A 72,089-nucleotide genomic window follows, 5' to 3' on the forward strand; every position below is an offset into this window, starting at 1 on the left:
ATGCAGGATTACACCCTGCATCATCTAGTTAACCCCATCCTGTGTACCATACCTCTGTACAGTAAACATTGCATATAGGTGACTATTTTGTACACGTACTGGGACATGTGCATGCCCACACCAAATAGCTGCTGCCATGACCGTGCTCCCTGAAGGTGGCAGTTCAGAGTGACACACACCTATTTGTATCTTCAGGTAATGGAGGATATCCCTTGAGGCCGTGGCTACTTACCCCTGTGCGCAACCCGCAGAACAGCCATGAAGATGAGTACAATCGTGTGCACACTCGTACCCGTCTTGTGATTGAGCAGACCTTTGGCCTGTTGAAGGCGCGGCGCCGCTGCCTAAGCAGGTCTGGTGGAGCACTCCTATATAGGCCCGAGAAGGTGGCAAAGATCACCATGGCCTGTGTCATGCTGCACAACATGTGTGTCCGAAGGAATGTACCACTGCCACCTGACATTGATATGCATGGGACGGGTGAGGATGAAGGGGATGGAGATGGAGGTGAAGGAGCCCCCCTGCCATTACGTGATGCACGGGATGGCCATGCTGTACGCCAAGCACTAATTGACAAATACTTTTGAAATGCAGGGACAATGAAAGTAATGTGTCTGCGACACACTGGCTGAATGTGGACACGCACACTTGTTTTGTTAGAACTGCCCCACTGCACACCATCACACAATAAATGTACATGTACAAAAAGAAGTATCCAAATTGACAAGGGGGTCCTGGGAGTCTCTCTGCCAGACATTAGTCCTGGTTACGAGAGACTTACCCAGAGTCTTTAGCTCACTAGCTTTCACAGAGAAGAAATATCCCAAACATATCAGTCTTTGTCCTGCCCTGGGGCAGTCCAGCACCGAAATGCTAGGCAATTCTCCTCTGAACAAGAGTACCAACAGCATCCCCAGACACGTGTTTCGGTCTGGTTGAACCTCATTAGTAGGGAGGAGCTGTGCCTCTCTAAGAATAGTGAGCAAGGGGTCCACGTCTGGATTCCCCTAGTAACTTAGGGTGAGACCCAAAGTTACTTAGATATGCAAATTGACAAGGGGGGTTCTGGGAGTCTCTCTGCCAGACATTAGTCCTGGTTACGAGAGACTTACCCAGAGCATTTAGCTCACTATCTTTCACAGAGAAGAAATATCTCAAACATATCAGTCTTTGTCCTGCCCTGGGGCAGTCCAGCACCGAAATACTAGGCAATTCTCCTCTGAACAAGAGTACCAACAGCATCCCCAGACACGTGTTTCAGTCTGGTTGAACCTCATCAGTAGGGAGGAGCTGTGCCTCTCTAAGAATAGTGAGCAAGGGGTCCACGTCTGGATTCCCCTAGTAATTTAGGGTGAGACCCAAAGTTACTTAAATATGCAAATTGACAAGGGGGATCTTGGGAGTCTCTCTGCCAGACATTAGTCCTGGTTACGAGAGACTTACCCAGAGTCTTTAGCTCACTAGCTTTCACAGAGAAGAAATATCCCAAACATATCAGTCTTTGTCCTGCCCTGGGGCAGTCCAGCACCGAAATGCTAGGCAATTCTCCTCTGAACAAGAGTACCAACAGCATCCCCAAACACGTGTTTCGGTCTGGTTGAACCTCATCAGTAGGGAGGAGCTGTGCCTCTCTAAGAATAGTGAGCAAGGGGTCCACGTCTGGATTCCCCTAGTAACTTAGGGTGAGACCCAAAGTTACTTAAATATGCAAATTGACAAGGGGGGTCCTGGGAGTCTCTCTGCCAGACATTAGTCCTGGTTACGTGAGACTTACCCAGAGTCTTTAGCTCACTATCTTTCACAGAGAAGAAATATCCCAAACATATCAGTCTTTGTCCTGCCCTGCGGCAGTCCAGCACCGAAATGCAAGGCAATTTTCCTCTGAACAAGAGTACCAACAGCATCCCCAGACACGTGTTTCGGTCTGGTTGAACCTCATCAGTAGGGAGGAGCTGTGCCTCTCTAAGAATAGTGAGCAAGGGGTCCACGTCTGGATTCCCCTAGTAATTTAGGGTGAGACCCAAAGTTACTTAAATATGCAAATTGACAAGGGGGGTCCTAGGAGTCTCTCTGCCAGACATTAGTCATGGTTACGAGAGACTTACCCAGAGTCTTTAGCTCACTATCTTTCACAGAGAAGAAATATCCCAAACATATCAGTCTTTGTCCTGCCCTGTGGCAGTCCAGCACCGAAATGCTAGGCAATTCTCCTCTGAACAAGAGTACCAACAGCATCCCCAGACACGTGTTTCGGTCTGGTTGAACCTCATCAGTAGGGAGGAGCTGTGCCTCTCTAAGAATAGTGAGCAAGGGGTCCACGTCTGGATTCCCCTAGTAACTTAGGGTGAGACCCAAAGTTACTTGAATATGCAAATTGACAAGGGGGGTCCAAAGAAGTATGTCCAGCCAATGATTTGCTTGGACACAACGGTGTATTTTCAACAGACGTGATATTGTGAACATAATCCCCTCACAACCCGCAGTAAACTCCCTCACCCACCCCAAAAACCACAAAAATACCCCAGTAAACTCCCTCACCCACCCCACAAACCCCAAATGTCCCCATATGTCCAACAAACAGTGGTCCCTTCACCAACGTATATTTTCAATATGTCATTGCCTGTCCTGTTATTTCTTGGCAATTTTTGGATCTGGGGGTGCCATGGTCAAGCGCTGTGCACTCCTCCGCATCAAATGCACAGGGCTCGATTGGGCCGAGGTGGAAGGGGTTGTTGCAGTCGAGGTGTCGATGGTCAGTCCCATGGCTGCCCCAAGGTGTGGGCACTGCATTTGTGGCAGATTCGCAAGCAGGGCCTATGTAAGTGACCCCATACACTCCCTAAAGGCACATGTCAATGCCTCCACAGCAGCAGTATTGGCTGTGATGGCCGTGGCAATGTCCCTCATGGCGTCATTCTCAGTGGTTACTTGTTGTTGCATGAGTTCCAGCATGGACTCCTGTCAGGCCTCAACCCTTGCCAGGTGAGCCTCGAAAGAGTCGTTGCTGCAGGAGTACTGGTGGCTGGGGTGGTGGTAGACAGGGTGGTGGCTGGCAGGGTGGTGGATGGCACCTGCGTGGGGCCCACATCCAGGGCACTCTCCTCCTCAAAGATGCCAATGTCAGAGTCTCCAAGGTACGAGTCATGGAGGCATGTATCGTCCATGCACTCAGACTCTGTAGGGGGGGCGGCTGGTAATGGGGTTTGAGGTGGGTGTGCCGGACATGATGTCACCCTCATTATCCACCTCTGTAGACACAACGTCCGCGGTGGCTGGCGGAGCATCAATGGAAACGCCTCCCACTGTTGTGGGTGGCTGCTGCTGTTCTGTGGCTGCAGGTGTCCCCTGCAGGGTTACTGCCTTGCGTGGCACACTGCCTGTTGCTCTAGGCAGTTTCTTGGGCTGGGGGGTGGCAGTGGCCCTGGTCCCTTGGCGTGCAGTGGATGAACTTGCATCCCTGTCCTGCATTCCATCTTCCTCATCGGTGCCTGGGGGATAGAAGAGATGCAGGTCATCAGTGATGGTGTCAAATGGCAGCTATGATGTATTGCGGTGTGATATGTTCATACATTCAGGCATCATTTAATTTCTGGGGTGTGGCATTTGGTGTTCTGAGGGGGCATGTGGGCAATCAATGCATGGCTGGTGACGTGGCATTGGTTTGGTGTCTGTGTGGTGAGTTCCATGGGCATGGATGGGTCATATTGCACCTCTGTTGGGATTGGGATTGGCACTCAGCATGCGTGTGGTGCAGGGTGTGGCACACATTCTTGAATGGATATGTTGATGTAGCCTTGGGACATGCATTGCCTTGCCTAGTCTCACTTCCACATCACTTGTGCCTCAGCATGGTTTAGTATACATGGATGTGATGGTTCACTCAGCTTCCTCTGTGGATGATGCGGCGCCAACCTCCTGGTCTCCAATTCCCTCGATTAATTCAGGGTCTATGAAGGGACTTGCGGTCTCCTCCCATGCCGTCAACTTCACAGGGGAGTGTGGGCCCCCGCCTGTCGCCATTGCGGCCCTCCTGTTGTCCGCCAGGATCTTCCTCACCCTTAGCCAGAGGTTGTCCCACTGCTTCCGGCAGTCACGCACACTCGTTGGGGTGCTCCCCACTGCCAACACCCTCTGTGCGACCTCCGGCTAGACTTCTTTTTTATTTGTTTGGGCCGCATGCTTCAGGTCAGTGCTCCTGATCGTATCTGCATGCTGTGCAAGTTTGTTAGCAAGCATGCTTAGTTCTACATCTGAAAAACGCTGCTTTCTCTTCCTTGGGGTCGACTTCTTGGTAGCCTTAGACATCCTGCTTCTGTTGTGGCACACAACAACACGAAGTAAGTGGTGGTTGTGGAGGATGGCAATGGATTGTGTTTTTAAAGATGGCCGCCAGCCCATTTCCCGTTCCTGCGCGATGATGTAATTTCCGGGTCCGTTTTTTGCGAACACGGTAATACTGTGCCTGTATTACCATGCCGGTATTTAGGGGTTGTTATGAGGCGGTTACGCAATGGGTGGGCCCTGCAATGCCGGTATAGGGGGGTTGGTGGCCCTTTACCGGCGGTATTGCCACTACCGGCATGGGGGTGCTCGCGCACTCGTAATCACCCACTGTTAGCTGGTTCATACAAGCACGGACTCGTATGTTCCGGCATGTTGGTAATGAACCCGCTTTTACCGGGCAACTCGTAATGAGGGCCTATGGGTTACTATGATTCCTGTTTATACTTACAGTCCACTGTAAAATAAGATTGGAATGTCAGGGTTCTAGGCATCAGATTGGGTCTACCAGCAGCAAGGCACCTCTGGCAGGATGGTCAGCTGGGTGGTTCTGGTCAATTGAGCGGCACTTCAGACTGGATTTGGATTGGATTGGCCTTCTGGCCACTGGACATAGTAGATTAGCGGGATTGCGAGTTTCAGCAATCAAGCCTTAATGGTAGCAAGCCAGACTGGATCAGAATTTATTTCCCTGAAGTTTGGGATGGTTGGATTTGGACCTAGCTGAAAAGAGTTCAGCAAATGCTGAGGCGTGGCTTTGGCAAATAAGTCTGGAATCAGATGCAAAATGAAGAAGTCAGGAAAAAAGCACTGCACGGAAATCAGGATGTGGTCAGGAAGCAGTATGTCTCTATGTGTGGTGAAGTTCCTATATTTATCCTGCCAAGTGACATCACAAAGTTTATGATAGGGGCAGAATTTCAAACCACACCCCTACTGCTGTGAGTGGTCAAAGGCACTTGCCTTGTTCTGGTTGGAAGTCAGAAAAGAGCTGTCATTTTTATGATGGGATTTAGGAACTCCCACATTGCTTTAAACCACAATTTAACTTTTTCACAAATGAACATTTCTATAATTATGCCCTCCACTAAAATCAGACACATACATTATATGTTTGTTGAGCTATCCTTATGTCGTATTCCCATCTCTATGAATGCTGCCTTTGTCATTCTGTGGAATTTTATCAATTTTAATTATAACAGTTTGGCCTAACCATTTCTAATTCAGTACATATCTGGGTGATTATCACTAGATCATGGATATACAATATTAGACTTGCAGCATTAATAGTTTTGCTACAATTAGGGTTTTCATGTAACTTTGGTCCTTATGTAGTACAGGGTTCACTAATGTCTTCAAAGCAAGGGCATAACATTAGATTTACAACTACCAATTATTAGATTTGTCCTCCTTCATGGGGCAAAGTTAAAGGTTTTCAAAACTTACTCACAAATAGGCATTTTAAACAAAATATCTTTTCAGCTTTTTTTTTACTTGTTCAACTGGCAACAGCTGTCACATTCCTGTGATCAGGGTGGGGTGTAGAGGGAGGTTTCCTGCCATTGTCCTTGGCTGAGCCAGATACGAAAGTCTGATAAGTTCATTGTTGTCAACATGTGAGATCCTCCTGCATCAATTAAGCCTTCCTGTAGCAGCCTAGTGTCAACATGAAATGTCATCTTTCCCAGGCTGGGCATTGTCCAATCAGAATGAACCACTTAACTCCAAACTGGGTTACTTTAAGATTCCCTAAAATCTTTAATTTAAAAGATATAAAATGAACAGAGTTTATATGGGATGTTGACAATTAAAGGAATTAAGCCCTTCACAAAAATGTCATCATGGAAAAAGCACATTTAAACTGAGTCTTTTACATCAGAGTTTCCTTTGCAGCATACACATCTACTCAGCACCATTTCTGTCCTTGAATGCTGGAAATTGTCTGTAGTCTGGAAATAAGTATTCAGCCTTTGCTTGGAGTTTTCTCTGCAAAGCTGAAATTATTTTATCTTGCCCATTTTAATCACGCTTTTCCTGTGGAACTGAAAGAAACTGTTGCTGGACTGGTTTTTCATGAAATACCTTTCTTAGCTGCTGTCAGTCAGTGAGGCCCAGTTTCTCTGACCACACTGGATGATCTGTGTTTTCAGCACACTTTTAATTTCAATGGTTCATTTGGAACATATCTGAATTTAGCACCAAAACAGCACTTTGAAGGTTGCAATTGGTTGGGGAAGCTGCATTTTAAAAGACATTTTCGGTTTTTAACCCTCTTATGTGGCTTTGCTTCATGTTACATGTAACAGCACCCACTGGCATTCTCCTGCAGTGAGTTCTGTTTTTTACCCCAACTTTGACTGTGTGTGGCAGGGGTGTGCAGGGGTGTGCAGCACACTGGTTAGCGCATCAATTTTTGGCTGATTCTTTCTCCATTGGCAAAGGGGTGCAGTGGGGCGCATCGGCATGGATTAAAATATCCCACACTCCTCTTCTATTCTTTTTCATTCTAGCCTTTCCTGCTCATCAATCGCTCTCTGTCTGTCATAACATTTTCTTTGCTCTTCTGCTCTCTCTTCTTTTCTTGACTGCTCCTCTTGGTATAACTGCTCTTGCCTTTGCCTATCCTTCCTTTTCGCTCCTTCGTCTTTCAATTGTTCCTCTCTTTCTTTATCTTTTTTATCTTGCTTGTTTTGATCATTCCTTAGTCTTACATCCTCAATGCCTTTACCATTGAGTTTGAGCAAAATCTGACCTCCCATCCATTCGTTCTGTAAGAGCGCTATCTCATCAGCTTTGTCTCTTTCTCCTTTCCACTTGCTCGATCACTTCTCTCTTTATCACGTCTCTCCCTATCCCTCGGGAGCTTAGAGATTGCATCGCTCTCCATACTTTTCTCTCGACCTTCGTCACTACTTTGCTTAGGTGACTCATATACCGGGTTGCTATACCCCATTGCAGCCTTAAGCTCCCTCAGTGGGTATAACCCATCGTCTTTCTTGCTCTCTTCTTCTATTTAAGCTGGGGTGGGGGAGCAGAAGGCCTCTCACCCCCCTCTTTGCATATATTAACTATACAATCTACAGGAGGCGGTTCATCTCGCTCCTCCTGGTACATCTTCCAAAGCTCTAAGCTCGCTAGTCGCTTCTCTATCTTTTTTCCCGTGTATGCAGCATGCAAATATGTCGTCATATGCTGCAGGACTACCTTCGATAGTGACCATCCATGCGACCACGGCATAAAAACATTATCGGAAGTTCCTTTAACCTATTCTGCACTGTACTGTCTAAGCTTGGGTGCAGGTTTCAGCAACTACTTGCAGAGATGCACAAGTGGAGTAAAAACCTCCATTCCCAACTTGTCAACTCTTAACCTGTTTGACACTCGCTTGCTTTAATAACAGATTTAAAAAGTATGTTTCAGAAATATAACACAGTATGAGCGTGCACCAATCATTGCAAACTCCAATCCCGTTAATCACAATTTTTACTTTAATCTTGCTAAGAAACAACCATCAAATTCAATTTAAAACAATCAATTATTATTATCTGTTTATGACATCATCATTTTTAAAACCACATAAAACAAAACAGACAAACTCGACCGGTCACATAATTCTTCCACGTTTAAGACTTGTCTTGCCCTCTAAAATACTTCACACGAAGCATAAATTAACCTCTTTAGATTTGCCTTGAATCAAATACGTTTTCTACATCAACCACCACGGGACTCTAGGTTTAAATTTCTTCTGTTACGTTTGTATAAAACGCAAGCCAGGTTGTATTCTCTTATCGTGGCCTCTCTCACGATTTTCTATTGCTTGGCCCCATTCAAGTGAATATCTCATTCCCTATATGTACATATTACACTCCTACTCTCAAGTAATGTTTTATCCTACCACCCTCTGTTATTCACTTTGTTTCTTCACTCATCACCCAAACGTTTTGCCAACTCACTCAGTTTTTGCTCAGCACTATCATTTTCATCTTCTGATTAACTGGATCGTCCGCCTTTTTTACCGCCTCTTCCGATCGATCCGCTTCTCATAGATGTGGGAGGGGATTCTATGGAAAATAGGAGACCCGTCACACCCAACTTGCAAGACTTTTTCAAATTACACTAACCACTATCTACAGGGAGCTTCCTGTCCTTTGAGCTGAATAGCAAAGGTCATCCGATATTTCCGGGACTCAAAAATTCACTCATGTCAATGGCTCTGAACCATCCTCACAGCTACCAAGTGAACTGGATATCCCAGCCCCTTTGATGAGTAGCAATTACCCTGGAGATGAATGCAGACTTTATTCATACATGAGAAATAGAGACGACTCAGGTAGTTGGCAAAAGGAAGACTGTTTCAATATCAATTATCTAAAACAGGGAGCATAACGAACACTAACAAACACGCTCGATCCTGTTGCTCAAACATTCTTAGTAAAAACTGAGATCTTATACGTAAAATTCGTCATCAAGGACATCTAACCTAAGTGTTACTAACATGATCCTATGTGGCAAACTACAAAAACCTATGCAAATGGGTCATTGGTTCTGAGTGAGCATCTAAGTATACGATCCATACTTGTCTAAAAAAGTGTGAATATGTGATTGGTTGCTTAACATCAGGTGGGGCAACTAAGCCCTCCCCTAAACATGACCACTATGAACATCACTATATACACAACGTCCCATTGGTTTAGACAGCTATAGGACCCCTAAATATACAGTCCTTTACAATTGGTTGTCATTCTAACTTCCACCAGTACTTTTCCATCTACATCTAGCAGCCTGCAGGCTGGTCATCCAGGTGCTTGAGAGCTCACCTTAACCATTGCTTCCCACCAATTAGCATATCAATCCATCATCACCTCAGTGGTCTACTGTCAATTAGGCTTTGAAGCTCATCCTTGAGAGTGTTCTTAGCTCTGAGAAATTTAGGGAGTGAAAAGCAAGGCCTGCCCTCCTGCATAGGTGTGAACACCTCGTTCGTCCAACTTCATGCTTCCATGTGACTGGAGACCATGGAATCAAGCATTTTCGTGCATTAATATATTTTTTAATAAACCTCTGATGTCTTCTTTGTTATGTTCATGCCTTCCGAACAGGAGATTTGTTCTTTCACACAATTTGTATCCAGTGTCGTTTTACTCCAATTTGCTAAGACCCTGGCTTCTTGGCTCGTCCAGCCTCGTCTGCAGAGATTTGCTTTGTAATTCAATTTGATTTTTAACTGCGACACACAAGAAATTAGGCTTTCTTGCTACTGTCCAGCAATGCTATAATGCGTAGTGGAAATATCCATCCTTTACTTGTCATTAGGCATATGTGGGAACCTTGCCTCCAGGAGTCACTTTGCTGTCAGTATTTTCACTGGTACTGCACAGAATCCATACTCTGCCCTTTGTCGGTTCAACTGTTCTGTGTATGTCACATACTCTGGTTTCCAGCATACAAGTAAAAGGGGCGGAAAGGTTGAGGTGGGGGTACTTGGCTCCTCCTCTACAAGGACAAGGTGAATATTGGAAACGATTACATGAGTCCAATAAAGCAGGTAATTGGGAAGAAACGTGAGTGGTGATAAGATGAAGATTAAAGTCCCCCAGAAGAAATTGAGCCAAAGGAAGAGGCAGCAAGACTGAAAGTAATGTGTCAACATGTGTACAAAAGGATTAGACAGTGCCAGGAGGCGATTCATAAATTAGATATTATATGGTTTAGAAAAGGAGTGAAAATGGTATTCAGAGGAGAACTGTGGTAAAGAACCAGGAAAAGGAACAGCAGTAAAAGATGCAATAGAAAGTATTCCAGACATCAATCTCCTGCCAGTATAAACTACATGTGATAAAGCTGCTCCACCAGTGACAGTACAACCCAGTAGCGCTCTCCAGAATGTTCCCTGCGGTGGACCCCCACAGCTGGCACAGATATGGAGCAAGAGCAGATTATTGGCTTGTGTGGTGGGCATGCCCTAGTGTGCAAGTATACTGGATAGAGGTGCTGGGTTGGATCAAGGACGCAGGGGGTAGTAGATATACAATGGACCCTCTCCTAGTTCTGTTTGGCCTTGAGGAAAAGGATGAACAATGAGTTGCGTTGCTGCCCCTGGTGAATTTGCTATTAATGACTTGCAGGCCTGCCGCGCTAGATACTGGAAACATTGGCTCCTCACCTCCATGCAAGAGTGGTCCACAACAGCCAAGGACATATATCTAATGGAAAAAACATTTGCAGCAATCCATGGAAATAGCGCCCTGGTTGAGTTGGAATGGGCGCAATTCCATGACAACTTCTGAGATACGTGAAAGAGACAGAGGGAGGAATGAGCCCCTCGACTCGGCCCCACACCAAACAGTACACAAGGAGATGTGCCGTATACTTGCACACTAGGGCATGCCCACCACACAAGATGTGCCGCATGAAGAGAGGGGATGTTTATGACAATGATAACCTATCAGGCTAGGGCCATACATGGAGGATTACGGTATGAGCCCAGCTCAGTCCAACACAAGTTTTACGTGCGAAGGGGAGGGCGTAGGGGGAATTACAAAAATAAAAGTATTCCGGTCCCAACCTCACCTTCCAAATTAATGAGGGGGGTGAGAGAAACAAGGGCGTCTGATTCAAATGAACGAAAGTGTCAGGAATGGAATGCGTTTTATTGCAAATAGAACACGCATCATGGATACCTATCGAGATAGGAGGAGGACTGCAATTGTAAGTGATCGGAATTATGTTGTTAGGATTCCGGTAACAATGGAAGTTGTACAGAAAAGAGTGAGACGACCAGTAAGTGAACTGGTATCAATGCAGGCATAGTCAAGAATACAAAAACAGCAACAGAAAGGAAAAACCGATATGAAGGTGAAGTATTGACTCCGAAGTATGTTGAACTGTGGGGCATAGCATTTTCAGGTAGGCAGCCATGTCTTGAAAAAGGAGAACTGATGTGAGCTTTTGTAACCTATCATGGTCAGGATGGGGGTGCATCCTCAGATGACCAGTATTGCCACCTGGTATCAGTGAATGCCTGATACACCTGGTAAGGTCACCAAATATTTTTGCTGTTTTTAAATATATTCTTAGAGCATGGCTAAAAAGGTCTGCATGCCCAGGTGCCGCTTAATCAGGATATGCTTCTTCACACTTCAGATAAATTCACTATATGTATAGATAAATGATTATGTTGTGATATGTATTTTTTATGTATTTTTTATGTCTTATGCATTTTCATTTGTATTCTGGTCACAAGTCTAATTGATGCCATCTTATATGAAGTGCAGCCTTAAATGTCCCACTGATACTATTCAAAACAGTTATGTATGTTTAAAGGTACCATGTGTGCAGTCTCGTGTGTTATTGATTGCACAATGTGCCAAACTCATCCTCAAATGAACCATAAACGCCACCTAGTTTCTTATATTCATGGTATATTCAACATGTGGAATGTTCCACCTCAAATGCCCCAGAAAAGACAAAGAAAGCATCATTGTAAAGGTGTATCGCCATATTTAATGCTCAACCTCAAGCCCAGTTGCTTCCATTATATGCCAAATGCAGCCTCAAATGCAAACAAAATGCCACTTAGTTCCTCATATGCATGGCATTTTTAACATCAGGGGTATGTAACCTGTGTTTAATCAGATGCTGTGGCACTGGCTCCCATGTTCTCTCATAAATAATTATGGTGCATAGGGTCGATGGTAGGTGTAATCCAAAATATCAGGAGAGGCGCAGGTGCCGACCATTGAAGTAGGTAATGTGCGGCCTCATATTTCTATTTGCTGGTATTAAATGCAAAGCATGGCCTCAAATGCCCCGGAAATGTCAGTTTATGAGAGAGGGATGGAGGAAGAGGCAGGCAATAGAGGAAGGAAATAAAAAAGGAGGTTTCTGGTAGAGAAATAACTTAGAGAAACATACTTTATGGGACAAGAATAAAGATGCTAAATGGATAGATGAAGTGTGTGTGGGTATATTGATGATACCATTTAGTTTTTTCAAATAAATCATTACTTATATAGCACTTCCACCAAAGCAATTCATATAAAACACTCTTATAAATATTATCTGGCACGCAAAATGAATGCTTATCTGTCGATCTCAGAATGGTGTAAGGTTGAGTAGACCTTGCTAGGATTTTAACCTGTGACATTCAGATTCCAAATAGACCCCAGCAATGAGCACATAATCCTCTGAGATATCTTACTACAGTATTTGGTAACACATTTGCTCTAGGGTCTACACGTCAACATAACTCTTCCGATTAAAATGTTTAGAAACAAAAGGCATATGTCATGGCCCACTACTAAAATGAGATGACAGCTGTGCTATATTTTGTTTTTAAACAAACTAACTTGAGAGGACAGGAGAGGGTGGTGGGTAGATATCCTTATAAATGTGTCTTTTTAACTGTGAAATTGATTAATTATTTGTGAGACAGCATGCTGCATCACAAATAGATAGCTCAGTGAGTCAAAAGCTGAACTCTGACATGTGCCAGCCTGCATTTTCCAAGTTCACATTTCATCAGGACTGAATCAGCCCTTCATTCTTCTGAAGTTGATCAATTCATTTCTATTGCATTCTGTAGTAATAACACCTATTTAATAGGGCTTAGAAGCAAAAGGAGTCAGGAGACAGATCCATAAAATACATAAAGAAATGGTACCGGGTGCATGAAAATCTAGGTCACAGTTACATCAAAATGTGGAGTAATTTTAAACAAAATGTAAGGCCTCAACTACATAAAACAGTCAAGTTGACCTTTAGTATGGTGCTCTGGGTCTGGGGCATCCAGTCTGCCTGGCTTACGTAGGCAAATATGGCTCTCCAGCTGCATCTTTCCAAATACATTATAAAGAAAGCCAAAACTTCACAGGATGGTGTTCAAAAATCAGGTAGGCTCAAAGAACCTCCTTTACTTTTGTTTTCACACTGCCTCTGCATTCATTCACCAGGGGTCGTAGTGGCAGTGCCAGAGGTCACAGGGGAGTCACCAGGGGTTGCAGCTGTTTACCCTGGAGACCTCCAAATGGCAACAATGATCCTCAAACTCTCACTGATTCACCAATCCTGATCCATCCCTACATACTTGTGCAATGATCCATTCATCCAGCACTGCTGGTGAATGTATCTGTCCATACATCTTTACACTAGTGTAAGCCCTTACATGTTCATTCTTTAATACATCTTTAAAATCTTCCATTCACCTCACTAGCATCATACCTTTACACATTCACCTATCCTCAAAATCATTCATTAACACGTCCACCATTGACTCTCATTCCTTCATCAATGCTCAAATGCCTATTCGTTCATCATTCCCTCCTGTGCCCACTCTCCCCAGTCTCTGGCTGCCTTCCCCTCAACATATCCCCCATCTGCCTAAAGCTTATGTGTGATTAAAGAAGCCTAAAACTGCCAAAACGTTCGGTTTTGCTATTTTTTTGTTATTTTAGATTTGTCACTGCCTCTGTGCTAACTGTTCTGTTAGTGCAAGTCACATTGCTGTTTTTTTTTCTTCTTAATCAGCATATCCTATTCGGAATGCGCGGGAAAAAGCGGACTGAGAGAGTGCAGGTACAGTCGGGCTCTTTTCTGGGGTCATTGCTCATTCATTATCATAGGCTTAATGGGTAAACAGACGTATAGTATTGTATGCGGTCGTTCTGTGATCGAGGGAAACCATTGGGGAATATGTACATTTCAGGTTCGAAACACAGAAAACGATCAACGGTTTGTTCGAGAACTCTGCCGTGAACAACAACAGCAACAGCAAGACTTAGACATCGGAGCACAGCGTTATTGATTCTGTCCTTTCTTTCATAAAGAACATTGAAAATGTGAAGAAAGAAAAATGCCATACAGTGGCCATCGGCCTCCTGCCTGCAGGTTCATTGAAGCAAACACGATTCTGCAAAGCGGCGTGGCTGTTAACAGATGCACAGATGCACAGATGCAGTGCAGGCAGGTGGGCCTAGAAGGAAGTCTTCCAGGTACAGCACCGCAGGCCGATGAAACAAGGGCTCGTGCCCGCGGTAAAGCCAGTAATTGAATTCAAGCTTTCAACGGTTGATGTATTATTTACACATTCGTTTACGCATTAGTTTTAAAACTCATCCCAAAGTGTTAGTAGAGAAGCATGCTGGAAAGCGTGCTCATGGAGCAAGACAGTGTCATACAATTTACTAATTAAAGTCATACACATGTTTTTTATAGCGATGTTTATAACATCAACAAGTGAATATTGTCCAATTTTCAGATTGTTTTTTTTTTGTTCAGAGGCCCTGTGTTTGCTGGGTAAATACACTCTATGGTTTGAAATTCATGAACACACCCCTTTCAAGAAGGATGTAGACAGGAATTTCCATCCTGCTCCCTCCCCCCTACACTGCACCCCCTGTCGTTTTTAGTTTCGTCACATTTGGTGGCCCTACTCCCACCTACATGAAAAGTAGCTTTGAGAAGCAGGTATCTAGTTGGCATGGCAACTTGCCACTTGGTCCAGTCACTGTAATGTAGTGCCCCTTTAAGAGGGGCGTGGTGTGTCCTGAGGAGACACAGATCATCACTGCGTCACTATGTTAATAAAAGGGGCCACTGCAGGCACGTGCGGCACTGCAGTGGAGACCCACTTAATGGCAACTCCTGGCTCCTGTGTCTTTTGTGAGTGCGTGTGACCACGGACCTGTATTCGGCCTGGGCCTGTCTGAACACAGTGCCCAGGTGGTGTGTGCTGGGTACCCCAGTGTGCTACAGACAGTGGGTGATCCCGCTGTCAGAGGGTGCCCCCTCCGCTGCTACTCACTGCATGTCCACAGTGCACCCAGGTTATCCTGAGACCCTGCATCCTGTTCCAGTGCCTTGAAGCACTGCATGTATACTGCCTGGGTGCCCCAGAGCACCTCTGAACATTGGAGACGAGACGGGCACAGCCCTGGGCCCCTGTGCTATCACTTGGTACGGGCTGGCAAGGGGCTGGTGACCTAGCGTGGAGGAGAGCGCAGAGCCGGCAGCAAGGACGGGCAATCCCCTCTGCTGGTCGGGCGCAGGCTGCACGGGGGCCGTTAGTCGGCCGCGAGATCCAGGAGGCCAGTGGACGGTGAGCGTCATCCGCCGCAGTTGGAGTGGGCAGGGCCTGAATGTTGCCGAGCCTGTGGCAGAGACACGGAGTGCAGGACTCTGCCAGCAACCTCCTGTGGTCCCCGGAGATAGGGACTGAGGAGCAGGGAGGCGCCCCCCGCGCGCTGCAGAAAGCCCCCAGAAATCACTACCTGCAAGGAAGGAGCAGGTCCATGTGTGTGGAGCCACAGAGCTCTGTTGGCCTCACATACCGGTAAGGTGGAGAAAGTCAGCCCCCAACTGGAGCCGAGTGCTCCCGGCCTGCTGAGAAATTGCAGGTGAGGCCACGGGGCCTAGCTCCCCCCCATAACTGCACAACAAACGGGGGAGGGTAAAGAACATACAAACAGAGATGATCCCCAGGCACGTTCTCCTCAGCCCACCAGAACGTGGGCATCTCTATCCCAGCGCACCTGGAACATTGTCCAGCCCACCAGAGAGGGGCAACACCCTTCCAGCCCACCAAATATTTGCACCACCAACAAGAACCGCACTGGAACAGCAAAGAGGGGAACACACAGGCTGTTCCACAAGGACAAAACATGCGACAAACCCAAACAACCGTAAGGATAGCGGCTCCGCCAGGAGTGCTCGTTCCCCATTGCGCCAGTGTGGTGACCCGATTCAGAACCCATAATGAGTGGGGAGAATGAAGACGCCCAGGGGACATACAGACAAAATGGGCAGCTTGCCCCTTTACAGATTTATTATTTGGTGGGAGCACCTGCCAGCTTGGGTAATAGCTGGGTGGCATGGGTCGAGAATCTGGAGTTATATTTTGAGGCTGTAGAGGTAATGGACAAAGCAAAATGACCTACCCTCCTATATTAGGCCAGCCCCGCAGTCCAGAGACTGTTTAAAACATTGCGGCCCACGGATCAATCGTATGTAGCAGCAATTGAAGCCCTGAATGGATACTTCATGCCCATGGTAAACAGGGACATTGAGAGGTTCAGAATGTGCAGCATGAGACATGAAGAAGGGGAGATCCTGGACGCTTTCCATGGGAGGCTTTGGGGAAATTGCACTGTCTTGTGCCCTAGGAAACTTGGAGGTGAGAGCACAAATAATATATGGGTGCAGCTCCACCAAGCTGTGGAGGCAAGTCCTCAGGGAACCAGGGCTGAGCCTATACAGGATCTTGGAGTTAGGCCAGGCCCAAGAGCTGGCAGAGGTGCACGCCTCAGTCATGGACAGCTCAAGGCAGTTCATCAAGCTTGAGGACCCCTTACAGCAAGAGAAGCTGGAGGAGGCGTGCGCTGGAGGCAGATGGCAAGGCGGCAGAACCACAAGAGGGGAATGGCCGCGGAAGGAGACAGGCAACATGTGCCCCTAGTGCGGATGGGACCTGCCGCACGCCAATGAGTGTCCCTCACACATGCAGAAGGTGCGGGAAAGATGGATACTTCGCAAGCGTGTGCCTCGCACCAGCACCCGCCAGTTCACTGAAGTCGGCACCCAAGGAGGAAGGAGGACAAAGACAAACGTTGGGAAGGAAGTCACCCAAGGACGAATTGGTCCATGTAGCTGCAAACCAGGAGCATCAGTACATGCTTGAGGCGGAAAAAGAGGATGTGTTCCTCCTATCATGGGGCGGCAACCACAGTAGCGACAGCCTTGGCGAAGGAGGTCTGCTGGGAAAGGACCTGCACCGTCCGGACATTTTGCCTCTGGGATACAATGAGCAGCTGCCAGGAAGGAGCCACGTGTGGGAGGGGTGCCAAGATGGTTATTATGAGTTACTGTTAATCACAAATGGTGTGGACTGGACGACACCAAACATGTTGGCGGTTGGCAAGCCTGTGTGAAATGTTAATGTTGTTTGTTTTGTTATAATAAAGGAAGGATGTAATGTAGTGCCCCTTTAAGAGGGGCGTGGTGCGTCCTGTGGAGACACAGATCATCACTGCATAACTATGTTAATAAAAGGGGTCACTGCACGCACGTGCGGCACTTCAGTGGAGACCCAGTCAATGGCAACTCCTGGCTCATGTGTCTTTTATGAGTGCGTGTGACCACGGACCTGTATTCGGCCTGGGCCTGTGTGACCACAGTGCCCAGGCGATGTGTGCTGGGTGCCCCTAGTGTGCTACAGACAGCGGGTGATCCGGCTGTCAGAGGGTGCCCCCTCCTCTGCTACTCACTGCCTGTCCAGAGTGCACCCAGGTGATCCTGGGACCCTGTATCCTGTTCCAGTACCTCGGAGCACTGCATGTATCCTGCTCCGGTGCCCCGGAGCACCTCTTAACAGTCACCAAGAACCCGAGTCAGCAAAAGCAAACAGGATAGATGCGTAAATCGGGGGAGGCAGGCCCTTCTTAAGGGTCTGTTCAGTGATGGCTTTCCCACCTATCACACTTGCAGGTCAGGCCCTGTGTCTGATCTCTCCCTGCCCACCACCGAGCTAAATTCCTTTTTCTTTATACTGACTTACCTCTGCTTTCTTGCCTCTCCCTTTGTTTCTCCCCCAACAGCGCCCCCTCCTTACAGTGCCCCCTTCATTGCCGCTCACCATCCAGCTCTTACGGGAAAGGTAAAGGTTAATGTCTAGCACGCCATGTAGCCACGGAGGGAGATGAGTGAGGAAGGACGAACGTGTATGAGAGTGGATGGTGCTGGGAGAGGAGTAGGATTTTTGCGATTTGCATGGAAGGACGGCATGCTGTGGGCCAGTCTCACGGCATGTGGGTAAGCATAGATTGTGAGCTTGGATGGTGAGGTATGCTCTACAGGCAAGCTACAGAGTACAAAAGCATATTTCAAACTTTTCATCATTTTAGGCCACACCGCGCAGGTTACACATTATACATCTGTGGAGATAACCAGGGATGTCATTTGGGGGTTGCCACGGTTGGCAGCTGCGACTTGCAACCCCTGGAGACTCCCTTGTGACCCCAATAATTTAAAACAATAGAAAACAATGACAAAAAAAAAACAGAAGCTCCTGGTGTAGTGGTGCCCCTGCTGTGTGGGGGCCCGTCACACCAGGTCTGGCTGTTCCCTGGCCCTGTCCTCACCCATCAGGGTGCAGGCTGGACTGGGAGGCGCTCAGCAAGGGTTGGCATTGGAGCTGACCGTAACATGTGGCACATTGCACATGCCATGTTCAGTTCCAACCCCTTTTCCATCCGGTTCCTCGCAGCTCACAAACAGAAACGAGGAAGCTCTCTCAGCTTTATGGTTTCTGTTTTTGAGCAGCTCAGAGGAGCCAAAGATGGTCTGAAAGGACAGACCAAAGCTACAAGAAAAAGGTAAGAAGGCTTTTTAAAAAAAAATGTGTGACATGGTGTCAGATATATGTATATGAATGGTGGGTGAATGAGAAGTAATGTGATGTGATGTGTGGGTGGGCGTGAGCCTGTGTAGAGAATGCAATGAGTGGATGTAAGAGAAGGTGTGAGTGAGTGACTGGTGGGGGAATGAGTATGGATGTGATGGTGGGTTTTTGAATGTTCTGGGTGTGTGGGTGTTTGCCTGTGTAGAGAATGCAATGGGTGGAGGTAAGACAATGTTTATGATTGAGTGACTGGTAGGTGAATGAGTATGAATGTGATGGTGTGTTTTTGAATGTTGCGGTATGTGTTTGCCTGTGTAGAGAATGCAACTAGTGGATATAAGAGAATGTGTGAGTGACTGGTGGGTGAATGAGTACGAATGTGATGGTGTGTTTTTTTAATGTTTTGGGTGGGTGTGTGTCTGTGTAGGGAATACAATGGGTGGATGTTAGAGAAGGTGTGAGTGAGTGAATGGTGGGTGAATGAGTATGCATGTGGTAGTGTGTGTTTGAATATTGTGGGTGGTTGGGTGTGTGCCTGTGTGGTGAATGCACTGTGAATTAACGTGAGAGGGGAGGGGAGAGGGGATGTATGGGTGAATGACGGGCGGTTGAAAGGTGATGCATGTGTGCATGCGTGTGTAAGGCCCTGGGAGACTGGGGATCACCAGATAATTTTTGACAATCCTTTATTGACTTTGCATTTTTTAATGGTATTTTCGGGCAAAGCCAGGTTCATGCGTGTCTTTACCTGGCTAGACTGGCGTTTTGGTGCAGTCAGTCTAGCCATTGCTTATTGTGACATGCCATTAACTTCTAAGTATCTTTAAAAAAGCAAGCATGATAAGTAGTGTTACCTCGCTAGACTGATGTTTTGATGTAGCGGCCTGTGTATGTTTTACTGTGCAGGACTCTGCCAGCAACCTCCTGTGGTCCCCGGAGATAGAGACGGAGTAGCGGGGAGGCACCCACCACCCCACCGCAGAAAGCCCTCAGAAGTCGGTACCTGCAACGAAGCTCTGTTGGCCCCACATACCGGTAAGGTGGAGAAAGTCAGCCCCCAACTGGAGCCGCATGCTCTCAGCCTGCTGAGAAAGTGCAAGTGAGGCCACAGGGCCTATCTCCCCCCCCTTTAACTGCACAACAAAAGGGGGAGGGGAAAGAACATACAAACAGAGACGATCCCCAGGCACATTCTCAGCCCACCAGAACGTGGGCGTCTCCATCCCAGCGCACCTGGAACATTGTCCAGCCCACCAAATATTTACCCCACCAACAAGAACCATACAAGGGGTGACAAAGGCATGCTCTTCCTGCAATCGGGCACTGGAACAGCAAAGAGGGAACACACAGGCTGTTCCACAAGGACACCACAGGCGACAAACCCAAACAACCGTAACGGTAGCGGCTCCACCAGGAGTGCTCGTGCGCCCTTGCGCCAGTGTGGTGACCCGCATCAGGACCCATAATGAGTGTGGAGGATGATGACTCCCAAGGGCTATACAGACAAAATGCGCAACTTGCCCCTTTACGGATTGTTGACATGGTGGGAGCACCTGCCAGCTTGGCTCCTCGCTGGGTGGTGTGGGTTGAGAATCTGCAGTTATATTTTGAGGCTGTAGAGGTAAAGGTAGTCTAGTTCTTATGGGTCTAGACTGGCTTACATTGGAACCAGTTTGGAAAGGGTTTTCATACGGTGCCATGTCACTTTTAATGACCAAACCAACAGGAGTATGTTCTTACCTGGGAGTACTGGCATATATTGGCAGAGCCAATTTTGTGCCCAGTGCCAGTAATGATACCATAAGAAAACATCTTAAAGGGAACTTGAGTATGGTCTTATATTGGAATGCTAGTATATGTTGGTGGAGCCTTCATGGAAATGTATGGGCACGGCCAGCATGAAACTGTTTTTTATACTGGCATATATTGCAGGGACCGGCGTGATAATGCATTGGAAAATTCCTTGTGCACTTTTGGTGACTTGCATCTATTGTACTTATTTTCATGATTTACCCTACACTCTACAAAATGTATTGGTAGCCTTTTACACACATTGTTGGCCTTTTACCCCATTTTCACCAAAAGTGTGCTGTGTAATGCACCATGTTAACCAATCATTCAAAACATTTTCTCAGGGGAGGGAAAAAAATCCCTCCTTAATCCCCCAAACCCATTTTCGTTAGATGGGGCTCCCTCGCTGCACTCGATAAAAATCGCATACTTGTGGCAAATATTTACACCCTCCAAAAAAACAACTCACCAGACACTGCTGGTGGCTGGTATATTTGGGGACCAGGCTCACCCCTTCTTTCTACACTATGTGAAACATTTAAGCTTTGAGTATAAAACATGTTTACTTATTTCACTTATGCATGCCACTGCAGCGGCATCATCATCGTTGACATTGCACACATGTGATGGTCCAGGCTAGCCTGGGGTGTGGCGTGTCCTGTGCTTTGTTAAGGAGTTTGGGGGTGCCCTACACAGCATGGCTCGCTGAAGAGCCACCGCATTTTGTGCTAAGCCATTGTCTGACAAAGGGATATTGTGCAGTGCACGCCTTGAAGTCTGCCCATGAGTCCCCGGATGAGAAGCAACTTGTGGGTGTTTTCAATTTAAAATAACTGTGTATGAGCCATGGATTTATGTGTGCAGCAATGATATTACATTAAATGGTGGGGGCTGTTTGAGTCCTCTAGCGCCCAGTATTACGCTTAGATAATACAACTGATGGGGATCTTGGGTATGTTGAAAGAACATTTCCCAGGTATTATACTCCAGCAAAAATGACATTATCAGCTGCACTTCCATGTGTGCATGCAGACCAGGCCAATGGGTTTCTTCTATTGTATTGGAAGCTGACGCATAGATACATTTATAATCAGAGAATTTTGTTGATACTAAATCCTGGTCAATGATGTCATTTTCAGCCCTTGTTCGTGCAGCATTTTGTTCCTGGGAAAACAGCAGCACACGCCTCCCTAGGTCCATGATTTTTGGCTTGTTTAGCACAGCAATGCCACAGATAACGAGTACTTCTATGTCCATTGATCTATAGATGTTTCATACACTAGCTGTAGCCTGCATTAGATATTTCCATTACCCTGTTACAAGTACTGCATTTTCTATGGTTTACATATGGAGCCCACGTCGAATATGGAAAATGACATTGCCCAAATGTGTGATTGTTGCCAAATCCTGCCTCCCTATGTGCCTGGGTTCGAAGTCCTGACTGAAAGGAGAGCACCTGGAAAACTGTAATGTCGTTTGGCATAACTTCCTGTGATGTCACTTGGGGTCAAGGGTCGTGTGATGTCACTTCTGCTACCCCTGGCATTTTGCTGAAATGACATCCATGGGGATAACCATGAAATTGCATGGCATTGCTTTATTACTGGAGACCTGGTTGACTGATTGTACCTCCTTTGATGGTTATGCTGCATACCTGCCTAACCTCAGGGTTCAGCCCAGACATTCTGGGTTTTTATGCTCTTCTCTGCGTCTCTGGGAAAGAGCGTGGGGTCTCCGTGGTTTTTCCGGTGTTGTATGATTTTCAGCAGTATATCGTACAACACCAGCTGTCGATGAAACACACGGCTCCATTGCATCACTGAAGCCTTGGAGTGGTTAGAGGAGAAAGCGAGCATACTAAAATCGCCATTTCAGATTTGCCTACCAATACTGTGAAAACTATTATGTGCAAACTAAAAACCGGGAAAGGCGAATATTTACACAACAAAAACATCATGTTAAATGGGTGTGCATTCCGATCTGGCAGTTTCATTTACAACAACCACTTTGTCATGTATGTATGTGTGTCTGAGAAAAATAATAACAGGAAGCGCAAAAAGAAAAGTCAAGGACGTGTTAAACAATAAAAGAAAGTACTAGTTGATACACTTTTTACTTGGAAGCGGGTCGGTTGCTAGGTATGATCGTCCCTGTGTATGTTTGGATACTGAACTGTATTCATCATCACACAGAAATGGGCGTGGCTGTCCTAACATGTGGGCATGGCACTCTCTTGACGTAGATCTCCGGGTTTTTCATTTTGGAATATAGGCAGATATGGTTATGCTTTTGTGTTTCAGCCTGCTACGAAGTTTCAGCCTGCTACGAAGGGTCATCTTTGTCGGTGATCATGGGGTTTGGTCACAATGGTGAAATCCTGTACGGGATTAGAGATAATACAAGATTGTAGAGTATCCATGGGTATATTGGCCACTCACGTAAGAGTTACCACTGTTCATGGGTTGTTGCCGTTGTTAATCCTGAATGTATACTAGTATGCAGGGCTTTGTAGCCTTGATCTTTTACACAACCACCTCTTTACATTTGCAAATGATTCGAGCATTAAGAATGTGGGTGGGCAAATACTTATTGCTGGAGATGTAAATGCTGCTTGCACTGATGTAAACATCCCAAGTAATGTAGATCCCACCCTGAAAAATGGCAACTACAAACTCTACCATGGCTGGGTATGCTCAAGTCTCCTAGTAGGGCTGGGGCTTCAGATGTGTAATGGGGAGGTTATGAGTAACATTCCCAGTAGCTGGACTTGGCATAGTGGGTGTCTTTTCTATATCTGAGATTTTCTTTTCAAGCTCAGTGTGGAATTCGAAATATCGGTAACCGACAGTGAAATCTTTGGGCCGCTGAAACTTACAGTAAATGCGAGGGAGAATAGGATTGCCTAGAACCCTGAAGTCATTAATCGAGTTAACAAATGTCTTGGCTTATGTTTAGAAGAAACCACCTTAAGTTGGAAATTTCACACATTTAGCACTAGCCATTTTGAGGTTCCATGTAATAATGTCCCCGGAAAAATGTCTCCTGACAAAAAAATTGCAGCTTTTTGCTGAGACATGATTACATTGAAAATGTGTGGGACATGACGGCAACCCCTGAATTATTTTTATTTTTTACAAGGGAGGCAGGGACATCCCTGCAACCCATCCCCATACATATTGTCACTATATACAATGTTGCCAATGGTTTTCCCAGCAACATTATGCATGGAGACATTATGTATGGGGACATTATGTATGGGGACATTATTACCTGATACCCATGTTGATGCTTTTATGGAAGAGATTTTGACACTCCAAAGCTAATAATCCTGTAATAGCTGATAGAAAAAGGGCACTGAGAGCTCAGTTTAGAAGTTTAAGAGTGTTGCTGTATCATACCAAGTGAACACCATCACTATGTTCAGAAAGGCCAAGCAATCTTACAATTACTGGATGAGAGGTAATTGTGCATCAAGATTGCTAAGGGGTGTAGAGCTGATGCTACAGTCACTTCACAAAAAGAACTCAGCCCCTTTTTGGAAGATGATCAATAGTGTTGGCTATTCCCAGCAAATTCTCCAGTTAAATTCAGTGTCTGAAAAAGACTGGGTAATGCACCTCGAGAAGATGTATTCAATGCGGGAATCAGTTGATCCTCTTGAGTGTGTACCTATAACTATAACAAACGACAATTGGGAAATATTGATTCATTATGAATTAGCATTAGAGGTATTGCAAAATATCAGCAGCTCCCGGTCTCCTGGCAAAATAAACTATCAAATATCCTGTTTAAGAATGATTCGATAACTTGGTCTACCATTTTGTTGACACTTCTAAAACCGGTGGCTGAGTCAGATTAGTTTCCTTCTTCCTGGAGAACTGCCTATATTGTTACCATTTTTAAGAAGGGTTCTATGGTGGACCCCAAATACAACAGGCCCATAATGATTCTCGATGCTGATAGCAAGGTTTTTGCCTCTCTCTTGTCGCATTTGGGAAATTGGGCACACGTGGTGGGCCAGTTAGAAAAATGGCAAGTAGGTATTAGAAAACATCATAGTACTTGCCTGACTGGTTTTATCTTTTATTTTATTTTATTTTATTGGACATTTGTATGGCGCCTATGCACATGTGTTTCCAAGCGCCACAAGACAAGATGGGGCGGGGGAAATGGAACTCAAAATACAAAAATAATGGTTATATTGGCCTTGTGGCAGCCCTACCATGCAAGTGCATGACAAGGTGGTAAGTGCAAGTGGGAGGGGGTAGAGGGAGAAGTGCAGGGGTGTGGTACCCCTAAGCGTGGGGGCAGGCACTTACTGACTAGCCCAAGGCGGCAAATGCCAGGGGAAGGGAGGGAGTGAGAATGAGTGTGGTGCACAAGGAGGAGCAAGTTGGGATAGTATGAGGAAGGGAGACCAAGGGCAAGTGCAGACAAAGGGTGCTGGGGGACTATTAGGGAGTGGTCTGACCCCTGTATGACTCTGAAGGGACCAGGCCCCATTCACAGTGGCAGATGGAGAGTTAGAAAGGGAGGTAGAAGGCGAAGGAGGAGAAGAAAAGGAAAGTCTTGAGAAGTTTATAGAATTTAAGAAGATCTGTATCAAGTCTGAGTGGTAAAGGAGGCAGTTCCGGAGGGAGGAGCCAGCCATCAAAAGGGATCTACCTCCCACTCTCTGCTTGGAGAAACGTTTGATCTGCAGAGAGTTGGAGCCAGAAGATCAAAGGATTCTGTCCATGAGGTATTTATCGAGGGAAAGCTGGATGCAAAGAGGTCCCAGGCCCCAGACAACCTTGTGGATGATGCAAAGGATCTTGAATTTGATCCTTGTATCTACCGGGAGCCAGTGGAGAGCATTTAGGCTGAAGAGATGTGGTCCCTGAACTTGAAGCTATAAGCCTTGCCGTCCTATTCTGGATTATTTGAAGGAGGTGAAGGGAGGAATGTGGCAGATTGAGGAACAGGAAGTTGCAATAGTCTACCCTAGAGAAAACCAGTGCTGTGGAGACATTGAGCTTCTGGGGAAAGGTGAGGGAAGGACGAACGCTCATGAGGAGCAGCTGAAAGTGGAACTTCTTAGCAAGGTCCATGATGTGTGGAGAGAAAGAGGAGTCAAAGATGATCCCAAGGTCTTTTGCCTCACAAGTGGGTGAGGGGAGTGACACAGGGAGTCTGACCAGAGAGTGGGGGGTGACAAGGAGCAGGCGTCCCAATGAGAAGGATCTCTGTTTTACTGGCATTAAGGCAGATTCAATTGAAGAGCACCATGCCTGAATAGCAGTCAGACAGTCAGGCATGAGAGAGGAGGAGGAGGAGGTAGAGGAATACAGCTTGAAAGAGAGTTGTGTGTCATCTACATAACACTGGAAATGAGGGGAGAAAGTGGAGATCAGGTGGCTCAGAGGGCCAGGTAGATGTTGAAGAGCCAAGGTGATAGGATAGAGCCCTGAGGGAGTAAAAAGTGAGGTGTAGGATAGAAGAGGGCTCATTTGCACTTCAGAAGGTCTGTTTGGAAGGAAGGAGGTCAGCCACGCCAGTGCCCAGTTGATGGTAAGGGTATCATGGAGGGGTTTATAAGGATGGAGTGGTTGACTCTGTCAAAAGCAGAAGAGAGATAGATGAGAATCAGAGCAGAGAGAGTGTTAAATTCCAGGTTGGAGAGTAGGTCTTCACGGTTGTTCAGGAGAGGAGTTTCCATTCCTCTGGCAGCCCTAAAACCAGACTGGTGGTTGTGGAGGCAGCCGGCCATTTTGGCATGGAGGGTAAGTTGGGGGATGACCAGCTTGTCCATGAGTTTGCCCAAAATAGGGGTGATAAAGATAGGGCAATACTTAGCCGGGCAAGAAGGGTCAGCAGATGGATTTTTTAGGAGAGGGTGCACAAAAGAGTGCTTGAGGGGCTGAGGGAGGGAGCCAGTAGCAGATGAGTGGTTGTAGAGGTCAGCCAAGGCTGGAGCGAGAGAGGCGACATTGTCCTTGAGGCTTCTGGAGGAGCAGGGGAGCATCTGTTTATAGGATACTTTCATAGAGTGGACAACTCTAGAGATCTCATTTGGTGCAATGGGAGTGAAGGAGAAGGGTATGGAGGAAGGGGAAGGTCAAGGGAGTCAGAAGAAGGGTGGTTGCGGGGAGCAGATGACAGAGAGGACATGATGTCCAGATTTTAGGAGGAAAAGTGGGCAGCCAGTGCAGATCACAGGGGAGGGACTGGGAGGGAGTGTGTACAGAACCTGGCATAGTGTAATACACCTAACTCAATCTAGATTGCCACAATAGATTGATCTGCTGCATTTGACACTGTATATACATATAGACCTTTTATGGGCTAAACTGAAGTGGTGGGGAATACTGGCTGGCCTTCTTTGCCTGATCATTGGCCTGCATGATCTTTCAAACATGCAAATGAGGCTTTATCAAGCTGTTGTCTATCTCGCAATATTACAACTTTTACAGGCGTTAGGCAGGGATGCATATTGGCTCCCTGGATGTTCAACTGGTACATCTCTGATGTGGGTGATTGTTTGGACCCGGTGGCATTTGCATGCCCAAAATCAAATCATCTTAAAGTTGTCTGGATTGCCTATGCCGATGGCTTTCTGCTTTTTGACTGCACAGCTAAGGAAATGCAGAATCCAGATAAGGAGAAATATCCTAAGAATCAACCGTGGGAAAACAAAGGTTATCCAATGTAGATAAAAAGAAGTTAGCTAATTATCGATGGCATATCACGTCTGAACCCTTAGAGGTAGAAGATAGTGTTATCCACTTAGGATATACGATTATTTCTAAACCTCAGAAGTATGAACTAACAGAATGGATGAGCCGCAGGATTAATGCCCTGAATAATAATGAGGAAAAAATAGTCCCCCGCATTTGTTATGGCTTTGAAGTATCACAAATCTGGATTGTAGACTTTCTAGTTATGATTGAATATTTAGTTTGGTGCAGGGTATTCAGGGTGTACAATTACATTCCCTTGGCAGTAATCCAATACAAACTTGGCATTCAGTCACTTGTTAGTAGGGCTCAATGGAAACATTAGTCTTTCTGTATTAAGATTAAGGTCCTAATTCAAAGATGTGCTTTATAATGACAAAACTCTATTGAAAAACGCTCTGTGAATTAGGCCCTCAGTTTGCCATTCATGATTCTTTAATTAGTGATTTGAATGTTATTTCCCAAAATACTTTGAAATGCTTTTCCACTTTTTGTAATAATTTATTGGAATAGATTGGCTCGACCGAGAGTGACTTTTAGGTAATCCTGATAAAGTAAAAAACAACTGTATGAATGGCACTGGAGCTCTGCGACGGAGAGTTTGCATGGTTATGATTCTCTTCATTATTGGTCATATGATCATAAAAAATGTGGTGCATTGGCTTCTTATTTGTCCATCTATCCAATTAGATTTGCATGTGATTCATCCCATAGGTTTAGTGGAACATATTCCACACAAGACATATTTTGCTCTGTTATAGGTTGACAGCTGCTGAGACAACCAAGTACAGGTTCTGTGGTAGTTTTTCTGAAATGGATACCCTGAAACATTTATTGATTAATTGGGCCTCATTACAAGTATGGTGGTCTGGAAACAAAGTGCTGGTAAATCTGATTACCAGTCTTTCCAGACCACAGCACTACGAGAGGGAATGTTGGTAACAATGGTGCTGGTAACCGCGAACACAGAGGGACCCTCCGGAAGCAGTGCCGGAATCACTGGCACCCTGGAAATAAGGTGGCATAATGACAGTGGTTTCTGGGAAACACTGGCATGAAAATGCCAGTGCCACCGGGAAAACCATGCCAGAAACACCAGTACCACGGAGCAGGCGGTTATCAGGCCCAAGTGTGGAGGCCACAGGTGCACCGAATGTACTCAAACAACAAGCACAGGGACTGCTGCAAAGGACCACACCACACACACCTTGCAACACAACCATGCTGCCCCTCTTAGTAGTAGTCATGGACCTGGAGGTGCTGCATGCAGGAGTGCAGCTCTATGAGTAGGATCTGCTTCAGTGGCAACAGGCTGCCAGGCAGTGGCTGAGGAGGAGGAGGATGAGAAGGAGAATGCAGATGAACAATGACATGCAAGTGAAGCCCCGGAGGCATGCACCTATACCCAGTACAAGGGCGACACCCTGGTACCTGACTGACAGTGAGACCCACACACCATACCGCCTGAACAGAGAGACCATGCTGGAACGTGTTGAGCTCATCCAGGATGACATCCAGAGCATCATAGGCATCCAGAATGCAATACACCCGCCTGTTGAAGGTGACATCAGTGCTGCACTTTCTTGCCACGGGCACATTCCAGCACTCAATCGGAAAGCTGCATGGCATCTTGAATCCAGCATTTGCAACTGTACTGCTGCAGGTCCTGGATGCCCTCCTGCGCCATGTGTTCCAGCACATTGCCCTACCAACCACACAGGCACAGGTCAACACCACCAAGGTCTTCTACAATGCAATTGCAGGCATGCCTTGTGTACTGGGCACAGTGGACTGCACACATATAGAGCTTGTGGCTGCCCATGTTACAGAGGAGGTGTATGGAAACCGAAAGCTGTACCACTCATTGAATGTGTAGGTCATCTGTGATGTGGACCTGACAATCACCCACTGCTGTGCCCACTTACCAGGATCAACCCGTGACTACATGGTCCTGTGGAATAACACCCTGCCTGCCTACATGGTGCATTATGGGGTACAGCAGATCTGGCAATTAGGTGAGTGAAAGCATCAACACACACACACCTCTTTACATGTGCACCAGGGCAGGGGGACATTCACTGACACCAGTGTACGTCCCACAGCCACCAAGCCAATGCAGGGACACAATCAGCATGCAAGAGTGGATGGCTATGACTGACATCTACCACATGTGTCAATGGATGGACACACCATCACAATCTCCGCACTGACAGACAGGCACATGCAATACACTAAAGGTACCAGAGTACCTCACTGTCATGTCACAATACCCACCATATACCGACTCAGCCCCACACACCACCACCAGCCCATCCTTGAGAGTCAGACCCTACAAATGGCCTGACCATCATTTCCTGTTCCAGGGTGCATCAAGGTGAAAGAGGGCCCGCAAGTGCACAGACACAGATGCACGTGTCACTTACTTACCGCCCTATTTGTATGCACTGCCCAGTTACTTAAATCTAACATTTCTCCTTCTGTCCCATTCCGGTTTCCCTTTACTACCATGGCTGTTGACCCCTGTGAGTTATCCCCAGACACACCAGGAAATAGCATACAATCGCACTTACATCTGAACCTGGATGACAATCGAGCAGACCTTTCGACTTTTGAAGGCACCTTTTTGGTGCCTTCACCACTACAATAGGGCATTCATGTACAGCCTAGAGAGGGTGGAGAAGAATGTCCTGGCCTGTACTATGGTGCACAATATGTACATCCAGGCAGAACATTCGCCTGCCTCCAGTGGACGCTGATGACGATGGTGACAGCGATGCAGCTGTACACATGCAGCAACACCAACACAGGGATGTCAGGGATGGGCATGCAGCCCACCAGGAACACATTTAGAACATTCTTTGAGCACCCTTCAATTGCACATGACCCATTGCACACACTGCATGTGATGCAGCGCAAAAAAAAATCAAACCACTTTACAAATTGAATGTCCAGAATCAAATCCCTTTGCACGACCATGTGTATTTTGGAATTAACAAACATATTCAAATGTGTGCCCCACCAACCCTCTGCACAAGCCCCTTCCCAATTAACCCACCCCACAAATCCCTCGACAACTAACCCTCCCACCACACCCTCCCCAACTAACCCTCCTCACCACTCCCTCTCCAACTAGCACTCCAAACAAACCCTCCCCAAAACACCCCCTAGGTTGAAGTAGTGTCAAATAAACTGTGATACAGGGTTACTTCAGTGGCCTCTATTCACTGGACCTGCCCTTATTCGGTGACACTTACAGGAACAGGTAGTGGTGCTTTGGGCTGCTCTGTTGGGAGCTGGCAGACGTGGTGATGGTTGAGAGGGGGCCGGAACTAGCCATGTCTCTGTGCTCTAGGGCCACCTGCAGGGAAAGGGTGAGGGAGTCAGATAGTGCTGGATTACCTTGTTCCCCTCCCGGACCCTCTTTGCAAGTAGAGCCATTGCACACAAGGAGCTTCCCAGGGACAGGCATATCAATGGACTGTGGCTTGCACACTCTCCCGCATAATTCTAGTTTTCACAAGCTGCTAGCACACATGTCCAGCCATCAATAAGAAAACTAAGAAAAAGTTACCGAGATGATCGGGATTATAAGGAAGATAGAGTTTATACCTTCCAGGCGAAATATGATACATATATTAAACCATCCTCAAAGAATTCCATGCCGAATACATCATCAGAGAGTTCTGATGTAGAGTCTGATCCTGACATCCAAGATGTTTCAAATACCAAAACCACTGGGGATAAAGGTTATTTGAACCAAATTAAACGGTACAAGAAAGGAAACAGAGGGAACATGCAAAAAACGGTCCGTTTTCAGTTACCAGGGGACAACACTACACCGAAAGCAGCACAAGGAGGAGAGGAAGGAGGGGGGAAGGAAAAAACGGGAGCCAAGAAGTGACAACAGAAGGAAAAAGACATGCTCGAGCCAGTTCGAAGGGAGCCAACAAAAACAAGTAGAAGAGGACCTAGTATTAAATCTATCCAAAAGAATAATTACAGAGGATGAACGCCAACTACTCAATAAAGGTCTTTCCTTTGCACCGACTAAGAAATTGCAACCAATTGACATACATATTGATCTTTACAAATTTGTCAGAAAAATGAAATTGAAAAAGTACTTTGCTACCCGAGCCCCGAGGATCACGTACCTAAAGACAAACCAGTGGAAAGAAGTGAACTTTCAGTACAAGACATAGAAGACACATATACTGTACGATCCTTAACTGAAGATCAAGACTTTGAAATGACAAATTTACTTTCAGAGTTACGCATACAGCCAGACAGCCTAACTACAAGTGAACTTAAAAACAAATCCAAATTTGTTCCGCAATTACCAGCAGATAACATAATAGATACTTTCTATCAGGCGGTAACAAAAGAATTTCATCAGATTTTAAAGCATTGTAACAAAGATGGGACTAACCTAAAGTACAACAAGGACAATCTAACACCTGGACAAAAAAGAGCGCTGAAGGAATTATCAATAGACACATCGATCGTCATCAAGGAGGCGGATAAAGGGGGAAACATTGTGATCATGAATAGGGCAGATTATTTGAGTATGGCAGAAAACCATTTGAGTACCACGGGATGTTATGCCAGTTTGAGCTTAACTACAAAACAAGAGATTCTAATACAAATCAGAGAATCCATAATAAGGTGTCATAGAAGTGGAGTGATTTCTGATGATGAAAAAGCGTTCTTATTGATTAATGATCCAGTAACACCTACTATGTATTTTTTACCTAAAATACATAAAAGCTTTGATGTTATACCGGAAGGACGCCCGATTCCCAGTGGAATCGGGTGGGTGACAGAGAACCTATCAGAATATTTGGATACAATACTTAAACCAAGGGCCAATTTACTACCATCCTACTTACAAGATTCCACGTCAGTGATAAGACAATTACAATCATTTAAATGGCAAGATTACTTCACTCTGGTGACATTAGACGTCAAAGCGTTATATACTTTGATTCAATATAAATGGGCAACTGCAACAATTGATCACACTTTACGAACCGATTCTGCTTTATTCTTTCTACAAATACAGAAGGAGCTTGGGATTGAACCCAATTAAATCGAAGCAGAACAACTTAATCAGTGGACAATCTAATAGCAATTGGACAAATCAGTAATGGAATGATAAATGCACCAAAGTAGCCCACTTTTGAAGAAGGCTTTATTAAGCTGAAACACGTGTCAACAGGGTGTTTTTTTCTGATTTAACCTTTGATTGAATAAAACGTACAACTTCTGAAAATTAATTGGCGCAGAGTCACAGAGTTACTTCTTCATTCAATGCATTTTTAACGGTATAGGCTTGATACCGGCAACTCCGAGAAATTGCGACATCATGAGGGAAGTGTAATCCTCAGATTATGTTAACAAGATTTATCACAATAAAACCAAAAGAGATATTACGGAGTCGCCCACGTGACCAGCTGTAGAAAGTGAGAGCCAGTATTATAACTCTAGATGTCATGGCTGCTGTCAGGATGCCTGTATCAACATGTCTGGATGGCAACAGAAAGTAGGAGATTTTATTTGGATTGTGTTTTTCGAAATGGCTATTGGCGAGCTTCCAGTTCCTGCAAAGATGTTGTTTCCGGCCCCATGTTTCCGTTGTTGATGTTTCCATCTTACACCCACCGGTAACCGTACCAACAGCATTTTTGGTGATGTGCCACTGTCTTTGGTGGACCGTGACAGTTTTTCCATAATGCCCACTAAACGTTACTGGCATGCCGGATTGCATGCTCTCCCAGGGTTGTGATGTGCTGGTGATTCCGCAGTTGCGGTTGCTGGTAATGGTGCCACCGATTCCACGAAATCACTTGCAAATTACCCCCAAACTTGTAGTGAGGGCCATTGTCCTGCTCTTCTTGGCAAGTTCATTACTTCTTTTAAAAAATGTATTCATTCTAGTACCTTAACTGATTGTGAGGTTTTGTGGACCTTTTGTCTCAATGGCAGCTCCACCTCAATACTTTTGGCTGTCATTTATTTCATGAAGAACTTGAATCTGAAAGGAAAGTATTGATTTGATTTGTGCTGTATTGATGAGGCTGCCTCTTTGTTTGATACACTTAGCACTTTATGAATATTTCTGCCCACATGACTTGCCTGTATTTGAACGCAATTGAATGATTTTATCTGTTTTGTACTGAAATTGAAGTTTTAGGGTTTATTTATCTGAGCTAAACAGCCTTTGTTTTATATAATGCTCAGAAATGTATGAAATGTTATTTTGATTTTAGGATTGTTTGTATTTTTGTGCCAGTATCATACTTGTCTATTTACTATTAGTGTCAATTATAATTTGTTAAAGGTTATTTATTAACCATATAACATTTAAAATATATATATATATATATATATATATATATATATATATATATATATATTACGGTTAAGTTGCTCAACCCATAGAAGATCACTCTTTGGGTGGCTTATAATTTTGCCCCCTGGATGAATCCTCATGAAACTTTGCAAAAAGAAGTATATGGCCCATCAGATTGATTCCACAGTTTGGTGAGGGTTGTTGCAGAGGGGGCAAAGCTATAGGGGGTTCCAAAATGTTTTTTTCAACATAGACGCAATGGAAAAAAAACATTTGCTCACGCCTACAGCCCAAACCTGCTGGTTTTGTTTTCACCAAATTTGCAGCAGGAGCAGTACCGAAAGTGTGTTTTTGTAAATTTGGTGTAAATCCATCCAGCAGATTTTTTAAAAATGGCCAAAAAATAGGTAAAGAAATAGTGATTTCTGGGTTTTGTCAGCAGACTCCATTCCCTGTTTGCTCTGTGAATGGGCCCAGAGGGTGGCATGAGATTCAGGGACATCTGACGCACCCACTGATTGGATGGTGAAAAATGTGAGGCGCGACATATTTTTGGAAATGCCCAGCATGCTGGATTCATGTACAGTGGATTGTGCCAGCAACTGCTTCCAGCACTCACAAAATGCACCTCTTGACCTTGGGTGACCACAATGGACTTCTGCGACTCTAGGTGTCTGGGCACTCATCTTCAGGACTCACAAAGACCCCTTCTCTGGATGGCAGGCACACAGGACTGGCTTCCAAGGTACTTCTGTTGAAGAGTAGCAGTCTGCACAATGGTAGCATGGGGAGAGTTCTCCTTTGCAGGTCCTCTCTGGATCAGTTCTTGGAAGAAAACTACAGCTTTTGGATTACACGAAGAAATGTAGGAGCAGACTTCTCCTCCAGCTGGGCTTCTTTTTGCTTGAGCTTCAACTTCAGCTTTTGAAGAAATTGGTAAGTGAGTGTCCCCAGATATACACATCTGTTCCCCATTCACTCTGGCTCAAACAAGCTCAGTCTGCCAATCACGCAGAAGGGCATCCATATAGGCAGGCAGCGAATCAGGCTCACAGGCAATCAGGCCATTCACTCCACTCAAACTACCATAACAGCATACTACACTGCATTCATGTCAGTTTCAGTCAGGGCTATCTCATTTATTGTGTTCATACACACAGAAACCAGACACCCATAACACAGAATGTGAGTTCACTTCAGACACCATTCACACAGGTCCCACCCCGAGGGTGTACCCACAATACACATCCCCTGGGAAGGCTCTAGTCAATCTTACAGGAGACATTTCCAGAGAAATATACTGTATTTCCACCCAACAACCGGTCTGGAGGAAGGAATAGAGGGAGGGCTCCCCAGGACCTTGGGAAACAAGGTAAAAAGAAATAGAAACCAAGAGGCCACAGTGGCCATCTTACCTTTCTTCCAGAATCCAATGATTCCTATAGCAGGGCCTGGTTGTCCCAAAAATGGAGGACATTCATAGCCAATGCCAAATCAGCATGTAGCTGCCACCAGCCCATACCCTGCTCTGTGGGCAACATAAAGCTGCCCAAAAAAACACATAAGGGGTAAAAGGGTGTACTCCGCCCATGGGTACAATAGTGGTATCACCTAGGTTTTGTTCACCAAAAGGAAAACAGGAAGAGCTGCAATGCCAGAGCTCCAGGCTGGATCTCAGTGGCAGTAAACACATGGAAAACACATACAGTGAAGTGGTAGGGCATGGGCTAGGAGGACCTGTCCCTCCATAAGGCATTTCCAGCATCACACCCTCCCAGTTGAACTGGCAATAATAACATGTGCCACCCATAACAGTGGCACAGATGCTATTTCACAAGGCTACAATAGGGCCGTGGTGCAGCAAAAGAAGCAGCATATTTACCATTACACACAACACGGTACATGCTTTCTAAAAAGGATCAAGCTCATTTGATGGAATTGCTGCAAAGGCAGCAGCCTACACTTGCAGAGCCATTTAATGCTTTGCCCATTGTCCAAGTGATTGAGTTGCAGGTGGGTGCACCCAACAAGAACAGGAGTTATGGAAAAAGAGGTGCTGCTCACTGTCACCTATGAACCTGGTGTGGAGACAGAATGGTACAGGGAAGCTGGCAATGCCCCAAAGGCTGTTCTAATCAGCCGTGGATCAGTTGCATTACCCAGTACATGTGTCAAAAGAGCTTTTAGCTGCAGAGATTAACAATCATTTTTGCCTAACTTGCAAGAACTCGTTACTGAGTTCAGAAATAATTGTGTAACATTCCACAAATGTACAGCAGGGCACACACTTAAAACTATTAAGGCAACATTACCATGGCCAGAGAGGCCTTTCCGCGCTTTGCATATTGACTATGTTGACATGCAGGATCAATATAGCTCTTAAAGGTACATAATCGCCGTGGCGTGTCCTTTCTCACATTGGCTTGAAGCTGGCCCATGTTCACATAATGAGGAAAACTCTGTTGCCACATTTTTGATAAATGGACTATTCTTGAGGTGGGCAGTATGTGATGTGTTGAGGTCCGACTAAGGATGCCAATGATCTTTATAAGGAGGTAACGTCCTTGCTCGGCATCAAGCACAATATGTGTTCTGTGTACCAGCCGCAAGACCACAGACTTGTTGTGCACCTCTATTGTCTTCCATTCACTTTATTTGCACAGGTGTGGATCATCCTTTGACTTCACACCAAATTGTCACTGCCAGGATAATGCATGCGCTTCTCACTCCTGCACATACAATTCCGGACGATAACATCCCTGACCAACTACTTGGAAATGAATGAAAAACATATTTAAGTGAGCTCATGTAATCTTTCACATACATCCCATGCCAGGTGCAAACACATCAAGGCATGCCTGCTGACCCGGCATCAAGCACTGATACCAAAACTGCACGAGAGACATTTGCAGCACAGCCTCCCCTTTACCCTGGTGAAAATATCTGCATCAGAAAAGAACCACATTTCACAAGACCCTTTATTGTGACCTACTGCAACCCAACAGCCATGAAGGTAGTAGCGAGACGCCCATCGATCCACCTTTCAAACGTCTACTGACAAGACCAGTGCTCCCCTCGCGAAGAGAGGGGGCCAACTGATGGGAATTTTACAACAGTCCATAACATTTTTCTCTTCCCTTCGCCCTAATAGAAAACCTGTGAGTTGGCCAAAAGAGTTGCAGAAAGTAGCACTGCATGAGGAGGAAGGACACTGTTTTAGTGTAGTGTTTTTGTTTTTTTGGTTTCATGTTTATTTGGTTCTAGTCAAAAGGGGACAGTTTTCTCCAATTAAGAGTTATAATGGAGGAGTACACACCAGACAAGATGTATTTAATTCTGAAATGTTCGACAATAGCATTACGGGCAGTCACAGCACTGCGTCTGGCAATATATGATTCGACGAAATGAGATGGGTGGGGCGAGAGAGGAACAATGACACATGTTATGTGTGCTCTCTCATTCCACATGTTACAGGATCACCCAAACTCTTTCACCCTCAAGAAGTGTCAGTTGGACAGGTGCGTGTTTCAGGGACACTCGTTTACTGTCCAATGGATAGAAGAAGGGGAGGAAGTATATGCCGAAAATTATATGAAACACACTAGAATGGCAAAAAAGAGGTCACTCAACACATTGGGCCTCATCACAAGTTGGGCTGTTACGCTGCCGGTATTACCGCGGGCAGTATTAGCCCTACCGCCAAACCCCCCGGCCCTTTTAGCACTGGATCACAGGTTTGGCGGTAATGGAATTCCCCATTCCCCACTGAGCCCATTCGGGAATGCCCCATCCCCATTGGGCTCAATGGAGAATTTTCACGCTCTTACCGCCAGCGGATTTCCCACCGGTGATAATAGTGTGAATTTTCAGCGGATTTTCCCCCAGCTCAGAGCTCTGGTGGTGCCCCATTGAGATCTCATTCTGTTCATCAATCATCCTGCACTATTGAATAAATATTTACACACTAATAAACGGTTGAGCGGGAGTGCATACACAACCAGCCCGATACTTGAACTTAAAGAGAATTTTCAAGGACTGGAATTACTGGTCCCAAAAATCACCAGGCAGACTGGCTGCTATTCAACCAGAGTACAGATTGTTAAATAAAGCATCAACCTTTTTTTGCGTCCCTATTGCTTCGAGGTGTCCAAACAGTGGCCAATGCAAATGGATGCAAATAACCTGTTCCAAAGTAGTATAATTGGTGAATTCAAGGGTGTAAGGACTAAGTGCTATGAGGGGAAAGCTGATGGTGTTTAAATTAGCTGCTCTCCAGAACAGGTACATTTTGGATATGTTAACAGCAATGAAGAGCAGGGTACGTAAGAAGACCAGAAGCAGCTGCTGTATTTTCATTCCTGTAAATGACACAGCAAAAAGAACTTTGACAGAGGCTATTGAGGCGCTGCACATGCTCAATGAAACTATGATGAGGGAAACAAGCACAGTATCATCTGACAACTGGCTTTATTGTGTATTTGCCTGATTTCCCATGTGGTTGGCGAAATGTTTTAAGATGACTGTCCCAATGCTCATTCTGGTACTTTTGTGCATGTCAATTAGGATTACGAATTTGGAAGGGAAATAGAGGAAAGGGAAAATATATGATGCCCCTGAATGTTGATGGGGCCAGGCAAATGACAACTCATGTACGACACACACAAACAGCACTGCCTAAATATGGTCCACTGAGAATGCTCACAATGCCACCCTCAGATATAGTCAACTATGAGGGTTTTTGGATAGACTGTTCAGCAGATAGGGAGGCATGAATGATGGTGAGCTGTTCACCAGAGTTAAATGAGGCTCAAGGGGAGAGTTTGCATAGGGTAACAAGGGTATGGATACCAAAGGAAAAGAGCAAAAAGCTGCTGGCCCAAAATGTGTCTATCGATAGATTAAAGGGGGGAATATTGTAAAGGTCCCGATTCAATGCTGTCAAGGGAGGCGCATATACCACTTGTGCAAGTAATGTGGTGACCTCAAGAGAGGTGTAGTGGGTGACATCAGGGGTGGGGAAATCTTTGAACACTGCGTTGCTTGCATAAGGTGACACAGAAGCAGGCACAGAACAAGAAGTCCCATGGTGGAACAAAATGAGGGGGGTTGCTTTGGGCATAGTACGGGGTAGTTGTATAGAGCGGGAACCTGGTGAGGGTGAACATGTTGTAGGGGGTATATGGTAGGGGACATGTTAAGCAATATGTAAACATTAGAGAAGCCATTTTGTTTGAAGGCACATGGAAGAATAGCAATCCTCACAGATATCGAATAATATTAGTCCTTGTCTGACAAGAAGTATTTATTTCCTGAGCATTCATCAGAAACAGTGTGATGAGATATTTCATGGTTGAATTTTCTGAGGAGAACACAGCCACAGTGATGCCACTCTAAGAGATACTTTCAAGGCCAATGAGCTAGGCATCTATGTGCATGAGGAGAATTGGCAGATAAATAGAAGTTAAATATGCTTAATTAAACTCCAGCCACAGGGTGATATTGTTTGTCAGAGTACACTTGGCTGCAAGATGTGAGAAAGAAGCTGGAGGGCCAGAGTGTTGTGGAGGGGCTATAAGGGGTGGGACGAGGAGCCAATCAGCGGGGAGAGGTATCCGTGTCCCTACGGTGCAACATTGTACAGTGTCCTCGCTGCTGTCTGTGAGGCACACCATTTGTCTGTCTGACTTCGTGTGACTGTCTTGGTCCTTGCCATCTCAAGCCATTTTGTACATTGGACATTGCCATTCAATGGTAAACAAGTGTTTTTGACTGACAATCACATAATTAAGGGGCTGTGTGGGAAGGTTGGTGACGTCCCTAGCGGTGGTAATGTCATTGTGGCCAAAGGGTGTATTGTCCAATTAGGGTCACTCAACATATATTTTGATATATGGGACTGACATAGTCCCAACAATCAGCTGCTAAGAGCTACCTTAAAAATACAACTAAAATGGTGTATGGTAATTTGGAAAATTATGTCTAAAATATAACATGTTCAGCCGCAGTGAACAGCTTTGACAGCTCACTTTTTTCAGTTCAGTTCCACAGGGCTGTATGAAGCATGCTTCACATCTGTTTGGGTCCAATACATTTGCATTACTTCTTGCATGGTGTGCGCTAATTTTTTTTGTTGGATTCTGTGACAACTTTTACCAGAGCTCCCCTCGTACAGAATCCTCATGCAAAAAAAAAGAATACTGCTACCTCTTAATTATTTTGTAACGAATTGTGTCATTTTGTGAACGGTGTGGGGCGTGGTTATACAGTGGTCCCAAAAGATTCAAAATCCAGATAGACATGAGTGGAGTAAATGTTTGCCCATGGCTACAGCTCTAACCACTGGATGGATTTGCACCAAACATGTGCAAAGAGCGGAGGTCTGGACCTGATAGCGTGCTTTTGCAAATTTGATGTTAATTCATCCAGGAGATTTTTTTAAATACATAAAATGTAAAAATACAAATAATTGATGTCTCTGTCCAGTCCATCGACTCACTTCCTGATTTAGTGTATGCGGACCCCTCTGGGGCAATCAGAGGGTCGCATAACATTCACAAACAATGTACGCCCCTGCTGATTAGTTAAAAATGTGAGGTTCATCAAAACTTTTGCAATATACGTCAGGTTGGATTTTCAAACTGTGTCTGCAATCTTTGCGGTAAACTTATATTTAAAAAAAAACACTACACTTGTCACACAAATGAAACTCTATGAAGTTGAGAGGTGATGAGAATGTGGTGGGATAGGTCCAGAAAAAGACAGAAATCAGGTGTGCTTTCTTCTCCGACGTCTGCTTACATCTCAGATTTTTAGGACCATTGCTGTGATGTTTGTGAACTTTTCAAGTGTTTGAGGACATCCATTTATGTGTGCATTATAGGGTCGTTGAAGAGCAGTTATTAGACAATTTATAGCTTTGGCACCATTCAACAGAACTGCACAACATGATGCAATTAGAAAACATTCCCAACTTTGAATGTTGTTGCAAAGTTTGGTGCTGTGTCGTTGAGAGGAGGCAAAATTATAGGACTGTCTCACCATTTCTGAATGGCTTTGATGAATCCGCACAAATATTTACAAAAGGATTACTGACCCTTCTTTGAATGTTTGTGCAAAGTTTGAAGGGTTTTTGTAAAGAGGGATCAAAACTGTAGGGGCATTTCAAAATATGACAAATCAGGATAGGTCTGAATGGGAACAAAGATTCTGCTTGCGGCTACAGCCCAAACTGCTGGACGGGTTTGCAGCAAACTTGTGCGAGGAGCATCAGCAAGGAACTGAAAGCATGCTTTTACAATTCTGTCTTGTGGTTTACTTTTCGCAAAGAGTCAAAGGCCTACATTATGGGGTTGCCGGTAGGCTGCTGGTAGGAAGTCCTATCACTGTTGCTAACAATGCCAGTGATTCTGTGATTTTTCTACCGGCAGACTTGGAGTGAGCCGATCTAGAAAAGGTGCTGGTAACATTGTTACACCTTAAGTATGGACCGGCTCACTCATAATGAGGCCCAAAATGTAGTTACAAAAAATATTGAAATAACTTTGGAGCCTGCCCAGTGGGCCTGGACCTCGGCTAGAACAAATGTCTACTCTTATTTGCTTATTGGGATATGCAGCATGGCTGAAGCCCATGCCCCATGGATTGTGGACACTGGTCTTGGCTGCAAGCCTTGAACACTGGCCATCGGTCACATTATGGGTGTATATCTCTGCACCCGCATCACTGCACTTGCACGTCCGAATACCACAAGGCCTATTAGGAACATCACTCTATCTTACTGTTTTTGCCATTGTTGTTATTTGTTTCCCCTGCTCCCTCCCTTTCAGCCTTGTGGCGCTTTGAATCACAATTCAGTTCTTTAAGTTCCTAACAAATATTCAATGAAATAAAAACAAAAATAAATATAGTGGACACTGGACCAGGATGCGGGTTAGGTGCAGTGGATAACAGGGTTAATACAAACCTATGAAATTCACTATGAAATTCACTGACAAAATCTTGTTAAAGGAAGGTTATGGTTAATTTGAAAAAATATAAACCTATAAATGGTTGCAAGGTAAAAATAAAAAAAAACAAAGAAATTCACCAGTTATGGTAAGCTATGCAACCATAACTCATGCCACCACCATGCACTGCTAAGACTAAAACTCAGGACATCAAAGATGACATAAAAAATGGCATATGCCATCATCAATGACATCCCTGATGACATCACATATCCGGGGTGGTTGTTTAACTTTGTTAAAGGGACGTTATGGTTAATTTGCACTAATAAAAACCTATCAAATTGAGTGAAAAATCTCTATTAATGTTTTGTCACTCAATTTGATAGGTTTTTAATGAGTGCAACTTAACCATAATGTCAATTTAACAATTTTTTTCGATGCATTTCATAGGTTTTTGCTAGTGCACCTTTCCCGTATTACAAGTCCCTTATATTGTACTCCCCCCCAATGTGGCAGCAATGGAGGTCGGAAACAACGTGGTAGTCCGTGTACGGCAGACAGGATTTGCAATACTTAAAATCATAGTGATGGGGCCCCTAGGGGACCCTCGCGTATGAAAACAAGGCACAATCACCACACAGGAACTGATACACCAGACACGATGTTCAATTCCCAAAATCTAGGGTTTATTGCAAAGCAAATAGTCTCAGTCGGCCGACTGGGTCTCATGTCCCACAACGTGTGTCACCCAGACCTCGTAGGATGCAAGAGAGCGAGCATTCTACATAAGTTACATATATACAAAATGATCATCTTATTATCAGTAGTGACACATTCAAAACCGCCCATAAAGTATCTTTCTTTGCAATGGTTTCCATGATTGACAATTATGACAAATATGACACCCTTCAGGCATTTATTCAGCAACAGTTTGCAATTTGCAGAGGTGCAGACGCCATTCTTTGTTTTAGGGAACATAATGTTCTTGTTCTTACAAGCAAGCTGCGTGCAGGGGAGAGACACATTCCAGGCCTCACTATCTTTAAGTTTCTTTTCATGGGCTAGAGGTCAGCTCGGTCTACAGGGGCTCAATGAAGGGGGGCCGCAGAAGAGAGTATAATTCAGCCTTTAACTGTTCATTTCTACAGTTTCTGCTGCACCAGCGAGACTAGCTGGCACCTGAATAGTGATTAAATGCCTTGTTGCTTACTTCCAAGGACTTGTGAGGGAGGAGACCGGGGCATTGCTGTCTGGGTTGTCTGGTCTGCATTTCAACATGTAACTTATGGCCTTGCTCTATGCATGAGCATGAACAAAATAGAATTCACTTACAGCAAAGCAGTTTGAACAGAAAAGCAAGAAAGCAAAAATTACAAAAATGGCGAATTCTATTCCTACAAAATGGACGCTCTCTGGTTATGCTCATGAGTTGGTACCAATAATGCTGAACATATGATACGGTTGGCTTTCGGCCAACAAAACATACTGCCTATGTTACGGGAGGGTAATTTGTAGAGTCACAATAGGGAATACCCAAAATAAATATAACCATTAACCTACAAACAGATGTACCTAAAGTCACAAGTAATGTTTACAACGTGTAAGTATACCTTTTTCTACAAATACCCAAGTTCAAAATTACTATTTTTTTGTGGAGGTAATATAGATTGCAATGGAATGCACCAATCACAGACCATAACTCTACACGTCATGTAATCTCCCCAATACAAATCTGGATACAGATTAAACACAGCATGCTTACTGGATAACACATTCTTATTAAATGCATTGTATTTATTTTTCTTTTATTATCTTTCATTACATAAATATGTGTTGTAAAACTGAAGCCCTTTTCTCTCTCACAGAAAGGGCAGGCACACTAGAATGGTTGGAAGAGAACTTCTGAAGGGATTAAATGAGCAACAATAACATCTCCAATTGTATGCAAAACATTTTTTACTATCAACGAATAATGTTCTTTGTACACACCATACTAAAATAATGATTTCTATTTCTCTTGCAGGTCATAGTGTTCAAGACGAAAGCCCACCGCAGGTGCATACTTTTCAGTCCCCACAATCAGAAACAGAAGTCGCATCCCAAAATGTAAATAGTCAAATCAAGAACTTGTCAACAAAATTGGATACACTAACTAATAATGTGAATGAACTTGTACAATGCGTGAAAAACCACCTGATTAAAAATGTTTCTTTTCACTGTCCCACTTGCACCGGTACTCCTTGTCCGAAGCATTCATCCCCAGTCAATTCTGAACATTATACACAAAGACGATTAGATGAAACCTGAGTCCCTTCTTCCCCTCATGATAATTCCACAGAAATGCCCAATTCTCCCATTTATGTTTCCCATTGTGTCCCCATCCATTTATTAAATAAATATATTTTGTGTACTACAAATGTTTTCTGTATTGTTGTGTGGTATTCCATTGTTTCTCAAAAGTCTCATTATGAGTCTGTGGACGGTGCTACTATCTGAGATGTATGCACTGAAAATGGAGGTCCCCACGGACAGGCGGGCTGTCCAGAAGTGTCCGTGTTCATATGCCACACTGTTAATTAGCCCACGGCCAACGCCCATATCCTATGGACATCCAGCACATGCGTGCATACATTTCCCACCTGAAGGGTGTCCAGGGATAGACGTCAGGGCTTCAGACATCTGGGGACATAATCATGTGCCCATGCCCGCACGGCATAACAGCTCATACAGATTTTCCAGCCAATCTAGGGTGTTTCAAGCAGAACATTTACCCTTGCAGTCCCATTCTACGTTGATCTGGCAGCTTTTTACAACTGTCAAATGGCTATTTTCGACTCTGTAGTGACCGAAACAGCACAACTGTCCATGGACGGTTCCTCTAAAGGTACCCAACCATTACTTTTCCTCATTCTCAATCTGTCTGTCCAGGAGAGAGCATCTGGAGAACACCTGCTTTCCAAATCTCCAAAAAACTGCTGTAATGACATCTCATATGGCCATCTTTGCTTCCTAGGCACCCCCACCACCTCAACATTCTGGAGGGCCTCAAGAGGGGAACATGTGCAGTGATACAGAGGAGGATCAAGAAGAAGAAGAGGATCAAGTAGTGGAAGTCCCTTACCGCCCTTGCCTTTCATGAGAAAAAAATGGCAAAAAATGCTAAATGAAAAAAAATAAAGGTTCCTTTAGAAGCCACCTTTTACAGATAAGAAAAATAGAGTCACTGGCCCCTGTGTATCCCGCAAAGCCCACAGACATTTGGAATGTTTGGGCCTGGACAATTGGAATCATTGTAATTGTTTTCATTAAAAAAATGGTGGCTTTTAAAAGAACCGTTTTTAGGGTTTTTGGTTTTTATATTTTATTTGTATTTTGGGGTTTACAAACTGAAGAAAACATTTAACTGATTTTCATGATTTCTTCTCGCTTTAAAGCATTTTGAATGTTTTCCACAAAAATCTGATTACCCACATCAGTTAGATGGAATCCATCTCGCTGAAAAATGGTGGCCCTATCAAGTTCAATGTTCTCATTATGGAACAATGTCATGCCAACATCGCAAGCAAAAGTGCCAACAACTTTATTGACATTGCATCACGCCGTTCACATTTGCAGACCAAATGAACTAAAGCACATCCACATCTGTCTCTGGGCAATTCGAGAAGAGATTCCATTTACATTCCCCAAACTGTTCCCACCACAATAAATGATAATAATGTCCGGTTGCTTCAATTGAGCCATATTTGCACAAAATGGGAGCCTGTCCACCCACTTCATGGCACGCATTCCGTACCAGAACACTTCAAATTCAGGAAATCCAAGATTTTTGGCTATTTCACAGTGCTCAGCATACACCTTCACCCAGTGGACCCAAGTGTCCCCCAAAATCAATCCAAACACTCAGTCTGCTGGAAGACATTGTTATGTCCATTTTCAATCCTCTCACAACTCCTGCTAACAAAACTCCTCTGACCCTCTCTTCCTGTACACCACACCCAGGAAACCCTATTGGCTGATTCTCCGATTGCCACAGACACCCTGACTGTCCGCATACTTCGCAGTCCCCTCTCCATGCCAGGCAGCACCAAAAGACCCAGATGAGGCACATGTCATCCGTGGACTACCTTGGTATCCGTGGACGTATCGTCCAATTGAAGGGGCCGGCGAGGGAAATTAAACACAATGTAAGGTATTTAATCTGTCACCAGAAAGTGGCCAATTTGAACTTGTAGATCCTGTTAGAGCAACCAACATTTTAGACCAGTACACCATTCATCCACTGCACTCATGGGGCAAATACTGATGACATGATATATAAAAAAGGGAAATACTATCCAAATGTTACTTTTTGCTTCCCTAGACCAGACTAATACCTACAACATTAGAAGGGATGAAGCATCCAAGTACATCAATGGTTGCAATGCAATCATTGTCCTCTTGTGGAATGTAAACATAGACATACAATTCCACTGCAGTTGCAAGAAATATCACAGCCTATCTCACCAAAGCTGAGAAAACAGAGCTAAAGGCCCTCTGGGATGACATAACATCTGACAAAAAACTATCACAGAAACTGTACAGAAATTGTGCAGCTTCGGCATAAAAATGCTCTCCCAAAGATAATGAGGGTCCTACACAGGTGCAGACCATTTAATATATGGCAAATGTGAGCACATTGTCTGGCTGAACCTTGGACCAGCCTCAACTCGAAAACATAGCCACAAATGATCCCAACTGCCAGGACATTAAAAAAAAAAACTATTTACCCAAATCGAAGTACTACTTTGGAAAACATGTGTCTCTACAACATTGCCCAAACCTGCACCTACAAAAACAATGTTACATCAAATGAGACAACTGGCAAATATTCAGTTTCAATGTGTGAAGGAAGCCTAGTGAAGCTAACTAACCCAGTCTAATTAATCACACAAAGTTATCATTTCAAACTCCACAACATAGAGAACTTCATTACATGGCCCTTTTTAAACCCTGGAGAAAACAGAAAGATTTAGTATGTGACAATGGGTCTCATTACAAGGCTGTCGTCAGTATTTTATTTGTTCTGGCGCCCAGAAATGGGAAATTACCGGATGATTACGGCCTTGCCGGACCCGGTATTTGCCCATTCCTGGCCACCGGAAAGAATGCTTCCCCATTCCCATTTGATCCCCATAGGGCTCAATCGGAATGGGGAAGCCAGATGCACCAGCACCGTTATAAATGTTGTACCAAGCGGCCGCAATGGCACCCGCAAGCAGAACTCATAGTTTGCTGGTCCAGGAACTGCGGTACCGGCATGCTTACTGGTACCATACTTCCCAGACCGGCAAACATATAATGAGGCCCAATGACAAATTTGAAGCTGCATTTAGAGCAAATGAAAGCAGCATAACAAAGGATAATTTCAAACAATAGAAACAATGTTGGACAATAAGTGCAAACAAGAGGACGAAATTGAAGCTCAACTACACAAAGACACTCTTGAAGGCAGTCAATCTTCCCTTACAGGAATCCAGGACCCACTTGGAGAAACGTATTCTAAATGAAGCACAAAAGCCATGGCTGAGGTACAAAATACCATGTATCAATATAAATAATCAGAGGAAAAACTTGTCAGCTCTACAATTTCAGCTAAATAAGGAACAACTCACCATTTATCTGCAAGCCACTGAAGAATTTGAACATGGTTTTAAACATGAAAGTAAAACCTATACCTGTATACATTATAAACCTCTGCTCCTGTATGTAAGTGAGGAGGCGGATGCTGGCAAAATAACAAATTTAAATAATCAGCACATTTCTACAGAACTTAACAAACAACAACCTTTTGGCTGTAGTAACAGCCCCTACATTTTTAGCTGCTTACAAAATAGGTGGTGTCACTTTACACCGACTACTACTTCTCCCCATAGAACACCAAAACAAATAAGAATGCCACAAATTGTCAGCGGAGTCTGCAACTGAGGTATGCATAATTCTAAAACAAAGAAAAGTGCTCTTGATAGATGAAGTAAGCTTGGTGTTCAACTTCATGTTGGCTTTAATTCATCTCAGGATGCAAGAAGTCCTAAAAACAACTACAAGGAACTGTTTGGAGGAAAACATGTTATTGTTTTTGGAGACCTCCTATAGTTGACGCCCGTGAAAGGGCAGCCTATTTTTGAAACATTAGGACACAAAGAATGCTGCAATACTCTTGGCAGCGTTGGAATTCTACATCTCTGGCAACACTTTCACTACAAAGAACTAACTCAAAACATTCTGCAATCTGCAGACTTCACCTATGCTAACATTTTGAAAAGCATTTGGACTGATCTTCTTTCTAAAGATGCACAATCTATCTTAAATAGTAGACTCATCCATGAGCTATATCGGCATGGCACATCTGCTTGTGATGTCATGGAAAAATAAGCATAACAAAATGTAAAATGTATGTCCTTAATGCCAACCCTAGCAAGCTGTATGCAACTCAATGAGACAATGTTAAAGCAAGAAATGCAACCAATAGTTCAAATTAGCTGCACAGACAAACTGGAAGTGCATGGCATGACACTCCCTATCTTTCAACAAGCAACAGCATGACTAATTAGCTTAGAAATATGTATCGCCAACACAGCTAGTTTGGAAACATTGTAAACATTGTTTTTAAACTGCAGAGTAATACTGAAACGTAAACTTGACATGGAGCAAGGTTTAGTCAATGGAGCAATTAGTACAATTGTTGTCTTCCAGACGTATCCATAAGACAACAACATTAATTTTGTCAACCTCCACTTTGACAAACTTTCAGAAGTTAAAAGAATAGGATACTCAACAACACCTTTCCTTCTTTTCAAAGACATGTATATACGCAGAGAGCAATTCTTATCTCTCTCTTGCATATGCAGTCTCTATTCACAAATCACAAGGCATAACCATAGATCAGGCATTGATTGACATTGGCAGCACAGTCTTTAAAGACGGTATGAGTTATGTAGCATTGTCACGTCTATGTATACTCAAAGGATGATTTCTAGTAAAGTTCGATGCAAACAAAGTCAAGGCTGACATTCCTTACATCGTAGAGTACAACAGACTATGTGCACTCTACACACCCATTCTCAATATGTACAGTGTTCATGAAAAAGGTACACTTTTTTGAAAGAAAAGTAATGCAAACATAACTTAAAAGAGATCTCCCAACAGTATCACCAAAAGAAACTAATAACAACTGCTACTCCATTGAGTAGTACAACCACGCATCTGTCTAGTATAAATGCAAGTGCACATCGATCAGAAGAAACAAAGAGAAATATCTCTTCTAAAAAAAACCCAAGAGGAGGTCCAGCAAAGGGCACAGAGACAGAACTCTCTGGTCTATTTAAATTGTCCATCACAACTGGTGTAAATTGCTATGCAAATGTAGCAATAAATCTTCTGTTCTAATTACCACCAATTGTGAAAAACATTTATGTGAATGGCTCAGACCAGTTGTGTTTGCAAATGCTCTTCCTTCAGAGAAATGTGACAAATCATCCTGACAACACTTACAGTGTCTCAGGAATAAGGGAAGAATTGGACTATTCTGCAGGAATGGTAACATTCACCATAAACACACATGAAGATCCACAAGAATTTCTAATGTACTTACTACAAGTACTACAAAGCAAAAATATACCTATAAATGAAATCTTACAGATTTCATACACGTGGAATCATTCATGCACTCTATGCACCCATGCTGCACAAGAGCAGATCCCTAATGAATGATTTATGTACGTATCTATACCTAATTGTGAATCTATTCAATTTCATTAGCTGGTTCAAAATGCAAATCATGGCATATTATGTACTGTTTGCAATCCAGACAATTGTTCCACTTTACACATAAACTCACATAGCCAATATGTAATAGTAATTCCTTTAAGGAACAATGCAGATGGTACCAAAAACAACTGCAAGCTTACTAGCTTCACACACGTGCAAGTATCTCTTGGCAAGAAAACCTTCACAACATTATACATAATATGCAGCACTGGTGCCACAACCACTGCAGGTCACATAGTGCATACTTTAAAAAAAATGTGGTTGGTTTGGATGCAATGCCACTTCCATTATTCTAAAATATAGATTACCAGCCAATCTAACACATGCCTATTTAATATTCCTTAAACCTAAATTTAGTCACTGACCTGTAAAAGTTTTGTACTTTAGCGCACTTTAGACACCAGCAGTTATCTAATTGCTTCAAAAAATACCCTTCAGAACTGTAAAACTATAACAGTTAAAATACACCAACTGGTATCCAACTACATCCATAGTGCTAGATATGCAGTTTTTGAAATGGAAAACAGTTTCAAAATGTCAACAGATGTAAATGCAGTACATTTTTGCTAATGCTATAAATATATTTTTCCCCAATGACCCAATAATTATGCAAACAGAAACAACAACAGTACAAAGCACACTAATGTTGTTTCACCCATAGTACTTAGAATGTACTGATTATGAGGCTCTACAAACTTTAGTCACTAACATGTAAAACTATCAACAGTTAGAATATGCCACCTGGTATCTAACTGCGGCCATAGTACTCCAATACTACTTTTGAGTAGCAAAATATATAGAATACACAAATAGGATTAAAAGTGTGTCAAATCATACCCTTCAAACCTGTTAAAGTATCAACAGTTAGAATACTCCAACTGGTATCTAACTGCAGCCATACCACTCAAATGCTATTTTTCAATAGCAACATAGCTACAATACACCAACAACAATAAAACTGATTCAAAACATACCCTTCAAAACTGTAAAACCATCAATAGTTAGAATACGCCAACTGGTATCTAACTCCATCCATAATACTGCAATGTCACTTTTCAATAGTGAAACAGTTAGAATCCACCAACAGGAATGAACGTGTTTCAAAACATACTCTTCAAAACTGTTAAACTATCAACAGTTAGAATACGCCAACTGGTATCTAACTGCACCCATAATACTGAAATATTAGTTTCCAATAGTACAATAATTAGAATCCACCAACAGCAATCAAACAACATCAAAACATACCATTCACAACTGCAAAACTATAACAAAGTCAGAATATGCTAACTGGTATCTAACTGCAGCCATACCACTAGCACTTTCAAAAAGCAAAATCCATACACTGTTACAATTCTTCCTACTGCAACACTCTTGTAACAACAAACACACTTATTTGTTCACCTTACACATTTCTTTAAGTACTGCACACTTTAAACAAACATAGTCTGACACGTAATGTCAAATAAATGTACTAAGGTTTTTTTAATCCTACATGGATTATTTTTCCCAAAGACCCAATGATTATGAAACAAAAACAGCAACTGTGCAAAACGCACAGTAATGTTGTTTGAGGCATAGTTCTTGTTCTTAGAATTATACTAATTATGTGGGTCTAAAAAGTACATGAATGTGTGAGATTGTATACAATGCGACATTGTGATCTATCCTACATAACATTTTATGCTATGTTTTTTTCACAGAGAAAGAAGCAAAGATTTCTCCTGCATTACCATGTACAACAAAGTCAACCAGTACCACCAATGTAACATTAATCAAAAGTACCATTTCCATTTTAATCGTATTGTGTCACCATGTCACAAAAACTAGACACTGCCTACACCTTATGTATAATTAACTATACGCATATTGTTATAATGGTTGTTTACAACAACCAAATTCTATACACATATTATTTCAATGTTGATAGCCAGTAGCCAGATTCTTGGGTGCATTGCCATATCATGCTTAAGTGGTTGTTGCAAGTGCCTAGATTCTTGGGAGCATGGCCACAACCACCACACCACAACTTGCCATTAACTACCGAATTCAAATGCCATCTGCAGACATCAGAATAGACTGACTACCCTATTTTTCACTAATGCCAAAATCACCATATCATCTAGATTCCACTCCCCTACTCTAACAAGCCCTCTTGTAGTCACCAAATACGCCCAAAAGTATTTCTCCAACTGCCCACCGAACACTTACTATTACAATGGTTGTGGCCAAATTCTTTCTTGCATGGCCGTGTTATACTCTGATGGTTGTGCCACTGCCTAGATTCCCGGGTACATGGCCTACCTTTTACCCTAGGCAAGCATCCTCATATCATCTACATTACGTTCCCCTACCCTAATGGAGCCTGCCTGCAGTCACCAGATGAGCTGTCCGCCCAAGGCTCTGTCTGCAGACTACTGCAGTGTTTGCGGACTGCCACGCCCTGCATGCTCTTCTTCCACCTAAACTAATAGCCCCATATCATCTTTCTTTCACTCCCCCACCCTTCCCAGCCCCTCTTTCCAACACCAAAGGACCTAAAACATGTTTACCAGCCCTGTTCCCCACTGCACTGTCCGCGCACAGCCACAGCTGTCCGCTGATAGAACATGGCAGGGGTTTCAGAAACATTTTATTCACATCACGCTTGTCAAAAACCAAACACTGGGCCCGATGGATGCCTGCGGACATCACAACCCCCTCTGGACCAATCAGAGTCCTGTTCGGGGAGCGAACAGGGAAGTGAGTGCTTGGACCGCACCCGGATATCACTAATTTTCTTTTACCTACATTTCACCTGTTTTAAAGAAAACAACTGTACGGATGTACACCAAATTTACAAAACCACGCTTTCAAAACAAAGCCTCCACTCCTGCCACAAATATGGTGAAATTCCGTCCAGCGGTTTGGGCTGTAGGCATGAGCAAACGCTATTTTCCACTGTGCCTATGGAAAAAAATATGATATGTTGGAAACCCCCCCTATAACTTTCCCACCCCTTAAAGAAAGCTCACCAAACCTGCGAAAATAATTAAGAGCAGGCCATATACTTTTACTGCAAGGTTTGATAATGATTTGTCAAGGGGGAGCGAAGCTATAAGCGGCCCAAAAACGTACTCTTCCTATGCGTTGAGCAACTTAACCATAACTACAGGGCCGCTACCGCAGACTCAACTCATGGAAAGGGCATCTTGTAACTTTGGCACTATTTGACGAATCCTTGCAAACCTTGCAAAATAAGTATAGTACCAACTCTGGGTGATATTGCAAAGTTTGATGCGGTTTCATGAAGGGGGGGCAGTTACAGGGGTCCCAAAACATTTGAATTTCTCATAGACATAATGGAAAAAATAAATTGCTCACACCTACAGCCCAAACCGCTGCACAGATTTGCACCAAACTTATGCGAGGATTAACAGGTTGGTCCCAAAAGCATGTTTTGTAAATTTGGTGTAAATCCGTGCAGTGATTTCTTTTTAAATGGCCAGAAAGTAGATCCCAAAAAGTGTGTGTTATCTGTGTCTTGTCAGCGGACTCATTTCTTGGTTCGGTGTCCATGGACACCTCTGGACCAATCAGACAGCCATGTGGCATTCGCAAACATCGTACACGCCAGCTGATTGGTCAATTAAAAACATAAGATGCATCTAAACTTTTGAAACAGGCACAATGTTGGATTTGCGGACTGCACCCGTAGTACGCGAACATCACAGTAAAAACATATTAAAAAACTCAACATTACACTTGTCAAACTAATGAAACAATCTTCAATGTTCGGGGAGAATGTTCGGATGTTTGCGAACTTGACAAAGGTCCAAGGACATCCATGCATATTTCTGCATTATAAGGTTGAATAGCAGTTTTTTGATGGATTATCACTTTGTTGCCATTCAATGAAAATGCAGGCAATTTTGCAATATCATATAAGACCAAACCTCGAATGCTTCTGCATTGTTTGGTGTTGTTTTCCCAAGAGGGGGAAAAATTAGAAGCGGGGTCCCTAAATGTTTGAACAGCTTACAGATTTGGTGCCATCTTATGAATCTGCATATAAGTTTGCAAAAGCATGTTAGCCCCAACATTGAATGTTTTTGCAATGTTTGGTGGGATTTTGTTAAGATGGGCTAAAACTAGAGGGGGGTCTATTTTTAGGTGGCTTATAACTTTGGTGCCGTTAGACGAGTCTGCACATAAGTTTGCAAAAAGATTATAGACCCAGCCTTGAATGTTTGTGCAAGGTGTAAATGGATTTTGTCAAGTGGGGGCTAAGTTATATCACTATTTTTTGTATGTATATTGTGTCACTTTTCAAAAAATAAAACGTGGAGGGATTTGCAACAGACTTGTGCGAGGAGCATTGGCAAGGACCCGAAAGCATGGTTTCACACATGTGTGCATGTTTTATTTTTTGAAAAGTGTCATAATGCCGGCACACAAAAAAGTGATATACTTTTGGCGACTGAGGTATAGCTTGTGGACATGGACAGTGGCCAGATTGTCCCTGCCACGGCATAAGGCCATGACTCAGACAATTTGGCCACTGGACATATCCACGAGGGACTGGTAATGGGGATAATAAAGGGGACATGACCACCAGGGACCCGTGGTCAAGTTGTTTGAAATCGGGATAGGTTTGAATGGTAACAAAAAATCTGCTTGTGGCTACAGTCTAAAGTGCTGGATAGGATGGTAGCAAACCTGCGCAAGGAACATCAGCAAGGTCCTGAAAACATGGTTTTGCATATCTGTCCTTTGTTTGATTTTTTACATAGTGTCAAAATGTAAGTACAAAAAATAGTGATATAACTTTGGTGCCCAGGCAGTGGGACTGGCTCTCGGCAAGGACACATGTCTAGTCTCATTTTCTTGTTGGGGCATGCAGCAAGGCTGAAGCTGTTTTAAATGGAAAAATAAATTAAATCACGGATACAGCCTGAAGTACTGTACAGGATTTGCAGCAAAACCTGCGCGAGGAGTTTCAGCAAGGAGTTGAATGCATGCTTTTGCAGATCTATACTGTGTTTTATTTTTCCAATGTGTCCAAATGTAAGTATAAAAACTAGTGATATAACTTTGTTGTCTGATTCGTGGGCTCAGCTCTTGGCAAGGAGAAATGTCTACTTTGATTTGCTTATTGGGGCATGCAACATGGCCGCAGCCCTAGGTTTTAATGGGAAAACAAATTCTGCTTGCGGCTACAGACTGAAGTGCTGGACGGGATTTCAGCAAACCTGCGTGAGGAGCATCAGCAAGGACATGAAAGCATTATTTTACAAATGTGTCCTGTGTTTTATTTTTTCCAAAGTGTCAAAATGTAATTACAAAAAATAGTGATATGTTTGGTGCCCGGGCAATGGGCCTGGTCCTCGGCATGGACAAATGTCTACTATGATGGCCCAAGCTCTTGCCCCATGGATTTAGGAGACTCGCCCTGGCTGCAAGACATAAACACTGGCCATTGGTCAGATTATGAGAATACAGTGGACACTGAGCTAGGATGCAGGGTGGGTGCAGGGAATAATTGGGGTGGTTAGGTGGGGCTGGTATCAGGGTCGAGCTTCATGCCCTAGTGAATTCAACCATGACTTGCATCGCCAGCATGCACTGCTGATAACGACACACATCAGTATTTGTTGAAAAATATATGTTTGCGAAAGGAGGTTTAAAGTTCTTTACAGCGATGTAACATCATGCAAAATTTTCACTAATAAAAACCTATCAAATTCACTCAAAATCCTTTGTGAAAGGGACATCATGGTTAAGTTGCACCATAAAAAAACCTATCAAATTAATTGAAAGAACTTTGTTGAAGGGCTATATAAACACTTACACCTGGCTCATGCACTTGCAATGTCGTGTCTGGTGCTGGTGCCTGGAGAAAAGAGCAGGCTGGTGAGTAACTTTACTTCATTTTTAATTCTTGTTGAGCTCTGCTCTTTTTTTTCATTCTTGCTGTGAGTTGCCTTTTCCATCAGTCCCCTGTTATGACGTCCTTTCTAGGGGTTCTGGACGGAAATACTTCATGCCTTTGCAAACTTGATTAATTCATACTCCCTACTGAGGGGTGTCCACGTGTCTAAGACTTTTGAACTTCCTAGTACTTGCTTATGTATGGGGAAAAAGAAAGGCGGGTCAGCTACAAGAGCCTATAGCAGGAAAAAAAAATCCAGGAAAAGAGGGAGTAAAAAAACCAAAGAGCCCCCAAAGAACACTCACAAATGTTCTGAAACAAGTGGCCGGCAGAAATACTGAGAAAATAATAAAGACAAAATGAAAATGTATTGCTGCAACAAATGTCCTGCTGCATGCCTCCTGGGTAGTGACAATGCACTGCATCACCCTCAGCATTCCGTGGATGAGCTCCTGCCTGGCCAACCTGATTCATTAATTTCTCTGCAATCTTGTTTGCTCGATGCGCCTGAGACTCTCCAGAGTTCATGTGGAGCACCTACTGGAGGATCCATTGAAAGTACCTGTACCCTTACTATCCTCACCACATTGCCATTGCTGTTGCACGGTGGTCAGTCATAATATCGAAAAGAAATGTCAAATTACAATAAATTCGAAAACTTAATGTCGAAAAAAAAAATAAATTCTTTATTTTTTTATTTATATATATTTTTTGGGGTTCCACATGTAAAAAAAAAGGTTAAAAAAGGGTTTGGGGGGAACCCCCCATTTCAAATAAAAAACGTATTGAAAAAGAAATTCATTTTTTTTTATATTATTTTTTCGATTTTTTGACTTTCGACATTTTTGCATTCAATTATATGACTATAAACCCTGGACCCCTACTATGCACCCGCCAGTAAGCTCGGCATTAAAGATGGCACGGACATAAGAAGTCTATCTGCGAGCAAGCGAGAAAAGCCATGTAGTTCCACCCAGTGACCCCGTGCTTGATCTTATGAAGGGAACTCATCTTTCTGTGCTAAAGCTGACAACAAGAGCCCACTCTTTCATGGATTTTATGACATATTTTAAATCTAACATTGTTAATACTGTTGGGATATTGGTTGACCCCCTGAGGACATTGAAAAGAGATTTTGCCAATGTATTTACTGACAAGGGACCAGGTGGTCTATAGCCCGTTAATCCCTCTTGATGTATATATGTGCATCCAATAATTCAATTATTAATCAAGTACTATCTCCTATTAGCCAATTGGAATCTAACCAATGGCCAATGCAATCTATTACTAAACCAGCTGTAGTGCATTGCTCTGCATTGCTTCACAACATTGTAAGGAAAATTACCCATGGGCTCCGAACAAGAGCCCACAGAACACATACTGTCTTTGCTGACATCTGCCATCCCAATTTTGAGTGTTATTGTTGATGTGTCCCTCTTACTACCTGGGTATAGAGAAGGGACATGCTTTCAGTACATAAAATGACCTATTGGATTAACATCAATTTAGAGGTGTTGATCCACAGCACATAATAATGGTCAGATAAACCCAGTGAGTGGGTGATACCAAAAACAGGAGACTGCATTGTTGTCACCTTCTCAAATCAAAACACCACAGATGTTATTATTAATTCAAATCTTTGCCAAAACAACCCCAAATCCTGGTCCCAGAATGTTACCTCTGTCATTTTTGTACCCATAGAATCATTAGGTTCCTGGCCAACCACAGTCGTCCCACACCAATTCAGGGAGTATTTTAATTTCCATGATGAGTTAAGTCACTGAGGGAAACAGTACTGAGTCTGTGAAACCTTGTATGTTGACTGCAGGCACAACAGGCAGCAACCCTCACGCGGTCACACAGGTCTCTTTTGGTCTCACAGGTCCTACCAACAAGAAATCAATTTGACTGCCTGTCTGATGTAAATGGTATCGATTGACAACCTAAGTCCTCGATTATTTGCAATGCTAATCAGCTGGTAAACAATGGCTGCCACCAAGTCCACCTGTTTGTAATGAGGCAGATCTGGTTGTATCAAGGGACGTTTTTCTGCTCAGCATTAGCTAACACCCAACGCTCAAAAGAGAGCCAGAGAGCATCCCAGGAAGAAACAATCATAACCATTGTCTCTGTAAATATTGTGGGGGCAAAGATCAAACAAGAATTTCCAGACCTGGCTGACTACCTCAAAAGATGTGGCTTGGTGAACATTTGGTTCTGGATGGTTTTATTTCAAGACAATCTGGCTCAAAAACATTAGCAGATGCTTTGGGGTTATGGAAATTCTAGCAAAGACAATGGGCCTCATTACAAGTTTGCCAGTCCGGAAACAACGGTACTGGTAAACTTGCCAGTACCATTGTTTCCAGACCGACAAACTACGGGTTCTGCAAACGGGTGCCTTTTAGCCCGCCAGGTCTGACATCTGCATCCATCCTCCCCATTCCCATTCAGTCCAATGGGAATCAAATGGGAATGGGGATTAATATATTCCGGTGCCTGGCAATGGGCAATTAATGGGTCCGTTGGTGCTGTAATGTAATTGCTCATTGCCGGTGCTGGCAAATTCATGATTCCGGCAGGAGCTGTGCCTTTATCTACCGGCAGGGGTACCACCAGAGTCATAATGAGGCCCACTGTATATTACAAGTCCTTAAATTACGATTCTTCTACTTTTTTGAGGACAGTGCAAGTCAGAATGGATGCCCACAGCAAAATTTGGCTAGTTAACTTTTAAAACTATCCACATAAGCAATATATGAATCACTGTCTCTAAGAATTCAATTTAATAATTGATATGCTGATAACTAGAAAGGGATTCTTCCAACGTGATGTTGATTGTGGGCAGGAATTTCAACTAAATAATCAGCAATAGCGTTGCATTTGTGCGGCAATTCCAATTATCATCAAAACCACCAATTCATGGGAGCAGTTGTTTCCAAGGCAGTTAAAAACAGTTAGAGGCTTCATTGCATGCAATGAGGCTAATGGAAGCCACTGCGTAGTCCCATAGAGGAACATAAGAGAATAGCCTGCCCGCTGCATACTCTGACATATCTCCCATGATGCATTGCGGTTGCCAAGCTTTTTCAGTTCTGAACAGTGATTCGTTAAGCGATTCGACAATCTAATTACGAATCAAAATTGGATTTTGCCCTAAAATTATGCATAAGGTAGTTTTTGAGGGTGGGTAGCATGTTGGCAGGGTGAGAAAGGATACTTGGTAAAGGTATGGGGTTTGGTTAGTTTTTTATTTTGAGCATTGATGGAGAAGCGGAGCAAACAGGAAACGATAAGAGTAAATACTTGAGAAATATGGTACATTGAGACATGGTAATCAGTGTGGTTGCTAGAAGATGAGTTTCAATTTATTGCACGTTTTTATTTTAAACATATATAAAAAAAGCTTTCTAAAAAACTTAAAATATATGGGGTTGTTTTTTTGGGTTGTGATTTAACGTTCCGTCTTTGTGTATTGAGATCAAGAATGTTTTTTTAAAAGTTTATTTATTCATTTATTGTGCATTTGTAAGGCTCTTATACATCAAGTAAATTGTGTTTCAAAGTGCCCACAGGCCAATAGGGAGGGAACATGGGAGTGAATCAAATATAGCAATGAATGATAGAGGCGAACTTACTAGACCTTGTGAGCATTCAGAACGTGCAAGTGCAGAAAGAGAGAAGGGATGAGGGAGTGAGTAATAGGCCAGAGGATGACAAGGCAAAGTGCTGGGAGGGTTGGAGGCTGTAGGCAATTGGGTGTGGGAGTCCAGGACCCAGGAAGACACATAAGCACCCTGGTCACCAATCTCAGCAACTGTGGGAATTAGCAGAGGAGGGGGCAAGGGAAGGAAGAAGTGAAAAGGAAAGTGTTGAGGAACTTCAGGAATTTGAGGAGATCCAGTTCAAGACAAAGAGGAAGGGGGGGGCTGTTCCATAGAAGGCAGCCTGCTGAGGAAAGAGATCAGCCACCAGCTTGTTGTTTGGTGAAGAGCTTAATACACAGAGAGTTGGTGCCATATGTAAAGATCTGGAACGAGAGTATTTAGTGAGAGCAAGTTGTATATAGTGTGGTCCCTGGCCTCAGACCACCTTGTGAATGAAGCAGAGGGATTTGAATGATATCCTTGCAGCAACCCGGAGCCCGTTGAGAGTTTTTAGGACTGGAGAGATGTGGTCCCTGGACTTAAGGCCAAGGATAAATCTTGGATTATCTTAAGGGGTTGTAGGAAAGAAGAGGGTAGGTTAAGGAAATGGCTGTTACAGTAGTCTAGCCTAGAGAGAACCAGTGCCCTAGAGACTTTGAGTTTCTGGGGAAAAGTGAGGAAAGGAAGAATTCCTTTGAGGAGGCAAGTTCCTGGATGTGAGGGATGATGGAAAGAGAGGAGTTGAAGGTGACACATACATTTCTGGCTTCAGATGAAAGAGAGGGGGGAGAGCCATAGAAGATGGCCCGAATGAGGGACAGAAAGACGGAGTAGGAGTCCCAAAAGGAAGGATGTGGAGACAACCAACAAGTTCAGTGAGCTGGTCCAGTTGGGGGAAGACCAGCTTCTCCAAGATTTTCCGAAGGAAGTGGGGTGATAGATATGGGGCAGTAGATGGCTGGGAAAGATGAGTTTGCAGAATGTTTTTATTTCAGGAGGGGGCACACAAATAAGTCCTTGATTGAGGAGGAGAATGAGCCATTTGCAAAAGAGTGGTTGCAGAAATTAGCGAGTGCAGGGGCCAGGGAGCCAATATTGTCCTTGATGGTTCTGGAGGAATAGGGGGAAACTCTGTTTGGAGGAGTCCTTCATGGAGCAGATAACTCAGATGACCTGATCAGGTATGACAGAAGAGAAAGAGGAGAGAGGCAGAGGGATGATGGGAGGCCAAAGGAGGCAAGGTGGTGGGCGAAAGGGCAGGGGAGGGGAAAGTGGCGCAAAAGTGCTCAGGATATCATGACGTTTTGCAGTGAAGTGTGTGGCCAGTGGGTTGCCAAGGGCCTGGGAGAGGTGAGGATACTTGGAGGGGTTGTCTTGTTCCCTGCAGATTTTAAAGAGTTCAGCCATGTTATGGGATACACCAGAGACGCAAGCCTGGATGTGGAACACAAGCCTGAGACGTGTTAATGGCACATCCATGGTTGTTTTTCATTTTTATTGTTGATTAGATGAGGTTTTTGGCTAATCTGCAAGAGCGCTTCTAAATTTAGTGTTCTGTTCAGAGCAACTCTCAAAGTCAGGATTTGTGCAGGAGTTGGAAAAGTTGATTTTAGTGTTGTTTAATGTTTGGAGGATGTGAAGAGTATAACAGAGGTAGATTAGTTGTGTATGATTTGGGAACAAAGCAGTGGGCACAGATATAAAACTCCACTATTTTGCATGATTTCTTGATTCTTGAGATGTGACAAACAAAGCATATACTATGTAAAAAAAGCTGAATTATGAAGTTAAAAAAATTATATTGAGATCTTTACAGAAATGTATTTTCTTAAAGTAAAATATGTATAGGTTTGAGAACTGTGATTCTCGATTCAGATTCTGATTTTAGTACTGCTCAAATTGTGGTTTGAATCGCTAAATTAACCAAATGAGTGTGTTTTTGTTTTTGTTTTTATTGAACTTTTTTTCCAAAAGAGAATACAACTATTAATTGCAACTATTAATGTTTTTGTAGTGTTTATATTCTGCCTTCACATAAAATAAAGTTATTAATAGATTAAGATAGACTTTTTTATTTCACTGGGTGTTTACATGGTTCTCGAACTGCATTGTTGATCATTGTATTCTTCCTTGTTTAGGTATTGTCTGAATCATTTGTAATATTATATGTTTCCGATTCATTTTGGGTGGGGGAAAGAAACAAGGTACACTTTGAAAACAATAGTTTAATTGGTTCTTGATTCACATATTGTCATCATACCTCTCCTTTTTTTGTTAATTCTCAATATCACTTGTGAAAGATATGCAATCTAAACAATATATGAAACTCATGTACAAGTGATTGGGCATGAGTGGTTAAGGAAACTATGCAATATTTTTAAATGTGAATGCATTTCGGATGTGCTGAGAAAGTATTATTGGTTTCAATATTAAACTTTCGATCCAATAAAGTACTTGGGCGAGTAACAGAGGGTTATGGTATGAGATGTATATTCTTGATGAGTTGTTTAAGTGGACATCAAAAACAGAAAGCAAGGATTTCCCTTTTTATCAGTGGTGTGTTCATTACATGTGAATAATGTTCTTTTAATACAGTGGGTGCTCATTTTTATAGATACTCTTCATGAATCTAAATCGTATAACAACATGTCCCTCTTGGTCATCCCTGTACTTTCAGAGATCTCAATCTGATTATTATTATTGAATAAAAGCTCATATTAATATGTAGTTCACTCTTACTCGTCACAGTGTTCCAGTAACCACACCTCGCTATTCCTCAAAACAGCACCCAACTATCCCAACTCACTCTTCCTTGTCACAGTTCCTAACTACCCCACCTCCCTCTTCTTTGTCATGCCAACTACACAACGTTTTTCTGCCTCTTCACAGTCTCCCAATAACCCCACCATTGCTGTTCCTCTTCACAGTACACTATTACCAATCCCTTCTTATCTAATGGACACAAACAGAAGAAATATTTGATAAACCTGATGTTGTGTAGCTCAGTTTGAAACTGGTAACAAATGATATGATAGAAACGTGGACAACACACTATGCACACCTTGATTTGGACGATCTTATTACCTATAGATTGTATATTTTTATATATATCTAGAGATATTAAACGAAGTAAAGGTGCAGGGGAGAGGTGCTCAGCCTTGGTACCTAGGCTGGAGATAGAGGACAAAAGAGAGTGTTTTCCTATTAGGAAAGCTTCGTACCCTGCAAACTATCTAAAAGGCCAAAGCCTAATGGTGATTAGAGAATCGTTAAAGATGAAACGTCTTGTAGAGGCGTTTTAGATATATATTCAAAATTTCACTAAATGATTACATTTTGACAACTTGAAGGATAAATTCATAAGCAAAAACGATTTATTATTCATACAGGATGGTAGGCCCAACGCGTTTCGAGTAGCAAACAACTCTTCAACAGGGGCATTTTTTCTTTAAGAATAACATTTCTATAAAGAAAAGAAACATTTTAAATTTAAACAATATAATATTTTTACACAATAAGCTATTTCGAAAGCAACAATTTCAAAACAACCTCAATTCAAGGACATCTCTGAGTTACATGTCAACACTAAGATCCTGGACTTAAAGTGTACAGTGCATAGTTCAAATGAACTTAATTGTTTTAGAGTGTCTAACTGCCTTTAGAGTGAAACCATTATCCAAAATTGACAAAGACTAAAAACCCTTAATTTGAATCAAAACAGATACATTTTTTCGTATAACCAGGTTATTGCTGGTGCTAAATGCCTGTATATGCTATTCATGGAGAGAATTATTTAATGCTCTAAGTATTTTTGAACAAAAATAGATATACTGAAGTTTGTCACAAAAGGAACAACTTGCTGTAATTGTTCCTTTTGTGAAAAACTTCAGTATATCTATTTTGAACTATATATTTGAACTATGCACTGTACACTTTAAGGGGTTGACAAAGATTTATTGATCTATTTTCTTTGAGGTCTAATGTCAAATATACTACTTTGCCATGGATGCCATTTGGAGATAATTTGTCTGATTTCGGTTGAAAGCACATTATAGCTTGAAATGGTTGTACTGTTTTGATTATAATGCTCTCATACAAGTTACGTTTTTGGAGAGATTTCAGAAGTGGGAATATTTCTAAGTTATTGATGATAGCACATGATGTCATTTGGTTATTGTCAAATTTTGTGTTGCAGTATGTGCAATCTATTGAGGGGTCAGTTATTTTCTATTTAGTTTCTGTTGTTAGATATAAAGGTAATTGGAACCATTGGGATTCCTCATTGTCCTTTTGTAGGCTATATCTTCTATTTTTGTTCTCTTTTTATGAAGAGTTCTGCGATAATAGACCATTATTGTCTATGGCTATAATTTTTTGTTGTTCTTGTTTATATGCTTCTTCATTGAAATATAGTTCTGTGCTGTTTGTGCGAATTCATTCACCTTCACAGAAGTGTGAAAAGGTGTCTATATCAACACTACACATGTTTAGTACTTTATTATAATGTATTGATTAATTTATTTAGTGGTTTCATTGTGTTCAAAATCAATATAAATAATGTTCTCGTGAGTAGAAAAGCGCTGTCATTTAGAGCTTTGATGATTAGTCTCCTGCAGTAGTGTTTAAGGGTAGATTGTAACTTTTCAGCTGTTTTTATAAGATTGTGAAGAACTTTATGGTGGAAAATGTATTGAAATTTACATTTTTGGATTGCTTTACTGTGACTACATTAAAACTGGTAGATGCAGTGTTAGGTTCGTTAGTATGTCTGCTTTTCTTTGTAGATATTTTTTACTTTCAGTTTTTGCAAGAGGGGCCTTACTTTTTTAGTTGTGGTTGGTTTAGTTTTGTTGAGTGAAGTTGCTAACTCTTTTGTTTTTATCTTTTCTATACATTGTTTTAGATGTGGATGACTATATGGTTTGGTATTATTCTTATCTGCTCTATTTTCCTTTCTTTTCTACAGAGTTGCTTTTTTTGTAGGCATTTTGTTGTGTCTGTTGGGAAAAGAGAAATGTTAGGTTTGAATGTTGGGAAATGCATATGCATGTATTGTGAAAGGGTGTGTTGGTGTGATTGGACAGCTTAATACAGTGCTGTTTGATTGTGAGGTGGCATATGAGTTGTGGTTGGGAAGGTTGTGAGAGTTAGAATCTGTAGAGGTGTGATGGTGTAAGATTAGTGAGTAAGGGAGTGGTGGTGTGATTGAATCAATAGGGACATTGTGCTGTTATCAGGGAAACAGTGGGTGTTGCAATGGTGGTGTTTAGATGGGAATAAGGAGAGTGTGAATGGTGCAGTATAATGAGTTAGAGTGAACAAAATTTTGGTTCAAAAAGAATAGTCTGGGCTAATATATAGAGGAACTGTACTGTTGTAACTCCATACATATACATGGTACATTAATGTACTTACTTGGTAGGATGTAAAGGGTATTCTGTTTTAGGGTTCTTGTCTTCGGCAATGTGCTTCTTTCCTGTTATTGTAAAAGAAAGTTAGTTGGGATATGCGGTAATGGTTAAGTACTTTTACTAAGAAAGGTTGTTATTTAAGAAGGTAGGAAGAGTTGTTGGGAAAAACAGTTCATGACATTGCTGGACATTTAAAATTGTTTGTTTAGGAGCATTTTCAAGAAAGGTACGAAATACATATGTGCTTTTATAGAAGCTCTGTGTGTAACGTTTTGTAAAAGAGAAGAACAGTTGATGGAAAAGATTTGTAGCACACTTTTAAATGACAGTTGGTGTGTGGAAGTTTAATAAATTAGGAGTATTTGCATACTTGCCAGCACGATGCATTCTACTCTATAGGTGTTGATGTAATCATAGATTTTTTGTTTGCTTTTTGGGACTCGTAGTTCCACCTTTCTCATTTAAAGGTTGGAGCACAAGTCCCAGATTGTAGAGAAAAATAGGACTGCATAAGCAGCTAACGATTTGTATGTGTTATGTTAGGAATTATACATGTACTGTCAATACATTAAACTGGCACACATTGAGTGGCAATTAGAAATGGTCTGCAAAAATGTATTTTATCTGCTTTTACTTTCTTTTATGAAAAAAGTGACACAATGGTGCTAAAAATGCACATATGCATAATTTTACTTTCATCAACATGCTTTCAAAAAGAAATATTTTGAAATGCACAGCATTTTATGTGTTTACTTGATATGTATGTAAGAGTTTCAAATGTTGAAGTACAGTCATGTTTTTTTCTTTGCATTCTAGGACTTGTAGTTTCAGTTTTATAACGCGAAAATTGGAATTGGAAGTGACAGAATGCAAAGGAAAAAATTAAGCATTGTATTTATTTGCGGCTTCATGTGAGCAGGTGTTGAATACTGTAATGCATGACATTAGCTAGAAGTTAAAAAAGAAAAATGCTTATTGAGAAGCTTATTACAATATATATATTCGTGAAAGTGTTGAAGAACATATTTTTTTAAATATAAGCATACCTGCACTATGTCTTGTTAGATGCAGATCTTGTACGTCTGAAAATAGAAATCTTGGACAGTCTCACAGTTTCACAGTAGTTTTTGATACGGATGCCTTTGATTAACAGGAGATATGCATTCTCAGAATTCAAGCATACATCAGAAGTGTTGCACTGGAATTAGAGAGTTAGATGTAGAGTTTTGGGATGTGATTGGTGTATGGATGTGAGACTCTTTGAATGCAGTCAATGAGGGAGTGATGAGAACATGAAAGTGGAAAGCTTAGAAGGACTGCCCCTGTGTTACGGGGTTAGCTGACAGCTTGGTATTCTGCAGACGGCATGGAAAGGGACCAGTGGGGATTAGACAATGATGCTTTCTGGTTGTGGTTTACAGGAAGAGATGATAGTAGGTGTTTTGATTGTTGTGTGTAGGGAAGATGGACGTGGCTTAGAAAAAACTCACTGTGTGCATGTTGGAAGAATATTTGATGAATAATTTGAAAAGGTAAACTGAGTTGTGTGGCATCTCTGGTACTATTTGTTTGGAGGGAGTGGAGGTTTGGTGGTATATAGTGTCTGAGCTAAACCAGATAAGTTTACTATCCTTTTGTAAGACTGTGGCTCAATTTCAATGCCCAGATATTATTGTTGTTCATTGTGGAGAAAATAGTTTGGGCTACGTTAATCCACTATATTTGCAGGTTTCATTAAAATATATGTTCTGAGGCTTAATGGAACTATTTCCACAAGATATTCTTTTCAGAAATACATCCAAGGGAAGTATGGAGATGCCCAAATGTGTTTTGGGCATAATTAGAAGAAGGTAGGCTTATGTGTATGTGATTTTTTGAATTGTGTGGGCATGGCATCTTTTGAAAATGAAAACAACAAGTTGGATGGTGCAAACTATTTTCGGAGTGATGGAGTCAATTTTACTGATTTTGGAAATCAGATGTTTCTTGTAAATATTCAAAATTCAATGAGAAAGCTTATGTGAAAAAGATATACAGCGCATATGAAAATATTTGTAAGTAGTTCTAGGAAATAAAAATCGGAAAGCAAAAAGAAATTCACAACTGTAAAAAACGGCCCTTTTAAGAGCCACCATTGACCAATAAATTGTTTAAATTAAATGTATACCTCCACACCACCTTCAATTGGACGATCTGTCCACGGACACTGCGGTAGTCTATGGATGGCACATGAAACATCCGGGTCTTTTGAGGATGCCTGGCATGGAGACCACGCACACTGCAGTGGATCAGCCAATCATGTTTCCAGGGTGTGGTGAACAGGAAGAGAGGGTAGCAGGATTTTTGTTAGTCAGAGTTGTGAGATTTTATTGGATTGGCAAAAGATGACATTTTGTGGCATGCAGTTTGTGGCTTAAACTGGGCAAGCTATTTTTCATTTTGTGACTGAATGGCTCACTTTAAATGTACAGACATAGTAATTGTGCATTGTGGAGGGGACAGTTTGGTTATGTGAACCCAGTGTATTTGCAGGTTTCCCTGAAGTATTTCTTTAGAAAGCCTAATTGAATTGTTTCTTACTTCCAAGATTATTTTTTCTGGAATAAATCAGCGGCAAACATGGAGATGTCCAACAACATTTTTCAGTCCGCAAATGGAAGAATCATGGCATCTTGTCAATACAATTGTATCTGCTTTTATATATGCTGCAGGAATGTCATATTTTGAGAATGACAATACAAGGTCTGATGGAGTGAATTTATTTTGTAAAGTTGATGTTCATTTCACAGATGTTGGAAATGCAATTTTCCATTACAATGCTAAGAATGCATTGAAAAAGTTCCTGTAAAAAAAAATTAAGGGAAGATGTAGAGTGTACAGTACTACTGTGAATAAATGCAAACAATGAAAAAAAGGGGTTTCTTAGGACACCCCAAAAAAGAAAATGAAAACATTATTTTCAGGGCCACCACTAAAGAATAAATAACTGAAATTGATTTTACCCACCCCTTTGATTGGCCATGATGTCCGCAGACACTGCGTTAGTCAGCAGACAGCATATGCCACATTCAGGTCTTTTGAGGAGATCTGGCATAGAAAGGGGACTGTGGGGATCAGCCAATCATGTTCCCTGGGTTTGGAGTACAGAAAGAAAGGGTAGGAGGAGTTTTGTTTGCAGGAGTTGTGAGAGCACTGACAATGGCTATGTGTTTGAGAAGGCAGAGTGTGTGGATGTTGGGGGACTCTTGGGTAAATTGGTTGAAGGTGTATGTAGAGCAGTGTGGATTGGGCAATAATCTTGGATTCCATGAATGTGTAGATTCATGGTATGGAGTGTGAGAGTTGAAGTGGGTGGACCTGCTCCCATTTTGTACAAATATGGTTCAATTGAAACATCTGGACATTTCTATTGTTCACTGTGGAGGACACTTTTTGGGTTATGTGACTGGAATTTCATTGCAATTTGCAATGAAGGAGACATTGGGAAAGGAGAAGACATTTTTCCTAAATTCGAAAATTATTTGCTCAGAGACAGATGTGGCTGCGTTTGAGTTTAATTGGTCCTCAAATGGAAAACGCGAGGTGCAACATCAATAAAGCTGTGTGTGCTTTTCTGCATTGAAGCAGTTTTTGTGACAGAAGAAATAATTAAAATCAGTAACATTTTTCTTAGTTCAGTTTATAAAACAAACACATTTACAAAATATAAAAGCCACAAACACGAAGAAAAGGTTTTTTAAGAGTCACCATTTTTTAAAGCAAAACAATTAAAATGATTTTAATTCTCCCACCCCATGCCTGGAATTTATTAGGTGTCCGCAGACTACTGTGCTGTAGCAGACTATACAGGCTGCGCAGGAACCTGTGACTTTTTTCTCTCACTTCTATTTTTGAGGTGGCTCCTAAAGGAACCTTTTTGTGTGTTTTTTTGGTTTTATATTTGTTTTGCTTTTTTGTGTTTTTTTTCAGGAGAGTAAAGGTAAGGTCGGGTAGGGAAGGGAGGGATGGGGCACCAACCACAGAGACAAAGGAGAAGGTGGACAGAGACAGCTGTCAGGCGGGCCTTACATTTAAGGTGGGGGGCAGTGTTTCTCATGTTCTGTGACTGCAGCCTTGAATACACTTTGAAAATGCTCCCCCCTACAGACCGGTGCTTCACAGTACAAACATAGCACTGTGACCCTCGAAAGGTAACGGTCAACAGCATTCTGCATGGCCTGTGAAGCCGCTGCTGGGATCCTCTGCCCCAAACGAGTATCCTTTATGGTAACATGAGCAGTTGAAGATGATGGCATGGAGGTGTCAACCTATACTTACCTAAGAAGGTATGGTCTTCCTCAGAACAGTCGGGTGGTTAGATTTGGTGTGGCGCCTCATGGAAGTTGTCCCATAGCTATAAAAGCCAGGTTTTCCACAACTAAGTACAACTTTGCACTGCATTGAACCTTGCTTGCTCAAGCATTTGGGACATTTCCAATGGTTGTAAAATATTGCCACACCCAGGACTCACTCCAAGTACCGGATATAGGGACTTCCTCAACCTCATCCTCTTCTTCCTCTTGATTCTCATCTGTAACAATGCACCTGTTCCCCTGTACTGGCCATCCAGGTTGTTGATGTGGTGGTGGTGGGGGTGCCTGGAAAGAAGTGATGGCCATAATAGATGCCATGATGGTCTCCAACAACTTCTGCAAAACTGATCTGAGAAGAAAAGCAGGTGATCTCTCCTGGATAGCTAGATTGAGAATGAGGAAAATTAATGGGTGGGTGCCTTCAGAGGAACTATTGGTGGACAGTTGTGCTGTCCATGGACTACTGAGTCGCAAATAGGACTTGAAAAGTTTGAAAAGTTGCCAGATCAACTAAGAATAGGTATGGGAGCTGTGGAAGGGTACAATTTCATCTTGAAACAGCCAAGATTCTCAGAAAATACACTTTTAAACTGTCTGCGGCCATGGACACTGTTTTGCAGACACCCTCGTCACGCAGCACAGGTACGGTCACATGATGAAGTGGCCGTCCCTGGCCCTGATGGCCATCCTCTGACACCCATCATGTGGGAAAAATGGGGCACATGCTCCGGGTTTCCGTAGAACTGACGCTGTGTCAGCGGACTATTTAAAAGTGTGTCATGCGAAACTGGACATGTACTGACATCACGTCTGTCCATGGGCACCTCCATTTTGACTGCAGACAACCCCAGACAGTCATACTGTCCACAGACTATTTAAAAGTGTGTAATGTGAAACTGGACATGTCAGGACATCGTGCTTGTCCAGGGGCACCTCCATTTTGACCTCAGACAACCCCAGACAGTCATACTGTCCACAGACTACTTAAAAGTGTGTAATGTGAAACTGGACATGTGAGGACATCGTGCTTGTCCAGGGGCACCTCCATTTTTGTGTGCGGACATCCCAGACAGTTGTTTGGTCTGTGGACTCATATTTGGGCGTTCAAAAAAAAAAGAAATATCACACAACAATATACAACACATTTATGGTATGAAAAATACATTTATTCATGAAACGGATGGGGTATCTAATGAGAAACATAAAGAGGAGAATTAGGAATTTCTGGACAATAATGATAGGGAGGGCGGTTTCATCAAAGCATCTTTGATTACAATGTTCTGAAATTGATGAGGATGATTACTGGGGGAAAGGGGGACAGGTGCAAGAAGGACAAAGATTGGGAACATTTTTAATTACATGATTTTTCACATATTGTAAAAAGTTCTTTAAAATCATTGCTTAGTTCATTATTTGATTATGTACAGTTGGGGATAGGGCTTCTCTTTGTGATTATTGGGATTGTATTTATTTCAATTGGGGCATGGTTTCTTCCTGAAAACGATGTACTTGAAGAAAAATTATTATTTTAGTAAGGTGTGTACACATGTCATTATTTGTTAACATTACAATATGTTTGTATAATGAATGCTAATAATAGAGAAATAAATACAATGCACATACTATTTAGTGTACTGTACTATGTACAGAGGTGGTGCGTGTTATGGTTGCTTAGCTTACCATAACTGGCAATTTTCAAGTGTTTTTTGGTTTTACTTGTATCTATAACGTCTCTTTAACAGGTTTTTACATTGACTGTCATCTGTTTTTGTTACTGCAACTTAACCATAACGTCTCTTTAATAAAGTTTTTTCAGTGAATATTATAAGCCGCCCTATAGTTAAGGTGAGTCAGAGACACATAGGAACTCGTCTAAATACTATTGTTAATAATGTTTGATTCAAGTAACAGATTTGATCGAAATTTCGAAAGTGATCGAAAGTCTGTATTCAGACTTTTGAGCATGTGAGACTTTGGAGAAAAATAGAAGAAAATAGTTTAAACTAAATTAATATAAAAAGTAACGATTGTAGTGTAGTTTTAGATGCACCGTACAATGTATTGTAAGTTGTGTATTCTCACTTATAGTATTATACTGCGTGGCTGCGAAATGTTTGCCTCTCTAGTTTATTATGTATTTTTCTGTGCTTTCTTATTTTTCAGTTACTTTACGTAAGTATATGAGTAGTGTTTTACTGTATTGATCATTTAAGTTGAATTTTAGTAAACAACTTGAAGTCAGTCCCCTTTAACTGACTTTTTGTAACCGTAGTTATGGTAAAAGTAAATGAGCTGTAACCACGGGTATAATAAAACAGGTTTTTTGTTATGATTTATTGTATTTGTGTATTTATGTATGATGATTAGTCTTTAAAAAGACGGTTTTGGTGTACACGGAGTGTAGAACTTTAGCACATAAGGAGTACTGTTTTGATGTTATGAAGGAACACTCATTTCCTTCATCAATTAGGTGTATTACATCATGAACTGTGTGGTCTATCATGAATGCTAAAACAACTTTATTAACATTTTTCTGGGATTTCTCAATTTTACCATTAAATCAGGTGATCCATCTCCATTTTTGCCTTTGAGTGAGATAGGAAAAGATAAAGATGGTGAGGGGAAATAGTTCCATTAGGTTTCCCATGTCTTGTTTTATCATTAAAGTAAGGGACTCCCGACGTGCATTCCCCAAATCATTGCCTCCACTATGAATTAGTATGACGTCTGGGTGCCCTCTATTTCTCAGACTTATCAATTTAGGAAAACCTTGGAACTGTTGGGGAAGAGGTGGCATCGTCAAACCCCTTTGAGTATTCTCACAGCAAGTAGAACACGTGTAAACAAAGGGGGTAGACACCTCCACCCCCTCTGTACATATTCACACAATATAACATTGACCAGTATCTCAACAACCTAATGTATGCATGTGTTTAGAAACTCCATTTCTGTCCTGTCAATCGCCATCTTTTACTAGGCCCAAATTCATTCCACTGAAACATCAGCTCTCCCTTCCTCATCACCGAGCACAGACAGCCCACAACACCTCCACCCCCTGTCAGCTCCCCACAAGCCTTGTTCTCACGGAAGTCCAGCCATTTATTTTTGCAATTAGCTAGTATTGAATACTGACAGAATGTGCTCACTGCAGAGTTGAGACCTGGGCAAGCACCAAACGCTGGGCCCCTCCATCTCCACTGACCTACTGGTGCCCTCTCCTCCCCCTCCCTGCCAGGTCATGGTGCACTGGCCCCATGTCCTCCATTTTATTTGAAAGTAACTGCCTGCAGGACCCCACTGAATGACCACTCCAGATTGCCCACTATATACCTAATCCTGTGTAACAGTATATTATCCTGCAAACTAACATCTGTCTATATATGTGTTTGAATCATGAGTCACCAGGGACAATTAATTACACATCAATCCCCACAGATAAAGCACCTTGGGGAGGCGCCCAGTTCCATTATACACACACAAATGCAAG

This window comes from Ambystoma mexicanum, chromosome 8 (genome assembly GCF_040938575.1).
Source record: "Ambystoma mexicanum isolate Mex_15411 chromosome 8, UKY_AmexF1_1, whole genome shotgun sequence".
NCBI lineage: Eukaryota > Metazoa > Chordata > Amphibia > Caudata > Ambystomatidae > Ambystoma > Ambystoma mexicanum.